Source organism: Sphaerodactylus townsendi, linkage group LG03 (genome assembly GCF_021028975.2).
Source record: "Sphaerodactylus townsendi isolate TG3544 linkage group LG03, MPM_Stown_v2.3, whole genome shotgun sequence".
NCBI classification, from domain to species: Eukaryota; Metazoa; Chordata; class Lepidosauria; order Squamata; family Sphaerodactylidae; genus Sphaerodactylus; species Sphaerodactylus townsendi.
The window spans coordinates 150,036,850-150,106,127 of NC_059427.1; the positions used below are offsets into that span (position 1 = coordinate 150,036,850).

The 69,278-nt window shown below is 58.6% G+C and overlaps 1 protein-coding gene across 1 annotated transcript; it reads left to right on the plus strand.

Moving 5' to 3' along the window:
- Positions 1-4,187: 4,187 nt before the first annotated feature.
- Positions 4,188-51,589, plus strand: POU6F1 (POU class 6 homeobox 1). The gene is made up of 5 exons (XM_048491856.1): positions 4,188-4,527; positions 40,634-40,766; positions 43,882-44,089; positions 47,838-47,959; positions 51,442-51,589. The coding sequence occupies exons 2-5, from the start codon at positions 40,713-40,715 to the stop codon at positions 51,580-51,582; spliced, it is 525 nt and encodes a 174-aa protein (XP_048347813.1). The 5' UTR covers positions 4,188-4,527; positions 40,634-40,712; the 3' UTR covers positions 51,583-51,589.
- The last annotated feature ends 17,689 nt before the right edge of the window (positions 51,590-69,278 follow it).

Consider the following 69,278-nt stretch of genomic DNA (forward strand, 5'->3'; position numbering starts at 1 on the left):
CTGAACACTTAATGATTGGAAGAACTGTATAATTCCCGAAGCCTAAATAAAGCCCAAAATATTCTGAGGGACCCGTCTCATCCAGCACACTCTCTCTTTGAACTGTTACCATCAGGCAGACGATACAGGGCCCTCAAAACTAGGACAAAGAGGCTTAGAGACAGCTTCTACTTCAGAGCTGTGGCTATGCTAAACTCTGCGGCTTCGTATTGATGTGTTTGGGGCTGTGTAGGGATGGGTGGAGGAAGGGAAAGTCAGGATGATGTGTGAGTCTGAAATTGTGTGCATCGAGGAATGCTGCTGTAAATTTCGTTGTGCGTGCACAATGACAATAAAAATGCTTATGCTTATGCTTATGCTTGGTTCCCCACCCTGGGACATGGACAATATACCGCTCTAAACTTTCCCTTCTCACTTAGACACAGTGTGAAACAGACTTTTCTCTGTGATACACCTCTGAAGATGCCAGCCACAGATGCAGGTGAAACGTTAGGAATGAAATCCACCAGACCACGGCCACACAGCCCGGAAAACCCACCAGAACCAGTTGAATCCGGCCGTGAAAGCCTTCGACAATACATGGATTTTTTAATGCCTCATCAAAAGGAGTTAATGTCTTCTTGGACTAAACAAGTGGGGAGGGGGGGACACGTTCAAGTATTTGCAGAAGTCCTGTCCCCCCAACTGTTTCCCTGAAAATCTCTATAGCCATTCCCTTTTCCCTGCTTCCTTCCTTCTTTCCTTCCCACCCAGCAACCAACATAACCTTTTTTTTGCCTTCCTTTTCATCTTCCCCTCTTCCCTGGCAACCTCACCCTGGGAAAACTATGGCCCAGTTGCACGGTGCCAGCCACCTTGTGGGTCCAGTTGTGCTGTGGGGAACCCAGAAGGACTTGCGGAGAGGGCTTCCTTTCCCCCTGTATCCCCTTCCTCACATTATTTTCTCTGTCCGTTCTCCTGGCAGCAGTGGTGTACCGCTAATGGGGACATGGGGTATCCCATGTCCTCATGCGCATGACATTTGATCGGGGGGGGGGAGGGGCTGGTCGAAGCCTCCACCGGCTGAAGAAGTCTGGTGGTGCTGCCGCCACACACCCCAGTCCATCTCCACCAGGCCTGGCCCTGCCAGGCTGCCTGGGAACACCACTGCTGGAGTAGCCACCGGCTAAGGTAAGTGGGATGGGGGGGCGCTGCAGGGGGCGCCCAGAGCAGGAGTTCCCCAGGCGCCATTTTCCCCTGGTACACCTCTGCCTGGCAGCCCCCACATCCTCACTTTGCTTCTTTCCTTCTGTCATGGAAGATGCTATCGCTACAGCAAAGGGAAGTCACATATGACTGTGAAAAGCATCTTTGCCTTTTGATCTCCTGGAGGGAGGACAGGGAGCCATACAAAGGTGCCAGGATGAAACTTCAAAGGCCTAAGTTACCTCGTGGCCTGAACAGAGTTTTCCTGAGAAGGGGAAAACAAAGGTTTTAGAATTCCATCTTGAGACGTGGTCAGGGAAGCATCTCTGGGCCATGGGTTCCCGGAATGGGGACAAGGAACCAAAAGGAAAATGACCAGTTGAGCAACCTCCGTGCATTTAAGTTTCCTTTTATTTCTGTTTTTCAATAAAAATCGTTGAGACCTCAGCTGGTTGGAGTTATTGGAGAAAAGAACCCAGGTTTTACTGAAACAAGCGTGGCTCTCCCAGGCTTGCTTTCATGATATGGTGGCAGCTTTTTGAGGGATCTTCAAAACTCCGGTGTGCAAGTGTAACCTCAGCTTGTGGGTTCTGTGGGGCAATACTTGGAAGGAGTTGCAAAGAACCAAATGTAAACAAAACAGTTTACTTCTCTTTACAAATAACATTAAACATCAACATTTAACATTTACAATTCAAGGTCCTGTTCAGGTTGCATTTCAAGTCCTTCTAGTTACAGTCTACTGATACTGCCAAGTCCAATTCTTCTTTGCAAGTGGGTTGGCTCCTGAAGACTCCAAGGGCTTGATGAACAGGATGCAACATGATGACGGTTTCCAGGAGAACTCTCACCCATTACAACCACAAAAAGAAACCCTTAACAAGGTGTCAAGGGCTTATACAACCAAGGTCCGAGTCTGGTAGCCTTGTCTTCTCCAAAGAGCTCTGCGGCCTTTCTGCTGCTCTGAGTCTCCACCCCCTTACTGGTTCAACCCATTCTGGGCATGGGGGTTACACAAGCTGGTAACCAGAGGCTCTGAGGGTCTTTCAGAGGCCAGGATGGATTACCAGGACAGTATTTCATGATACCTTCCTACCCGTTTTTTTATCTGCTCATTTTTGGCTATATTTGTTGTTTCCTTCATTTATACCCTGCCCTTCCACACAACTGAGAACCAAAGCAGTTTACATCTTTTCCATTTTATCCTCACAACAGTCCTGTGAGGTAGGGTTTCGCCAAGAATCCATAAGTAGCCCAAGGTCATCCAGAGAGCTTCTACAGCAGAGTAGGAATTTGAACCTTCTACTTTGTACATTTATTTCAGATTTTTCTTCAAACCTGAGAAGTTTTTCAGGTTTGTAGAAAGATGTCTTTTCTGCTCACGGCTTCATTCTTCAGACTGAAGTATCCCCAGATTTGGCCACCTTACTGATGGGGGGGCTGAATTTTTTTGTCAAGAGTGGTGAACTTTAGCCGATTTTTCTGGTAACCAGAACGATCCGTTTCTCTGCTACGCCAGCAGCAACACTGATTGCAGAACAAGCCCTTTGCTCCTTTGAGGATACAACCCAAACTTGTTTGCACCCTGCATTGGCATAAGCACAGGCAGGTACAAGCTTTTCCTAAGCCAAAAGAAAAAGGATCCATATTACAAATGGGCCAGCCCTACGTCTGGTCCCCTACCTATCTGGTCCCCTCTGTTTTCAGCCATCAAGAGTGAAAATCAAACTCATTTTTTCCCCACCCGTTCCTCCCAAAGAAATACTCGCAGCCTGAACCTGCACCATCATTGGCTTCGAAGTAAGTCCCACTATGGGGCTTACTCCAAATGAAGTGTGCTCAAGACTCCCGCCTCGACGCCTCCCGCAGCAATCTGGCCCCCGGCCCCTTGGGGCAGCCATATATAGCCCAACTGTTCAGTCAGTCAGTTTTATTACGGCCATTAGGCCAGCAAAAAAGAATAGAGAAGAACAAGAAAAAGGAAGAACAATAAACAAAAGAAAATCGAATTTGTACAGATATCCACGATACAGAATCCACACAAAGAATATCATCAGCTTGTAGCATTACCACGGTCACCCTCATGTGGTCCGGCTCTTGGTCCCAACATGACTCTTCTCTTACTATATGCCAGCATACAAAATTTAGCTACCTGCTGAGATAGAAGAGAAACTCGGTCTTCCAGCAGAATTCTCACCAGAACTGAATCGGAATTAACTCTAGTTCAATTTCTGTACTGGATAAACAATGGATGAATTAAAGCCTCCCTTTCCCCTTTATGGAGTTCACAATGCAATAGAATATGTAATACAGAGTCCACTTCCCCTGAGTTGCAAACACATAGTCTCCTATGTGGTGGGATTTTTTGAAATCTGCCCATTAGATTGGCTGATGGAAAAGCGTCAAAACGGGCCCTGGAAAAGGCCCAGCGGCATTTCGTAGATGTTATATTGGACAGGTAAGGGGCAGCCGAGATACCTGTCCAAGATTTTAATGGTTTATATAACACCGGTAACAAGGGGAAATCTGTTTGCATTTCAATGTCATAGCCAGTGGTGGCGAACCTTTGGCACTCCAGATGTTAAGGACTACAATTCCCATCAGCCCCTGCCAGCATGGCCATATTGGCTGGGGCTGGCAGGGGCTGATGGGAATTGTAGTCCTTAACATCTGGAGTGCCAAAGGTTTGCCACCATGGTCATAGCCCAACTGTTCGCTTTAATCCTAAACTGTCTTCATAGAGCCTTTTTGCAAGGCGACGAGAAATGCAATCGATTTGCAAATCCCTTTTTTTAACCCGTGTTTTCCCGCTTCGGCTCGGCTTGCAAGGGGCAAAGCGACGAAGGTCAAGCGGCCACCAGGGTTTTTTTTTTTTCTTGCATTTGGGACCCGGGAGGGGCAGGCAAACGGGCCGGGGGGTCCAGCAGCGGGGAAGGGGATGGTCTTTCGCTGCTCCCCCTAGCGGCCTCCCTCGGCGCTGCAGGATGCGGCAAAGGCCTTTTGCATAAATTATGTTCATGACGCAGTAGATAAAATATCCCCGGTCTGCAAATCTGCCCCCTCGTTCTGCCCCCCCCCAGGCGGGGCCGGGGCTCGGGCGGCTGCAACCGAGGGACCATGCCCGCTGCAAAAGGCCGGTTGCACCGGTTGCAGGAGGGGTAGAGGCCAGTTGGGCCCGGGGAGGGGGGGCGCTTCTCCCCACCCCCCTTTTTTGTGCTTGCAGCAACCTTCGCTCCTGCTGCTGCTGCTGCGAGTTGAATTTTTAATTATCCCGGGCGGGGGGGAGCAAAAAAGCAAAAGATCGGCTTGCAGGAGCCCCGGCCCGGGCAGAAGGCGAGCGCGGTGAGTTGGGGGGTACGGTGTGGGGCGGGGGGGACCCGGTGCGGTGAATATGCAATGGTCTTCATTAGCATAATTTATATATTTATGATAAAGAGAAGGGGGGAAACCGCGGGAGACGCGCTGGACGGTCCCAGCTAGGCGGAGGGTGCGGAAATCTGGGGGGGGGGGGAAGCATCTGATGGGGGGGGAGGCGGGTGCCCGTGGGGAGTTAGAGGGAATGGAGAGCCCAGAGCTCATGGATTCATAGTCTCATCACTTTCTGCCAGCATGGCCAATTGGCCATGCTGGCAGGGGCTGATGGGACTTGTAGTCCATGGACATCTGGAGAGCCGCAGGTTGCAGACCCCTGGTCTAGAGGCCCCCGCGCGTGGGGGCTGCAAAGATGGGGAGAAGCCGGGAGAGGGGCTGTTGGAGGGGAGATGGAGGGCGCCCCCCCAAATGAACGGGATTGTCTGGAATATAGAAGAGATCTGGTGGGTTGTTTGCAGGTGGTGGGTCAGAAGGGGCTGGGGGATTGTCCTAAGGAGGTTGTGGGTCAGAAGGGGCTGGGGGATTGTCCTAAGGAGGTTGTGGGTCAGAAGGGGCTGGGGGATTGTCCTAAGGAGGTGGTGGGTCAGAAGGGGCTGGGGGATTGTCCTAAGGAGGTTGTGGGTCAGAAGGGGCTGGGGGATTGTCCTAAGGAGGTGGTGGGTCAGAAGGGGCTGGGGGATTGTCCTAAGGAGGTGGTGGGTCAGAAGGGGCTGGGGGATCGTCCTAAGGAAAGCCAGGGTCAGAAGGGCTGGGGATTGTCCTAAGGAGGCTGTGGGTCAGAAGGGGCTGGGGATTGTCCTAAGCAAGGAGGCCGGGGTCAGAAGGGGCTGGGGATTGTCCCAAGGAGGTTGTGGGTCCAGAAGGGGCTGGGGATTGTCCTAAGGAGGTTGTGGGTCAGAAGGGGCTGGGATTGTCCCAAGGAGGTTGTGGGTCAGAAGGGGCTGGGGATTGTCCTAAGGAGGCTGTGGGTCGGAGGTTGTGGGTCAGAAGGGGCTGGGGGATTGTCCTAAGGAGGTTGTGGGTCAGAAGGGGCTGGGGGATTGTCCTAAGGAGGTGGTGGGTCAGAAGGGGCTGGGGGATTGTCCTAAGGAGGTGGTGGGTCAGAAGGGGCTGGGGGATTGTCCTAAGGACCAGGCTACATGGTCTGGGGAAGGAGCAAAGGGATTGGAGACGGCAGAGGGCGCCCTGGGGGACAGGGAGGGTCGATCCAGGAGCAGAGGGGTCAGAAGCGGGGTGGGAGATCCTATTTGGGAAAGCTTAGCTGGGTCCCCTGGCTGGTGGGAGGTGGCTGGACCAAGGAGACTTTTGTGCAGGAAAAAAAGCGTGGAGCAGATCTGAGTTGTGCAACCCAAGAACATGTGTGTTTATTTTTAATGCGCTGGAAGTGGGGTCTGGAGACCATCTTGGCAGAGGGGTGATGGGGGGGGGGGCATCTTTTGGGAATAGCTGGAGATGGAGCCTTGGGGGGTGGAAACCGTCCGGCATGAGGACGGGAGGAAGACGCAGCCCCAAGTTGGGAGAGAAAGTTGGGGTGTGTGCCCAGTGGGGAATTAGGTGACAACTTAGAGGAGCAACCCCGAGCCCTGGTGTGGAGAAGAAGAAGAAGAGTTTGGATTTCTATCCCCCCTTTCTCTCCTGCAGGAGACTCAAAGGGGCTGACAATCTCCTTGCCCTTCCCCCCTCACAACAAACACCCTGTGAGGTAGGTGGGGCTGAGAGAGCTCCGAGAAGCTGTGACTAGCCCAAGGTCACCCAGCTGGCATGTGTTTGAGTGCACAGGCTAATCTGAATTCCCCAGATAAGCCTCCACAGCTCAGGCGGCAGAGCTGGGAATCAAACCCGGTTCCTCCAGATTAGATACTACACGGAGCTCTTAATCTCATCCACTGGCTGAGATAACCTGTGGCAATGATGATTGATTTAACGGATCTGAACTATAATAAAATAGAGGAGCATTGACTAATAGAGATACACCTGTCTAATGAAGTGAGTTCAGAGTGGTTTGTTTATTTATTTATTTATTTATTTATTTATGGTTGTTTGATTAAGCCAGGGGTAAGGAACCTGCGGCTCGAGAGCCGCATGCGGCTCTTCTGCCCTTGCACTGCGGCTCCACGAGCCGAGCCGCTGGCCCCATCCTTGCCCGCCCTGCAGGCAGCAGGGCGGGCGCATTCAACTGCCCGCCGGGTCGCACTGTGGGCTTCCTCACCTGCCCCATTGGAGTGGGCTGGCGTTCTCGGGCGCCAGCGCAGGGCCGAGCCGCTATTCCTTATCCTTGCCCCTGCAGGCAGCAGGGCGGACGATCCATGCCGCCTCTGTGAATGAGCGGAGTAAAAGGTTAAAAACCCCAATATATACAGTGTTATCTTTATTTTAAATGTCAAAAATTATTTGCGGCTCCAAGTGTTTTCTTTTCCCATGGAAAATGGGTCCAAATGGCTCTTTGAGTGTTAAAGGTTCCCTACCCCTGGATTAAGCTTGTACTGCGCTCTATCTGCTATATTCATGTTGTACACCGCCCTGAGCCCTCCAGGGGAGGGCGGTATATAAGATTAATAATAATAATAATAATAAAGCTGACGCTGGCATCAATTTTATTTATTTATTTATTTTATTTAGATCCCCCACTCCCCTCAGGGCACTTGGGGAGGCTTACAACATTTAAAACACAATAAATACAAATGCAATGCAAAGAAATGCAATAAGCATTAAAACCAATTAAAACATCAACTAGACCAGAGGTCTGCAACCTGTGGCTCTCCATGTGTTCATGGACTATAAATCCCATCAGCCCCTGCCAATTGGCCATGCTGACAGGGGCTGATGGCAATTGTAGTCCATTAACATCTGGAGAGTCGCAGGTTGCAGGCCCCTAAACTAGACAAGCCAATATGAAGGATTAAAATAACCGGCCCGCTCCCTGGTTTATAATACTAGCTGGAGCCCCCCCTCCCCAAAACAAAGCACCCTTGTGTAGCCTATGGAATGTTGGAAGGTTCTTCTGGGCACTAATTTCCCAGGGGGGAGGGGGCTGGTTCCCAAGGGAGGGGGCAGCCACTGAAGAGTCCCTGGCCCTGGTGGTTGATTGGCAGGCAATTAGTGAGCCAGGCATATTTTGAAGGAAGTGAGGGTCAAACTGGGACTGACGGTCACACTGGTAAGATGGTCCCAGGGTCACACTGGTAAGATGGTCCCAGACTGTTTATTTATTTATTTATATTTATTTATTTATATTTCGAACTTATAGGCCGCCTCTTCCCCAAGGGGCTCGAGGCGGCTTCCAACATGGCTGTTCTCCGACAGCAAACTCAACAACACAATTTAACACTTAAAACCAGCAGCAATCACATAATTTAAAACAACTTAACAATATAGCTGTTCAAACAGTTCAATCAGCTCGAACAATTTAACGGTCTAAACAGTTTAAAACAGCTTAAAACAGTTTAAAACAGTTTAAAGCAGGCGCCCAATCCCAAGGCTAAAAGGGAGGAAAATACATAGTAGAGGAAAGAAAGGAGGGAGGGAAACGGCGGGCCCAGATGGAATCAACAGTGGCCCGACCGAGGTGACAAAGGATGGAAAAATGGCAACCTCGGCTTTAGTTCTGATATTTCAGTGGGGGGCAGTAAAACCGCCGCCAGCCTCCCCCCGGCTAGGCCGGTGGAATAGCTCTGTTTTGCAGCCCCATGGAACTCGCCAAGAACCCGTGAGGGCCCGAACTGATGGAAGTGCAGGGCATTCCACCAGGCAGGCCAGAGCCGTAAAGGCCCTGGGCCCGGTCGAGGCCAGCCGCATCGTCCATGAGGGCTAGGGGTCACCAGCAGTTCCGCCACCGCTGAGCGAGGTGGCCTATGTGGGACATAAGGGGTGATGCACGGTCCACGTAGATATGAGGGCCCCATGCCGTAAGGCCTTGAAGGTTATTACCAGCACCTTGAGAGACGATCCGAACTCCACTGGGAGCCAGTGCAGGCCGGCATAGCACAGGGTGATGTGGTCTGAATAATCACCACCTGTCAAAAGTCGTGCCGCTGCATTCTGGACCAGCTTCAACTTCGGATCAATCGCAAGGGTCTACAGAGCGAAGTTACAGTAATCCAACCTCAGGTGACTGGCCGTGATGGATCACAGTGGCCAGGTCGGGCTGGGAGAGATAGGGAGCCAACCGCTTCTGGCGAAGATGAAAGAACGCGAACCTGGGTTACATGGGCCACCTGGCTCTCCATTGACAAAGGCAGAGTCCAGAAGCGGACCCCAGGCTGCGGGTTGTGGGATGTCGGGCCAGAGCGACCCTTCCAGAATAGGCGCTGGAATTCCTCGGTCTCCCCCCCGCCCAGCCGCCAAAGGACCTCCGTCTTTGTTGGATTAAGTTTTAACCTACTCTGCCTCAACCAACCAGCAACCGACTCCAAACAATGCTAGAGCCACAGGGCAGAGGTCGCCCCTCTCCATCAACAGAATGAGCTGGGTGTCATCCGATATTGGTGACAAACCAGCCCAAAGCTCCGCACCAGCTGAGCAAGGCGGGGAGTGGCATGTAGATATTAAATAAGGCGGGGAAAGTAAGGCTCCTGGGGAACCCCACAACTAAGTGGAGCCTGGGAGACCTCATCCCCGCACCACACCTGCTGACCCCACCCTGGAGAAACGAGGCAATCCATTGAAGGACAGTGCCCGCCACTCCAGAGGCTGCCAGGCGGTGGATCAAAAGGTCGTGATCGACCACATCAAACGCTGTGAGATCAAGTAACACAAGCAGCGCCGATCCGCCTTTGGTCTAGCTGCATGAGCATATCTGTGATGGCGATGAGGACGGCTCCTCGGCCCCATGCCCAGCACGGAAACCGATTCTCAGGCGATCGAGCACCTACGCGCCCCTCCAGGAAACCCTGAAGCTGCTCCAACACCATTCTCTCAATTACCTTCCCCAGGAGCGACAAGTTCAAACGGACGGTAATTGGCCAGATCGCCAGGATCTAAAGATGGTCTTTTAAGAGTGGGCGGACCACTGCCTCCTTCAACCCACCCGAAACACTCCTTGCTCAAGGGAGCAGTTGACTATATTCAACAGGTCGCGTAACTCCTCCCGACAAGCTTTTATCATTGTGAGGCAACGGATCCAGAAGGACAGGTAGTAGGTCTAACAGCAGCTAAATTCCTGTCAACATCGGACTCACAGAGTATGGGAAAACCGGTCCAAGATTGGACCCAAAGACGGGCGAAGGAGCCTCGAAGTTCCTTTACTGTATCAATTGTGGTCGAAGGTCCCGCGGAGAGATCGCGACTTTATCTACAAAAAAAGCTCTGGAATGCCTCACAGCCAATAGCCAATTGAGAATTTGTAGACCCTCCACCAGAGAGGTGAGGGATCGGACAATCGAAATAATTGTGCCGGCGAGAGCTAGCAGATGCGAGGGAGGGCGAAATGGGCATTCTTAAGCCCTCCGTGTCGCCAACTCATAGGCTTTCATAAACGTCCTATAAGTTGTTCAGCGCCCACTGCCGCTGACTTCCTCCACACTCACGAAGCCGCCTGGAGTTCCCTCAGTTTTCATTTGGCGCAGCTCCTCCATTATACCAAGGAGCTCAGCTGCGGAACGGGGCTTAGAGGGCTTTGGGAGCAATTTCCTCGATGGCATCGGCAAGCCTGGTATTCCAGTCTGACACCTGCTCATCGAGGGTGCCAGGAGGCTCAGGATCCCGCGAGCATTCCAGGAACCTGTCCGGGTTCCATAAGTTCGCTGGCGATTACAGAAATAAGTCCGCCGCCTCAGACAGGGTTGGAGTAACGGCGCGGTCCATCCGAACCTTCAGGGCAAAATGGTCGGACCATGGCACTCTGCTCACAGAGGATACGACCATGTTCACTCCTGCCCCAAAACCAGATCCAAGTGTGACCAAGCTTCATGAGTGGCGCCGGTGTTTAAAAGGGAGAGTCCCAGCGTCGCCATGGATGACACCAGGTCCACTGCCGCCCGAACAAGAGGCGGTGTCCACATGGGCGGTTGAAGTCCCCCCAGAACAATAAGCCGGGGAATCGCAACGCCCACTGCCACCAGCCTCCAGCAGCAGCGGCAGGTATTGCCGCCTCGGGTGCGCCAGGGCTTAATCGGGTACACCAGGAGAACGGCCAACCTCTTCCCCAGACAGCCACCCAATCCAGCACTCAACTGGAATTTGAGGTGGATCAGTTCTGAAGGCTGATGGAGTCTCGATGAACATCACACCCTCCCCCCCCCTCGCCCTGTGTTCGAGGCTGGTGGACATGCGAAACCTGGGGCATGATGCATTCAAGGCGACTGTCTCACCTTTCCCAAGCACTCCAGGTCTCGGTGATGCAGGCCAGGTCCATCGGCTGCGCCTGAGAAAGTCTCAAGCTGCTATGCATCTTATTATTAATGGACCTGGCATTTATCAACACCAGGCTCGAAGCAGGGTATACCTGAGTCTCTCTGCCCAAGATCTTCTTCGATAGGTCGAGGAGGCCAGAAAGGGGCTTAAAAGCATAAGTGTATCTCCCTCCCCTTCTCTCATATGGCCCCCCCCTCCTAGCCGCATAACTACCCCGTCCCCACACTACTGGGATCTCCCTGCCCCCCTGCATTGCCCCCCCACTGCCGTCTCCTCCCATAAAGACCTAGTAGACTGACAATAACCTTCTAATAGTAGAACCTACTCTAATCTAACCCACACATACGCGTATATATAGATTAAAGATTAATCAGTTGTTTATTATTTATTTATTGGCTGCCTAGGATCAACCAGCACTTCTGCTATCTAGACCCGGCAGCCACCAATCACAGATAGAGTACAGCAATACTGATAAAATTCTAACAAAATACTATACTAAGCTGAACTAATAAAGTGCTAGTGCATCAGCTGACAGTAATAGCAATAGCAATGGTGACCAATGGTTTAGGGTTTTATCGGTCAAAACCAGCACTTTGAATAGGCAACTGGAACTGATCAGCAGCCGGATCGGGTGTTGAAGTATTGATGTTACTGGTGGTCCTCGGCTGAAGAAGTATCTATTTGTCTTCAATCAGCATCAGAGCCTTTTCGACTCTGGCCCCAGCCTTCTAGAACTCCCTATCAAGTGAGAAGACCCAGGCTCTACAGAATTTGATGCAGTCCCGCCTGTAAGACTGAGATGTCCTGGAAGGCTTATGGTTGAGGACAGTGGTGCCAATCTATCTGGCCTCCCTCTTCCTACCCTCGCCCCGGATCCCCAGTGTTTCTGGTGGTTTTTTTTCTCCTTTTCTTTTTCCTGTCTCTCTCTCCTCCTCCTTGACTGATTATCGTGTTATTGTTCTCAACATTTAAAAGCTCCATCCAATGTTTTAAAATCATGAGTGAAAGCATAATTTATATATGGTATTTATTAAGATTTCTCATGCTATTGGACTTGTTGCATTTTTGGTTGTGACTTTCCTTGACATGTACACGCTACAGGGGTCAGTGCTATCAGTCACAGACCAGGAAAGGGATTTAGGCGTCTTAGTTGATAGTTCCATGGGAATGTCAACTCAATGCAAGGCAGCTGTGAAAAAGGCAAACTCTATGCTGGGGATCATTAGAAAAGGAATTGATAATAAAACTGCAAAGATTGTCATGCCCTTATATATAACATCGCGGTGCTTAATCGCGCACTTGGAGTACTGTGTCCAGTTCTGGTCACGTGATCTAAAAAGGATATTGAGGAGATAGAAAAAAGTGCAGAGAAGGGCAACAAGGATGATTGAGGGACTGGAGCACCTTCCCTATGAGGAGAGGCTGCAGCGTTTGGGACTCTTTAGTTTGGAGAGGAGACTGAGGGGATATGATTGAAGTCTATAAAATTATGCATGGGGTAGAAATGTTGACAGAGAGACATTTTTCTTCACAATACTAGAACCAGGGGCATTCATTGAAAATGCTGGGGGGAAGAATTAGGACTAATAAAAGGAAACACTTCTTCACGCAACGTGTGATTGGGGTTTGGAATATGCTGCCACAGGAGGTGGTGATGGCCACTAACCTGGATGGCTTTAAAAAGGGCTTGGACAGATTTATGGAGGAGAAGTCGATTTATGGCTACCAATCTTGATCCTCCTTGATCTGAGATTGCAAATGCCTTAACAGACCAGGTGCCTGGCCACGCAGAAGGCCATTGCTTTCACATCCTGCAGGTGAGCTCCCAAAGGCACCTGGTGGGCCACTGCGAGTAGCGGAGAGCTGGACTAGATGGACTCTGGTCTGATCCAGCGGGCTTGTTCTTATGTTCTTAATAATCCGTGGCTGCAAAGCTTTGGCACCTTAAAGGCTACAAAATATATTGTCCCATAAGCTGGATGATCTAGATTCTTATTGGGGAGCTGTAATGGTATCACCTCATGCTTCCCACTGAGTAATAATGCCGGGGGGGAGGGGGGGGGTTGGTGGTGGTGGTTGTAAATATGCCATGAAATGGAAGAGGCATAGGCTGTAACATTTCATGCATGAATGTTCCCTGTTGGCAGGTGTTGGTACATGTACACGCAACGCAAAGAGTGGAAGCGCTAACTACATTACAAGCAAGAATCTGAAAGCATAACTCAACCCTGAGTAACTGTAGCTAAAACTCATATTAGGGAATGGGGATTCTGGCTCAGAGGACGTGAATTCCAGGACAGCGTGACCACAGGAGCATGCTTTTAAAAATAAATGTAAATAATCTATCTTGAGACTGGATGCTGTCAGGCTTAGTTCTCACTGAGGAATGTCCCTCTGTAAAAACAGCTCTCCACAAAGAAAACATGATGTGAGATAAAAGCTGCGTAATCTTCTACCTGGTATGCTAACTCCGAGTGAAAATGTCTTAACAGATACGTAAGTACTTGAGTTGGGCAACACCTGTATCGGGGCTTTTATGTCAGATTGGTTTGTATTTTTCACTTGGAAATAATTTCAGTTAAAAAAAATGTGTGAACGCTTGTGTGTGGGCTGACAAGCCCCCCCCCCCCCCGAGAGCAGGGAAGCACATATGTTTCACATATTTATATTATGATTTGTTTCTAGGAGAATTGTTTTAGTGATGATTGTCCCTCTTAATGTAAACGCGCTTGGAAGGTATTTTCTGAATTTATATCTTGAAGGGGATATAAATGTTCCAAGCAAAAATCAATGTGGTTTGGGTTCTTCCTTTGGCATTTAACCATGCTTTATATCAGTGGTGGCGAACCTTTGGCACTCCAGATGTTATGGACTACAATTCCCATCAGCCCCTGCCAGCATGGCCAATTGTAGGGGCTGATGGGGATTGTAGTCCATAACATCTGGAGTGCCAGAGGTTCGCCACCACGGCTTTATATGTTCATGGGGAAAGCTTTAGAAATGCCTAATACTTCTGGGAATGATAAATGGAGAGCCACTGTGATTGCAAATATTTATTTATTACAATTTTATTCAATAAGTTGAAGGCAGTGTTTGCCCTATCACAAAATAACGCTGTGAGGCAGGTTAGGCTGAGTAAATGACTGGCCAGGGTCCCCTAGTGAGGTTGGGTGGCAGAGGCCCCTTCCACACATGCAGAATAATGCACTTTCAATCCACTTTCACAATTGTTTGCAAGTGGATTTTGTTATTTCGCACACTAAAATCCAGCTGCAAAGTTCACTGAAAGTGGATTGAAAGTGCATTATTCTGCATGTGCGGAAGGGGCCAGAGTGTGGATTTGAACCCAGGCCTCCTGTACTTGTCTGACAGACTTTAGATATGAATGGCGAGATCAGTGGTGGCGAACCTTTGGCACTCCAGAAGTTATGGACTACAATTCCCATCAGCCCCTGCCAGTATGGCCAATTGGCAGGGGCTGATGGGAATTGTAGTCCATAACATCTGGAGTACCAAAGGTTCGCCACCACTGGGCTAGATGGACCAATACTATTTTGGTATAAGGCAGTTCCTCCATATTGTACATAGTTGAAATTGCTCTTTGATCCATTGGTCTTCCATACCTGCTGCTGCTTCCTTTGTGGTGGTGAAAGACACTGATTCTCTCTTGAGCTGGATGCCTAGGTTCCTATCCGCTATCTGCTGTGAAAAGAATGGTTGGACAGGATTGTATCAAGCCTAATACGGGCCATAAACAGTGCCCTGGGGACGGCAAAAAAGCCGTCCCCAGGGAGCTGTTCGCACGGGCCTCCCAAGCGACGTGAATCTGCTGTTTTCGCCCTTCCCGGCGAGGTTCACGGAGCAGCTGACTCCAGCGACCGGCGCCATCCCTCCCCTGTGACCCGATCGACCTACCGTCTCTGCGGCCGTCGGCGTAATGCCGAGCCTGGGGGCCAGCCCCTTCCCTCTTCCTGCAGCGGAGGCGGTTGCGCGGGAGCAGGGGCGTATCCCCTGGCATCCGACGTGTCGACGACATCGGACGTTGACTTCCGAACAACAGGGCGCTTCATAAGCTGTCTTCCCCACCGGCGGGACCGTTTGATGCGAGAGCGGTTCGAGAACGAACGGGTCGGCGTCATGTATGCCGACCCAACCCCCATCGTGGCCGTGCGGAAACGGCCCCAGTCTCCTTGGGATGGAATTGCCACTGAAACCATCTCCTATTTTTACTAGGGCTAACTTTTAACAGGTTTTTACTTAAAGAAAAAAGTTTGCAAGGCTTAATTTCAGCATGTTCATTTTTTGATCAGTTTTTTTTTGCAAATGGAAGAGGTTTTTTCAGCAATTTGTCTGTGGTTGCGAAAAATACTTATTCAGAAGACTATAAAATACCTCAGGGATTCATTTCAGTAATGTTTGAATCAGACTTCCTTATTTACAGGGCAGGAAATCCAAGATGGCTGACTATAATGTCATAGACCCCGGTATGGTGTATTGGTTAAGAGCAGATGGACTCTTATCTGGTGAACTGGATTTGTTTCCCTGCTCCCCCACATGAAACCTCCTAGATGACCTTGGTCTAGTAGTCACAGTCCTCTCTAAACTCTCTCAGCCCCACCGACCTCACAAGGTGTCTGTTGTGGAGAGAGGAAGGGAAGGAGTTTGTAAGTCACTTTGGCCCCTTCCGCACACGCAAAATAATGCTTTTTCAACCCACTTTCACAACTGTTTGCAAGTGGATTTTGCTATTCCGCACAGCTTTAAAGAGCACTGAAAGCAGTTTGAAAGTGCATTATTCTGCATGTGCGGAATGAGCCTTTGAGACTCTTTTTTGGTTGAGAAAAGAGGGCTATAAATCCAAATTCATCTCTTCCCTTCCCTTTTTTTGTTTTGTTATTTAATACATTAACTGCCTTACAGGACTTCAAGGCTGCTTACAATACAAACGATAACAATAAATACACAACAATTCACTCCTTTCATTTTGTATTGTGCTGAAAGCTTTTTCTTCCTTTGCTTGCCTTGTCTTCAGGGATCAAGAAACAGCTTTTATCTCCCCAATTTTAAAATAATTTTTCAGAAGAAGTGAAGAAAAGTGGTTGAGCCTAAAATAATCAGAACAAAAGAGATAACGTCTCTTCACATTACCATCACTTAATACTAACCAAATCCCCTGGTTTAGGTACTGAAGCCAGCTTTTACCCGTCTGGTGGGTGCAGAACTTGGGTCAAAGTAGTGCATCAAATCGCTAGCTTGCTGGGGACAAAAGGCAGTGAAGGGGAGATTAAAGGTGGTTGAATGGAGATTGAATGCACTTATTTCATTTACACTGTCTGGGAGTGTATTGGCAGTCTCATCATAGTGCCTGAAAGAAATTGAGAAAATGTCTTACCCCAAAAAACTGGCACTCAGAAGTGATCTGATTAGAGTTCAGAATTACATCAGTGCGCCTGTTGTTTTTCGTACCGAAGGTATCACCTGCTGCTACCGTGTTTCCCCAAAAATAAGACAGGGTCTTATATTAATTTTTTTCTCCAAAAGATGCATTAGGGCTTCTTTTCAGGGGATGTCTTATTTTTTCCCCCTTGATTTTGCGCCCCCCACATGACCAGATCAGCTGCACTGGGGAATCTATATGTAGGGCTTATTTTTGGAGTAGTGCTTATATTGTAAGCATCTCCAAAAATCCTGAAAAATCATGCTAGGGCAGTGATGGCGAACCTTTTCGAGACCGAGTGCCCAAACTGCAACCCAAAACCCACTTATGTATCGCAAAGTGCCAACACGGCAATTTAATCTGAATACTGAGGTTGTAGTTTAGAAAAACGGTTGGCTCCAAGGCGTGCGTTACTCAGGAGTAAGCTTGGTGGTAGTCGGTGGCTTTGCTCTGAAGCAGCCGTGCAACTCTTCCATCGGGTGAATCATGACCCTAGGAGGGTTTACTCAAAAGCAAACCCCATTGGCAACAACCGAGCATACTCCCAGGTAAAGGATCACGCTTTAGTTCTTCGCATGAAAATCAGTGGCGTTTAACAGCGCTTAACAGGGTTACCTACACTGCTTCCCCAAAACTAGGTCTTAGGCTTAATGCTAATAATCGAGCCCAGAGGCCCACGCCAGCCAATATGTGTGTGTGAGGGGCACTCTGTGCGTGCCCACAGAGAGGGCTCTGAGTGCCACCTCTGGCACCCGTGCCATAGGTTCGCCACCACTGTGCTAGGGCTTATTTTTGGGGTAGGTCTTATTTTCGGAGAAACAGGGTAAGTACCATCTTTGGTCAGTGAACCCACTCCTTTACAACCCCTGTGGAAGCTCAAATTGGTGCAATCTGGGTCAAATCTCCCCACCCCAATTTTGTTTCCAAGTCTGGAAAGAAAAGAATATTTTCTGTGCCTTATGAGAACAGAGTTTTTCCCTCAAAATATTTGTATTTGTGGTTGCCATTCTGGATGCTCTTATGTCTTGAAAGGTTCCCTCTTACCCTTGGATTTGTGAGCTGCCTGGGTTACCTCTACTGATAATTTTTCCCCGCTGGATCTCAGAATTGGAAGTTCTCTGTTCTACCTTTTCTTACTCTTTACCTCAAATGGGTGATCACATTCTTCATGCTTGGCATGACTGTATTGGGCCAAATCCATGCAGGCAACACGAGTTCATGGAACCCATGCAGGCAACACGTGTGATACTTTTTAAATACACAAGCACAGGGCTCAAAATACATCTGTCTTGTATTCTGGATTAACCAGAACGTGCAGCATGATCTTAAACCAGCTTTCTTGGATGTAAACTTCATTGATTCCAGTGGAACCTGCTTGCAAGAAGTGATCGTAGCTTGTTTCCTGCACAGCCTTATCTGGTCCGAGCATCTTGTCTGTTTACACATTGGCAATTGGCACATTTGTCCTGCTAAAGAATCATTAATTGGATGGAACTGGAAAACAAATGAGAAGTTGTCATAGTTTATTTGGACAGATGGAACAGAAGAATGTTGCATTGTGTACTGTATAGGAAGTAATTCTTCTGCCTTTCCATATCGACTTGATTTTTAATTGATTCTTCAGACTGCATAGGCCAGTGGTGGCGAACCTTTGGCACTCCAGATGTTATGGACTACAATTCCCATCAGCCTCTGCCAGCATGGCCAATTGGAGTTCAATTGGCCATGCTTGCAGAGGCTGATGGGAATTGTAGTCCATGACACCTGGAGTGCCAAAGGTTCACCACCACGGGCATAGGCTGATCTCACTTCTGTTTTCATATTTTATATCAGTACTAACGATAAAGCCCGTTGTGCAAAGAAATACAACAGACGCTAGAAAACTGTTGGAGAGGGTGCCCATGAGTTTCTTGCTGGCCTGACTGTGTTGGGCCACAGGCTGGGCAGTGAGACCCTTGCTGCTGGCAGCGTCCTTCCTTCTTTCCTTCATACTCTGTCCCTCCCTGGTGGTGGAGAGACCTGGTCTCATGCCCTGTCCTTCTCCCCTTGCTGTGTGTGGTGCCCAGCCCTCCTCAGGGCAATCCCACTCCCTTCCCCATTCGCGGAACTGGCATCATGCTGGGTGGCACAGGGCAAAGAAGCCTGACAGATTCCACTCCTAGTAGTTTCCTTTCAATCCCCAGGGCACTGGAGCAGCAGTTTTGAACTGCCACTGTGAGCAGGCCAGATCCCATGCGCTTTACCCAGCTGAGGAGACCATCTGGGGGCTTTTGGAAGGGCATGTGATTGGGGCTGAGGGTTCATGCGTGAGAGAGAGAGAGAGAGAGTTGCATTTTTCAGGGGCAAGGAAGGGAGAGGTATTAGTGATGACTGTGTTAAAGCAAGGGATTGTGGGAGGTGTAATCCACTCAGCCCCTCTTTACTCAGGAAATGGCACCCTTTGGACTACATCTCCCAGAACCCTTTGTTTTAAGGAGCAAGTTGTTGGGAACGCAGCTTGCCTTTTATATAGTAGGATGTTAAAAATGGGAATCCCAAATTGGAACCCCAGTTTGAAATTAAGATTATCCAATTTGACACATTGTGAGTTTTGAGTTCTCAAACTGTGCTGGCAGTATGGTGACCACTTTATCACGTGGTCCTGTTCTGACAAGCTTAAAGAATGAGAATCATTGATATTATGAGAAAGTGTTAACATTTGTTTATTTCCTGCTTCTCCATATAAGTAAGCCCACAAGGTGGATCACGGCAGTAAACACTTGTGAAAACAGTAAAACAAGCAGAATGTGGAGTTGTAGAATTACACGTTTCCAGTCCTTATGTCTACTGGAAGGAAAACTTGAACGGTTGCAGGCTGCTGCTGCGAAAATGTTTGAAACCCAGAGAGAGTCACAAACAATCTGTGAGAGCAGAGATCAGATGTAGTCTTGTAGCTTGCTGGTTCAACTAGTAGACAATAGTAGTTTCCGTTTCAACTAATTCCTGCACGCACACCCCTCAGACTAAAAGTCTAAACATTCCCAAAATAAAGCATTGTATTAACAGTGGAGATGTGCTTTTTTTAAAGTTCCAGAAGTAGAATTTTTCTATCCTGGTTGCAGAGTTTGGGATCTTCAGCAATACATTTTAGACTGTGAAGTATAGATGTAGGGATGAGCCCGCGACCCAGCAGAACCGTAGATAGCGCGCTTGGAATGCCGGTGCCGGCTACGACCTTCTGGGCGCACACGCTCCCCCCAACCCCCGTTCCCCGGTGAGTCACAGGTCATGAACTACCTGGCTCACGGTCCCCAGGTGTCCCCAGACAAAGGGACAAAAGGGCCCCTGCCCTCAGGTGAGGATTAGACCCAGACGCGGATGCTTCCTCCTGCACGTAGCAGCCCGATGAGATCATGCATCACATGATGGTCTCCCGTTCTCCCGCTCTCCCGACCCTCCCGCTCTCCTACCTGCCCGACCCCTTTACACGCCCCCAGTGAAACCCTAATAAAAGGTGCCAGAGGCTAGCACACGGCAGAGTTGCCAGGATCACGGGATCCCGCGCTTCCTGCTACTGGCTCTCTCCACCAGATGATATCTCCGCGTCTCGTCTCTTCCTTGGGGGCAACGCGGGCATGACTTCATATAGATTTCTCTGAATCCTTCATTCCATGAAGGGTTGTTAGCTGGCAAGGAGAAAACTGTCCTGCTCCTTTAATACAGGTTTAGTGAATGAAAAATGAGCAGTTGGAGTTTTTCATTGCCTGGGAGTAAATAATTTTGACTGGGTTCTGGGGGCAGATCAAACTTATCATAAAGGAAAACCTAGAAGGACCAGTTTACGTATTAATATCCGTCGTCCTAAGCATTGCTCTGTGGACTACTTTATTTCTGTGAAAACTTGCTCATTTTGTTCAAACTTCATCTCAAACTGGGTGTGCATACCACTTGAACTCTTTCTAGGAAGCATACATAAGGGTGTTACCTTAATATTGCTGATACTGAGGGTAAAACACAAATAGGATGGTAAACAGTGGTTTTGAAAACGTTTCCGTTTAAAATAACTTAGGCTCATTCCGCACATGCAGAATAATGCACTTTCAAACTGCTTTCAGTGCTCTTTAAAGCTGTGCGGAAGAGCAAAATCCACTTGAAAACAGTTATGAAAGTGGTTTGAAAACGCATTATTTTGCGTGTGTGGAAGGGGCCATAGATTTTGACTTCAGGAATGAATGGGGGTCGGTGAGTTTTCATCATAGGCCCGTCACACTGCTGCACAATGGAATATCTTCATTAATTTGGTTTTGGGGGAACGGAGGTGAGAGACTTATGTTTAGATGAGCTTCCTCGTGTGCCGTATACATTTCCCAAGATCCTCTGGAAGCTAAATGAAGCTCTCCGATTTCTTTGCATGAAAAACTGTCTACCTAAATGTAGATTCTGTTAAGTGAGTTTTGTTTATTTTAGAAACAGATTAATAGTCCAGCTGAAGCTTTTAGGTCTGATGGCGGCTTCTTCTAGGCCAGGGGTAGGGAACCTTTAACACTCAAAGAGCCATTTGGACCCGTTTTCCACAGGAAAAGAAAACACTTGGAGCCGCAAATTATTTTTGACGTTTAAAACAAAGATAACACTGTGTATATTGGGGTTTTTTACCTTTTACTCCGCTTATTCTGAGAAGCACATGGATGCGTCCGCCCTGCTGCCTGCAGGGCGGGCAAGGATGGGGCCAGCGGCTCGGCCTCGCCGGCCGCCGGGAAAGCGTCCGCCCCACTCCCAACGGGGCAGGCAAGAGGGGAAGCCCACGGCGCGGTCCAGCCGGGCGCGGGCAGTTAGTGCGCCCACCCTGCTGCCTGCAGGGCGGGCAAGGATGGGGCCGGCGGCTCGGCCTCGCCGGCTGCCAGGAAAGCGTCCGCCCTGCTCTCAACAGGGCAGGCGAGAGGGGAAGCCCACGGCGCGGCCCAGCCGGCCGCGGGCAGTTAGTGCACCCACCCTGCTGCCTGCAGGGTGGGCAAGGATGGGGCCAGCGGCTCGGCTCGTGGAGCCGCAGTGCAAGGGCAGAAGAGCCGCAGGTTCCCTACCCCTGTTCTAGGCTGTAGCGCCCCCTCCCTCCATACACAGCAACAAGCTTTAAACAGATGCCTTGGGTGTCTGCCTTATGTTTGTAAATGTGTTCCCAGCGAATCAGCCAACAAAGACCATTGTGAGCTGGCCTGTCCCAGCAGAAACTTTCCAGGAATGGGGATGAATCATTCTGAATAAGATTAGAAACTGAGCATTTTGGGGGGTAGCCAGAATGTGCTGGAAAGACCTTGCAATCGGAGAACGTACCACGCTTCCCATCTGTCTAAGAGTATCTTCGCAGCCAGCCACAACATTTACACATGGTTCTACCCTGGAGTTTTACATAAAATCCAGCCATAATTCTCTCAGTCGTTGCAGAGCGTATGTGTGGTAAATGCAATTTTAGAATAATGCCCTCTCCAAATCGAATGTCGTCTGGTCCGTGTCTGCCGCCATATCACAGCCGAAGGGAGAGAGATTTGGCCTGCTTGCAGTTGGTAAGTCTTAAAAATGAATGGGTATGCTCTATTTCCCCTGATTAAATGTTAAAACCCCACTAATTAATCAAGTGATTAACATTGATTAATTTGCCAATCCAACTGATTAAAGGTTACTACCATGGCTTTGTTGGAAGCATTTAGTGCGGCTTCGCTTTTCATCCAGGAACGGATAAGGCAACGAAGAACAAAATAGGTGCATTGTTTTGGGGGGTTTCTTGGTATCTTATTCCTCTGTTGCTATAAGGCAATATGTGAATTAAGTAAAGGAAATAAAAACAGGAGACCCAAATTATAGTCAGGATTACATTTTTGGCGTTTTTACCAAACCCAAGTTTGATTTTAAGGGCACTTTTTATAATAAAAGTCTACATAAGTCTGGTGGTTGAATTAGTAGGCAATAAGCATACAAATCTGCCAGGTTCAATACTTATAATACATTTATTTTCCTAAATTCAACAACGTCTGCTATTAGAAATGCTTGATAAAATTCAAATTCAGAATATAAATTTGATTCTTTCGTGAATGGCTTGAAAGAAATTGCTGGAGACTTTCCTCTCAGATTTGTCTCAGTCAGTCTATACTGCTGTCCATTTTCACTGTTTTGTGAAACACTCTGTTTCTTGCTCACCTTGTAATGTGGTATAGGATAATAGCCAGTGGTGGGATCCAAAAATTTTAGTAACAGGTTCCCATGGTGGTGGGATTCAAACAGTGGCATAGCACCAATGGGGCTGGGCGGGGCATGACGGAGGCGTGGCCGGGCATTCTGGGGGCGGGCATTAATAATTTCTCTGTTACTGTAAAAAACTCTTACTGTAAAAAAAAAGTTCCTAATTTCCAGCTGGTATCTTTCTGTCCATAATTTAAACTCATTACAGCAAGTCCTATTGTCTACTGCCAACAGAAACAACTACTTCTTCTCTAATTGACTGCCTGTCAAATACGTAATACTTTCAAATACTTAATTTTGTTTCTAGAAATCAAAAGAAGGATACTTTCCTTAAACAAGGAACTTTACCATATTTCTAAAACATGTTTTTAAAACAGCCCAACAGGGAGAATTATCCTGTTTTCTACCTTCGCTAACCAGCCACATAGGAAACAACATGACTTTATGATTTGTGGACCTAATGGGATTTCTAACGGAAAAGCAGACCCGATTAGTAACCCCCTCTCGGCACACACAGATAATTAGTAACCCACTCTTGGGAACTGGTGAGAACCTGCTGGATCCCACCTCTGATAATAGCACTATGAGGATGGTGTGGAATCAAGAATATGTTACAGTTGTAGGTGACTCTACTGTTGTATATTCAGTGCACCTTTTGTAGCCTCTGGATGCCTTTGGAATTCTGACATAGGATGATGGGTACAGGTGCAATATGGTTGCTGTAGGAGGCACAGTCACACACACAGGAAGCCCAAGTGTAGAGGAGAAGAGGAGTAATTTTTTTTAAATACTCTGGGAAAGGGAAGCGAGAAAGAATAAAACTGACACGATGGTGGCTGTTGCAGCTGAGAAAATGTTGTTTTTAATCTGCCCAGCCAATCAGAAGCCCTGCTGGGCAAGAATGGCTCCTCCCACTTTCCAAAAACATTTGGGAAGCACCAGGAGAGGTGTTGGCAGACGTCATGGCATCCATGGGCACCATGTTGGGGAACGTCTGCTACAGATCTAGAGGTGACATCTTGTCTTTTTAAGAGCTTCAGAAGTTTTGTTGTCATGGCAGTTGGATCTGCCACAGCTGGCATTGGGGTAGGTTTAAGGCAGTGGTGGCGAACCTATGGCACGGGTGCCAGAGGTGACACTCAGAGCCCTCTCTGGGCACGCACAGAGTGCCCCCCCCCCCTCCGTCTAGGCTGGCCTGGGCCACTTGGCTCGATTATTAGCATTAAACCTAAGACTAAGTTTTGGGGAAGCAGTATAGGTAACCCTGTTAAGCCCTGTTAAACCCCACTGATTTTCATGCGAAGAACTAAAGCGCGATCCTTTACCTGGGAGTAAGCTCGGTTGCTGGCAATGGGGCTTGCTTCTGATTAAACCCTCCTAGGGTCATGATTCACCAGTTGGAAGAGTTGCATGGTTGCTCCAAAGCAAAGCCACCGACTACCACCAAGCTTACTCCTGAGTAACGCATGCCTTGGAGCCAACCGTTTTTTTCTAAACTAAAACCTCAGTATTCAGGTTAAATTGCTGTGTTGGCACTTTGCGATAAATAAGTGGGTTTTGGGTTGCAGTTTGGGCACTCGGTCTCGAAAAGGTTCGCCATCACTGGTTTAAGGGGTCATGTGCTGACCAACAGGAACTGCACAATGTCTTGCAAGTGAAGGAGGAAGTGTGGAAGAGTCAACTGAATGCAGGGGATGGATCCCCTCTTTCCCAATACCCCTCCCTCCCTGTCCCCTTTCACCAGCTTTCCCCTCACAATCTGTTGTTTGCACACAGCATGTGCTCCCGCACAATTGGAAGGATGTGGTACATTCATCGTGGGATGTACCGAAACAGACAGGATTGCCCATTGGAGACAAAGAGAGAAGGCCCGTTGGATATAACAGGAGCCAGGGTAGCCAATTGACTTGCAGGGGCTCCATTGAAGTACATGTAATCACCAAAAAAAGTTGCGAAGAACATGCAGAATGGATTTTGGGTGATGGTCACGAGGCCCTGAGAGGTGGCTCCAGGATTGGAATTATGACCCCCTGGGAGTTGCGTAAATGTTCTGGTACTGGAATGAGAAGCCAGAGTAGAAGGACAGTCTCTGGAATTAGCATGAGTGTTCTTTGACTGGAAAGATAGGACCCAGACTGGAATGGCAGTCCCTGGCAGTAGCAGAAATGTTCTGAGACTGACATTATGCCCCCCCCCCTGCAATGGAATGAGGGGCCCCCAGAAGTAGCTGATACGTTCTGCTCCTGCAGTGTTAGCACCCAGAGTGGAATGAAGATCCCTGGGAGTAGCAGAAGTGTTCTCAGTCTGGAATGACATGTACCCAGAGTGAAATTGTAGCCCCTGTGACTGAAGGCAGTGTTAAGGTTTTCCACTGTAAGGTACATGACTATAGGTGCAGAGCATTGATTTCAATCGCAGTGGGTGTTGTTCCTTAGACCAGTCATTCCAATCCCAGAACAGTTCAGCTACTCCCAGTGTTACCCTAAGTAGCTGGGCTTTACTTTAATTGGGGGGCACTAGTGGGAGCCAGCTAGTGAGAGAGGGAACTGAGATCTATAGCCTATGCATACGGGAATTGTCCCGGGGAAAACTCAAAATATTCAAGCTGTTGTAAAATAAACAAGTTTTTTTATTAATAATAAAATAATGAAGAAACAAGGAACGTATTCTTAAATGTGTGCACACACACATACACAACGTACAAGAACTAGCAGAGAGGAGAAGGGTGCAAGTTGGGTTTTAGGGACAGCAGTCTTTACTAGTCTTGAAGAGGGGGACATCCAATGAAAGGAACGCTGAGAAGGGAAACAGTCAGCATTTCCCAGAGCACAAGAAGAAGAACCCACACACAAGTGGGGAGCGGGGGTATGCACACGAATCCAGAATACACACACAATGAATGGCCAAAGGACCAATATTTGAGGATTCTGAGGCAGTATCAGATAAGCTGGCAGGAAAGACAGATCAAAGAATTTATAGAATTTCTGGGATTAAGACCATAAGATAGTAGAGGCTTTGATATGCATCAGGATGCAAGAGAATGCTTTGAACTATTTTTCTTGGCTATGGATCACTGGCTGTGATGGATACGAATGAATGCTGAGATGGGGAATAAATCAGAATAGGAAAGGCTGACTAGGAGTGCCAGTTCATTCACTTTAGGTGAGAAAATAGAGATTTAGTTACCGTTTGTTCAGCCAGGCACTCATTGAGCCGTTGGAAAAGGACAACTGTCAACCACCTTCCTATCCAGGCTTGACATACAAAATGAAGCCCAAAAATCCTTGAGAGGCATCCATTTTGTATCCAATATTTTCTAGCTCTTATGATAATTCTTGTTCTCTATGCCATTTTTGGCACTTCTAATGGGGGAGGTGTCCAGCCACTTATACCAAGGGCTGTCATTCCAATCCCAGAACATTAGTCAGGATGTGGTGAGTGTGTGATCTGTCCTTGGGAGGTGGCCGCCGGATGCTTCTGGCTTTCTGCCTAGGATGGGGATTTTTGCTTGTAGGCTATCTCTACTTGCCTGTGTGAAACTATGCTTTGTTTATTCTGTATTGGGGGGAGCGTGAAATGCCACTGTGTAAAATCTACTATCAGATCTACTACAGGCATTGCCTGTATCTGACTATGACTGCCAGCACAATAAAGAACTGAGAACGGTTACTTGGGCCTGGGCTTTGCTAGTTCGTTGCAACATTTCTGCTGCTCCCAGGAACCATCATTCCACTCTGTGATTAGTCATTGCAAGCCAAATACTTCTTCTACTCCCAAGGACTTTCATTGCAGACTCAGAACTTTTCTGCTGCTCCCAAAGGCCATCGTTCCATGCTGGGACTTGGCATGTTCAGTCTATGCTGGTAAGGACCAAGAATTCAAGTACCTCTGCCTATACACCTGTGAGGTGCTCTCTTGGGCTGCCCAAACCCTTGCCTTCCTCTATGGTCCTGGCTCCTACCCGGTTCTTTCCCTGCTCACCATCTTGCCATCCATTGGGCGTCCATCCATCTGAGTGAATCGGATGGGTCGCCTTCCACCACACTCGGGAGCATGAGACAGTTCGAGCACCCTGAGTCAGCAAAGGCCTGGACCATCATCCGGGTCCCCACCGCAGAGTTAGTTATTACCATGGGAAGCACTATGGGCCCCAGATCCGCACTCACCCTTTCTGGTGTGCCCTGCAGCTGGACCTGGCGATGGGCGTCATCTACACCAGGTCTCGCTCATTTCCTGCCAGCAGTCCCCTCCCGCCATTCTAGCCTGCCTGCTGCTTCCTGCCAGCTCCCAGCGCCTCTTCTCTGTTGATTGGAAAGGGAGAGATGCAAACCCAGGCCTTCCTTTGAGCCGCGTGCAAGCCGCTGGTGGGCCGGGCAGCCACAGTTGTGTGCCTCCCCTGCTCAAACTCTGGAGTCTTCCCTACAAGTGCCAGGTGAGTGTGAGGCTGGTGTGCCAAGGAAGTCCAGAGTGGAGGGTCCAAGACAACATTTGTTAGAGAGCAGTTGACACTGAAATGAAATTCTCTTACACAGTTGTACTCTAAGGCCTTACGCGGCTTGGGACCCACGTACCTGCGGGACCGTCTTACCCCATATGTCCCGAATCGGTCTCTGCGTTCGGCAGAGGCCAACCTACTGGTGATTCCTGGCCCCTCAATGATACGGCTGGCTTCCACTCGGGCCAGAGCCTTTGCAGCTCTGGCCCCCGCCTGGTGGAACGCTCTCCCACCAGCTGTTCGGGCTCTGCGGGATCTGGTTGAGTTCCGCAGGGCCTGTAAGACAGAGCTGTTCCACCGGGCCTTTGGGGAGCCTAGCCGTTGATAGGGGCCCCCTCCCTCCCTCTCCTCCTCTCCTCCCTCTCCTTTATTATAACATCAAGTGGATCCACCGCCTCATCCCCCCTCTGGGGCTCTGGGTGAACTGAAGCTGGCGCCATCTTGTTTTAATGTTAATTTAATGCTAAGTTTAATAATGTTGTATTTTTAATAAGATAGGGTTTATTACTAGAGCCATATTAACTTATATTTATTGGATTTTAATTTATTATTGTGCTCTGTTATATGTTGTTCACCGCCCTGAGCCCTTCGGGGGAGGGCGGTCTATAAACCCAATAAATAATAATAATAATAATACTTCTCAGAATTATCAAAACCGTTGATTACATTCTGGGGTGATTTTAAATTGCAGATCAAATCCCGAGGAAATTAATTTAAAAGATAAAATTCAAAATCTAGCCGTGACTTTCAGCCCTAATAAATTGGGCATCTTTCTGTTGCTTCTGTTTAATTATTTTTAACAAGCTAGCATGGCCTAGGTCTAGGAGAACCATGTTTTACATTTGATATATGATGAAGACACCATGCAACTGCGTTCTTTTCCATGCCAAAACAAAACACTGTCCAGTAATTATCAACCTTTGTACTGGTTTACCTATAAAGTGAAAAGTAATTAGTGAGAATTGCTTAATGGCAGCACTAGACATAGACCTTTGATGCTAAGTTTGAACAATTTCTCACTCATCCTTAATTTAGGCCAGGGGTCTGCAACCTGCGGCTCTCCAGATGTTCACAGATTCCCATCAGTTGGCCATGGTGGCAGGGGCTGATGGGAATTGTAGTCTGTGAACATCTGGAGAGCTGCAGGTTGCAGACCCCTGACTTAGGCTTACTGTATAATTTTGACCAGTCACCTTTTTTTTCTAAACTACCACCAAGGGGTCTTTTGAAATATTTGTTTATTTTCTTTTTTGTACCCTGTCTTTCTTTGCAGCAGTGGGAAAGGAGGCCTGGTGATACTCTCTTGCCCAGGACCTACAAAAACCTGGAACCAACCCGATCTGCTACCCCCCCCCCCCCTCACAACACTGATGCTCTGTAGGAAAGGACGGTGGGTGACTTCCACTGCAAATCTGCTGGTGGGAATAAAGCTTTGCCACACAGCTGTAAAAGAAACAGGGATTGCATGGAAAAAATGAACATAAGAACATAAGAACTAGCCTGCTGGATCAGACCAGAGTCCATCTAGTCCAGCACTCTGCTACTCGCAGTAGCCCACCAGGTGCCTTTGGGAGCTCATGTGCAGGATGTGAAAGCAATGGCCTGCTGCTGCTGCTGCTGCTCCCGAGCACCTGGTCTGTGAAGGCATTTGCAACCTCAGATCAAGGAGGATCAAGATTGGTAGCCGTAGATTGACTTCTCCTCCATAAATCTGTCCAAGCCCTTTTTAAAGCTATCCAGGTTAGTGGCCATCTCCACCTCCTGTGGCAGCATATTCCAAACACCAATCACACATTGTGTGAAGAAGTGTTTCCTTTTATTAGTCCTAATTCTTCCCCCCAGCATTTTCAACGAATGCCCCTGGTTCTAGTATTGTGAGAAAGAGAGAAAAAATTCTCTCTGTCAACATTTTCTACCCCATGTTCACAATGCAGGTGCTGTTAAACTTGCCCCTGGATCAACACTGTGAATTTATACCATACTCCTGCAAATAATTGTTGTATTTAATTCTAGCTGATCGTAATTAAGTGTAGTCATTATAATTAAATTATAAGGCATTCCATTTATTATTGTGGGAAGCTTTTTCACTGAATTTATTTAGTGGCGTCCGTCCTGCAATTTCAGGAGATTCTCCCAATGCTTTATTCACTGGCAAAAGCTGAAGATGAGTTTCACAGCAGTTGAGGTTCAGAGCTTTCCCTGGCATTTGTGTTTGACTAAAGTCTTGGAAATCATTGTCAAAAAGACCCCTAAGAACCCTTCCCTGAAAATAAACTTCACTGAATAAAAAGGGGTTTCTCCGTTAGACCTGCTTAGGATTGGTCCCATGAAAGAAACCTGAAGATAGGTTTTGTACATGTTCTGTTGGACGCCCACTGTATTCATTCCTGTAAGAGTGCTTAGGAGAAACAACTGAAATCAAAAGGGGTCCTCCATGAATGACCAAGAGAAGTCCAGTAGAGTTGAGTTCCATCTCTTTTATGCAGGCATTTGAAACAGTCCATTATCAAGTCTGGGACTGGAGCAGGTTCCCAGTGTGAGCCAGACATGCGGAGAACGTTTGGAGAACCCAGGAAGCACTGAGACTCGCCCCTTTCGGATCACAGATCCGTTGTATACTTTGAGATTCGCAGCAGTTGTCATTCACGTAGAGCACTCATTTTAAGTAGCTGGCTCGCTTCACAAAACATGTTTGGGATTCTGAGTTGTGTCCCAGACACTTGCAGTGGAATTTAAGCAGAGTTAAGACAATTGACGTCAATAATTTTATTTTGCCCTGGCACCCACAGATACTGATGAGAAATGGATCGTTTCCCTCTCCGCTCCTCGGCTTCTGTTCTGTTCAAGTGGCTGAGCCTCATGGGAAGACCTTGAGACTGAACTGAGGCTTAAATGAATTCACTCCAACATAGGCTAAGTCCCCACACTGCCACCAAAAGGGCTCGCTTCCCAGACAGGAAAGAAAGACACAACACAAATATGTATAGATAATCAACTTTATAGGCTTCCATAGAGGCAGCCCTAAAACACCCACCTGATCTCATGGGGGTCTATCGACACATGACGCTGTTTCAGGGTCTGCTCTGGGGCCTGCCCTAGAGCTAACCCGGAGACAGGCTAATGTGTAGGGAAGTCCTGTGTTGAAAAGGAAGGCAGTGCAGAGAAGGCAAAAAACCTGTGTCCACCAGGGCCAATTTTGGGCCACAGGGAAAAATTCCTTCTCGGCTCCAATTCAGGCAGCCAGCTCTAAGCCTGCACTGTCCAGCTAACATGGTGGGTGGGGCGCTTTGGCCTTCTAAAGCTGGGCCTGACCTTACCTTGTCAGGCCTCTCTAAGTCCCAGTTTTCCATGAGGTGTTTCACACCTGTTTGAGTGTCACCACGGGGAGAACAATGGACCTGCTTGTGAGGTAGGGGCGGCTGCGGTGGTTGCCTTGGTTACTGTGCGTCCCTTCCCCATGATGCTCTTCCAATTGAACCTGCAAACAATGAGAGGGACTTACATGAGAACCGGAAAAGAAGAGATCTGTGTTCATCCAATCAGCAAGAGGGGATGGAAACCTCTCCTCAAGGGGGCTTTGTCTTTGGCAGTGGTCATTGGGAACAAGGAAAAATAATACCTCCAACACTCTTCAAAGGCCCTGCCTCCCTGCTGTCTCTGCCTCTTGGAGCTGGAAAGAGAAAGGTCTTCTGGGGAATGACTGCAAAAGTGAAGGGGGTCTGGGGAAGGTGGCCAGCATCCCCTTCAAAATCCACTCACCGAGCGGTTTCTGTATTCCGGCCATTGTTACCTGGCCTGGATAGATGATACTGACCATGGGGGTTTGGGTCTAGAAGGGTCAAGGGAGAGAGACAGAAGGAGGGTCCAGACAGAGGGAGACAGAGAAAATGGGAGGGGCTCGCTTGGAGAGCGAATGCCAGTGCTGGCAGAACTGGCTTTGCTCTTCCGGTACTTCAGTGCCTGCTCAATAAACGCTACTGATCAATACTTCAGAGTCCGTTTGTTGACTTAAGGGTCAGAGACCTAACAATTATATGTTCTCAGCAGTTTCCCCTCCTCCCCTCTCAAGTGAAATAGCTCCCAGGGAAGGAAAAGGCCAGGGAAAAGGGACGGAGGGAGAGTGGTTTCACTCTGACACATTCAAAAAGGCAGATAACATTCATTACTTGATAACTTTCTCAGGCCGAAAGCATGAGAATAAATTCCTACAAAGAACGTGGTGGGACTCGAGTTAACTTTGGCAAGGGTCATGACATTTCTGCCTGTAACAAACCAGTAAAGTCCAGTCAAAAGCAACCGTGTTAAGTTCTTTATTGAGCTGGCATTCTTAGTCGGAAACAGGCAATGTGAGAACTGAAACCCAGATCTCACCCAAAGATCCTCTTTAAGGAGATCTTTGGCACTGTTGGAGGCGGTGGTTGCAGACATTGTAAAAGAGCAAAGGTTTTTGTTGCAAATAACTTTTTCTTCCTTACACAAACTGTGATATTATACCTGCCACAAGGGAGGACAAGCTCCTTATTTTAAGAGGGTCCTTTATCAGATGGTGCTAGCACCCAGGTATTATACAGACAAACAAAAGGGAGGACTTGCTCCTTATTTTAAGAGGGTCCTTTATCAGATGGTGCTAGCACCCAGATATTGCACAGAAAAAGGGAGGACTGACTAGGCAGGCAAATACACAGGTGGCTGTAGGTCACGCACCTTATTTTAGGAGGGTGTACCGTTCTAGATGGACTCACACAGATAGGAAGTGAAAAACTGCCTCTTCAGGTGAGAGGGGTTCACTACCACAATGTTCTGTTGGTTGAGTTACTGCCAACAGCAACACCCCTTGATGCTAGCCACACAATCAAGGATCTGTGCGCTAAAATGTGGATGCTTGTGCAAAACACTTGAAAGTAAACTTTCTGACAGGAAGGATCCTTTCCTATCGTGGGTCTCTTTCAAGAGGCAGGCCTCTTTACTGCGGGCTTTTAAGTTGCAGGAAACGTTTTAAAATATCCTAAAAGTAGTCTCCAAGCTTCCCTTGGGCTGGATAGAAATTGCTGATGTCGCTTTAGTGCAGACAGCAGCGAATGAGCAAAGCAGGCTGGATGTCTTTTACGGACAGACAGCTATTAAACACAGAGATGAGTGAGGATGCCCCTTCCTGGAGGGACAGACTCATGAAACAAGGGCTGCCTGTATGTCTCTTATGGACAGACAGCTCAGAGAACACTTATAAGCAAATGGCTGGGGTCTTAGTTAAAGACAACAGCGAGAGAGCAGGAGCACAGAGGCAAATGTCCTGACTTGAGCTAATCAAAAGCTCATCTATTGTTCTAAGTACCTGGGACAATGGAGTCAATTGCTCTTAGATTAAATCAGGAAGCACAGAATGGCTTTATGCAGAGTAACTCTTTGGAGCCTCCACTTAAGTTATTCAAATTTGGCCGAGGCATCAGATTAGGAAGGGATTGATTGGTTTTAGGAAAAGTGTATCAATAGGTTGAGGAAATGCAAGAAAATGACCATTTGTTGCAAAGCCATTTTCTGAAAAGGTGTAGTGAAATGTAGCATCAGATACAAAGGAGGTTTTCAGCGTCTATTGTGTCAAAGTAGTTCAGTGAGGTGTGGTAATCAAGATCATGTCCATAGTTAATGAGGCTTCCAGATTCACTGGAGTAACTCATTCATTGATTTAATCTTGCTAAACAGACCTTTTGCCTGTGGCCTGCTTCTAAGTGGACACACTGCTACATACAAAAATATGAGAGGTGGCTTCTGCAAATGTAGTTTAACAGGAAAATATTCTGAAATAATATATATTGGGGTGTCAAGGGCAAGGCTAACACATTCTTAGTCAGAAACAGGCAATGCGAGAACTGAAACCCAGATCTCACCCAAACGCTTATACAGGGCAACAGACAGGCTCCTGCCAAAAGAGTATAAACAAGGCAGGATTTCACACAGAGTTTCACATCAGGCAAGCAAGCAAGTGAAAGATAACCAAAACAGTAAAATTCCCCTTCCCGGGCGTTAAGCCAAAAACCTCCGGCGAGAACTTATCCAAGGTCGGACTACACACACACATCCCAACCTTACACTGCCCTCCAAAAGGTACTTTACCTTGGATCAGGATAGAGTGGATAGGATTTATGAAAAGCCTGGGTTAATCGCGAGGCACGCACATGGGAAGAATTGACCTGTTCTTGTTGTCCTGCAACAAAATGCTTCCAAGACACCAGATATTATTGGAGGAGGAGGAGGAGGAGGAGGAGGGAGCTTGTAAGCCACCTTGAGTCTTGTTACAGGACAGAAAGGTGGGGTGTAAATCACAACAACAATAACAACCATAACAACTCCTCTTCCTCTGTCTTCTTCTTCTCTTCCATCTTCTTCTTCTGGAAAGAGAGAGGTCTTCTGGAGAATTACTGGGAAAGTGAAGGGGGTCTGGGAAAGGTGGCCAGCATCCCCTTCAAGATCTACTCACCGAGTGGTTTATGTATTCCGGTCATTGTACCTGGCCTGGATGGATGATACTTACCATGGTGGTTTGGATATGGGGGATTGGATCTAGAAGGGTCAAGAGAGAAAGAGGGTCAAGAGAGAGGGAGGGGCTGCAGAAGGAAGGAAGAAGGTAGGGGGGAAGTGGGGGAGGAAGGTCAGAAAGGACACTAAGGACGTCGCCTCTCCTAGAAGAGGTGTTGCCCCTCCTCGTGAGAGGTTGCTGCCTTTCTACGGGAAGCTTGATGAAGACTTGAGGAGTCTGAGCTGGGGCCAGAAGTGTTGGCATTTTTACAGCAGTCATATGATGACCTAGGAGGACATGGGGCATTGTGAGGTCAGCTTGCCTCCATTGTGACTGGAGGAAGAGGCTGGGCAGCCCTCTGGCCTCACCAGTGTTGAAGCAGTTTAATGGTTGAAAACCAGTGGATTCCAGGAAGGCTGGGAAATACCTCTATTCACTCACCCTCCCAGCTTCTCCTGCACAAAGCTCAATGTCCTCCCAGAACTGTTATCAGCTTTAGAACATAAGAACAAGAACCCATTCTTTCCCAAATAACATAGTAATGCCCAGTACAGCTATAATGACTTTTGGTCTTGAAGAAGCCTCAGGTGGCTTCTTTTAGCAGGTTGTCTTTTAGCAATATCAGAACTGTCTCCTTCCAAAACAGGGAGGGATAAAATCCTTGGATCATGGCAAAAGCAAAGTCTCTGTGGATTCCCATGGTTTCTACCTACAGACCATGACTGTCTTGCCTCCCCCCGCCCCCGATCCCACTAGAGGTAAAATCCCTTCCGAGGGATTTCGGTTGGATCCGAAACAATGTTTTTGTGAATTGTCGAAGGCTTTCACGGCTGGAATCACTGGGGTGCTGTGTGGTTTCCGGGCTGTATGGCCGTGTTCTAGCAGCATTCTCTCCTGGCGTTTTGCCTGCATCTGTGGCTGGCATCTTCAGAGGATCCTCAGGACGTCAGGAGAGAATGCTGCTAGAACACGGTCATATAGCCCGGAAACCACACAGCACCCAAATGTTTTTGTGATTTTCGCTTAGTCATCACAACCACCCTTTGAGGCAAGTTAGGCTACGTGGTGAGCAGGGATTTGAATCCAGGTTTTCCTGGTCTTAGCCTGACAATATAATCCCTGTATCTCACTGTCTCACGTAGAAACGACAAGCCGGGCAGGCCATGTGATAGGGATTTTCCTTTGGTACATGAATGAATAAGCAGTGGTATATTTATATTCCCCCCTTCTGCAAAAGTACTCAGGGCAGAGAGCTTCTAGAACTGGCTTTGTTCCGGTCTCAGTCACATGCACACTATCTTGAGCTCCTTTGAGGGTAAAAACAGTATCATGGAAATGTGACATTTGCTCACCTGCAGATTCCTCCTTTGCTAAGGTGACCAGCCGTCCCGCTTTTGGCGGGACACTCACGCTTTTCCGCAATGTGTCCCGCGTCCCGCGGGGTTTTAAAATTGTCCCGATTAGGCAATGCGCTCCTGCGGCCGCGTGCGCCTCCTGTGCTGCTGCACTGCCTTCTGGGGCGCTTCCCTGTTTCCGGCGGGAAACAGGGAAGCGCCCCAGAAGGCAGTGCGGCCGCGCAGGAGGCGCACGCGGCCGCAGGAGCGCACTACCTTCTGGGGCGCTTCCCTGTTTCCTGACCGGGGAGCGTTGCAAAAGGCAGTGTGCTCCTGCGGCTGTGCGCGTGCGCCCCCCGCGTTACAGTTGTAAAAACCTGGTCACCTTATCCTTTGCCCAGATTTTTGTAGTCGATCATAAACTGAATCCATACATGGTACCTCTGAGGTTGGTGGGTTCTGAGCTTATAGGCTTCCGTTTTGGGATGTGCTTATAAACGGAGCTGCCAGCTAAAAGTGGATGCTTATTACACAGCAGTGGCAGAAAAGTGAATGACTCACACATTATTTCATGCTTTGTTGTGACGTTCAGAGGGAGCACTTGTGCGCCTCCATTGCCTCAAGGAGGAGGGGTTCTTCTCATGTGCGGAACTATTTTTTCCACACTGTTTTATTTATTTAGGAAATGTAAACGCTGCCTTTCCAGAGACTTGCTAAAGTCTCCTCGCAGACTAAATACGCAAAAGCAAGAGTATAAAAACAAGCTACCAGGCGACATGAAGCTGCCTTTTAAGGTCAATATTGTCTACTCTGATGGGCAGCATCTCTCCAGGGTGACAGAGAGGTCTTCCATATCAGGTACTATATAATCTTTCGAACTGGAGATGCTGGGGGTTAGACTGTAGGCCTTCTTCAGGTCTAAGGCCCCTTCTGCCCATGCAGAATAATGCACGTTCAGTCTACTTTCACAATTATTTGCAAGTGGATTTGGCTGTTCCGCACAGTAAAATCCAGCTTCAAAATGCATTGAAAGTGGATTGAAAGTGCATTATTCTGCATGTGCAGAAGGGACCTGGCAGATTATTTAGTACTGAGTCACAGCCCCTCCCCAAGTAAGGGGCATAGAAAAAATAAATAAATCAAATTTGAGCAGCTAAAAATGATTTCAGTAAAACAGTCTCTAGGCTAGGAACAGGCCATTAAAAACAACTGAACAATTCAGCCCCTCAGTGAAATGTCTATGTGAAAAGAAACATTCTGGACCAGCACCTGAAGGACAATAAGATAGGTACCAGATGAGCTGCAAGGCAGAAGGCACCCCAAGGGTGTGGTACCACCAGTGAGAAAGCTCTGACTATGGCCACAGCCCACTTCACCTTTAGGAGGACTTCCCCTCTTATTCCTTCATTGCTGAGTTTTCTCAACAGTCTCTGGGGGCATTCATTGAAAATGCTGGGGGGAAGAATTAGGACTAATAAAAGGAAACACTTCTTCACGCAACGTGTGATTGGTGTTTGGAATATGCTGCCACAGGAGGTGGTGATGGCCACTCACCTGGATAGCTTTAAAAAGGGCTTGGACAGATTTATGGAGGAGAAGTCAATCTATGGCTACCAATCTTGATCCTCCTTGATCTCAGATTGCAGATGCCTTAGCAGACCAGGTGCTCAGGAGCAGCAGCAGCAGAAGGCCCTTGCTTTCACCTCCTGCATGTGAGCTCCCAAAGGCACCTGGTGGGCCACTGCGAGTAGCAGAATGCTGGACTAGATAGACTCTGGTCTGATCCAGCAGGCTTGTTCTTATGTTCTTATGTTCTTAGGTAGGGAACGCAGTCTGCAAGTCCTAGGTCAAGTATCTTAATTTGGAGTGGGGCTGGAAAGTACAGGAGGAGGTGCTCTTCAGGAAATGACTCAGTTGTGAGTCATTTCCACTTTCTTTCTGTGCCACTCTTTCCCCTCCTTACTTTAAAGGAGAAAAATGTGCTACCAAGTGACAAAGCAGGGGACAAGCGATGCTTCTTTTTCCAAGAGAGTCTCTTTGCTTGGAAGAGAGATGGTTGCTCACGTTGTACGTTCATCCCCATTTTTGCTTTCGGTTAAATATATTTTGCAGGCTTCTGTTTTGATTTGAAAGCCTGCTTGTCGGCAGGGGACAGTAAGACACACAAAAAAAAGAAAATGTGTGTGTACATTACAGGAAGCTTTTCCTCCCGCTCTCAAATAATTTTCTTCAAAACGAATGCCCGTCTCCAGCTGTAAGAATCATGTCTGCATTTGTACGGGCTCTGGCCTACAGTCTTCTTACAGAAGTTGGTCAGGTCACTTGGGATTTAAAGCAGAGATCTGGGACACTGGTTCCATTTCAACAGTTCGCTCAAGACAGCTTCTCTGCCGGTGCTGAGTTGCTTTTTACCTTGTGCCACGTTCAAGGTAAGATTCCCACTGGAATGTTATCTGGGACGGTTATATTTCTGACTCATTGGCACTTGTAATTAAACTTGGTAATTATATTCATAGCGAGGCATGGAGTGTTGTAAATCATTCCTCTCCTGTTTCCCCCCCTTCCTTCTCTTATTTTGCACATTTCATTATTTTTTTTGTCGCCATCTGGTGCGAAATGGCTGTTTTTCTTGCAATGCACACTGAACATTGCCATCTGGGCAAAATTATTTGCCCCATTAATTGCAGAAATGTGTGAAGGAGCAAAAAAAACACACCCCAAACTCACTCGACTACAAACTGGCGGGATGTCTGGCTAAATGAGATCCAGCCCACTCCCGAGCGTCAGAACTTGCACAGGGCTTTGACGTTAGGGGATATCTATTTTAATAGTCTCTCTTCTCATTGGCCTTTGCGCAGGGTTGAAAAATAGCTCTCTGCTTGACTCTGTCCCAAAAGGAAGGCCTGAAAAGATCTGAGTACCTTTTTGCAAATGAGAAATACGTTTGTGTGAACATTGTGATGCTGGGTCTTTAGGCAATTGCTTTTATGCCTAGGAATCTACTTGAGGTCTAAAAGAGGCTCCCGGCTTTGCGGCACAGGCTTCTGAGGGCCAACAACCAGTGTTGTTCCACCGGGCCTTTGGAGTGTCCAGCCGCTGATACGGTGCCCCCTCACTGCTCTGTGCCTTGGTGCGGCCGTCCCCCCTTCTGGGGGTAGGTTTTAAATTGGGGTTGGACGCCTCTTGTTTATTTATGTATTACTGTTATTCGCTGTTTTATGAGTTTTAAGTTATTTTATGGGATGGAGCCTATATATTTGTATTTTGTATGACCGCTCCTGTCTGATGTTTAGATAGTGTTGTTCACCGCCCGGAGCCCTTCGGGGATCGGGCGGTATATAAATTGAAGAAATAAACAAACAAACAAACATGGTGTAATGATTAAGAGTGGTAGACTCTAATTGGGAGAACCGGATTTATTTCCCACTCCTCCACATGAGCAGCACCCTCTAATCTAGTGAACTGGATTTGGTTCCCCACTCCTGCACATAAAGCCTGCTGGGTGACCTTGGCCTAGTCACAGTTCTCTCAGAATTCTCTCAGCCCCACCTCCCTCACAAAGTGTCTGTTGTTGGGAGAGGAAGGGAAAGAATTTGTAAGCCACTTTGAGACTCCTTATAGTTGGGAAAAATGGGGCATAAATCCAAACTCCCCTTCTCTTTACTTGTCAGTGAAAATCTTTTCTAAAAGAGGCATTTGCAATGTAATTTCAGTTATCTGGAGGTCAGAGGAAACTCAGCCCATGTGACCCTGACGATAGCAAGATCTGTCCAAAGTAATGTTGCCCAACTTCTGACTTTTCTCACAGCTTATGATGCTTTCAGTGGTTGGGAAATGTAGTCCCCTGTTCATAAACAAGAGTATTTCCGCAGGCATCTAGTAGATTTGAATGTCATTCAGGCAAACTGGCTAAGTGTGTCACAGAGATACCTCATTAAAACACCTTACAGAGAGTTACTCTAGACTAAGTGTATTGAAATGAATAGGCTTAGACTGGAGTAACTCTCCTTACAGTGGCGTAGGAGGTTAAGAGCTCGTGTGTCTAATCTGGAGGAACCGGGTTTGATTCCCAGCTCTGCCGCCTGAGCTGTGGAGGCTTATCTGGGGAATTCAGATTAGCCTGTGCACTCCCACACACGCCAGCTGGGTGACCTTGGGCTAGTCACAGCTTCTCAGAGCTCTCTCAGCCCCATCTACCTCACAGGGTGTTTGTTGTGAGGGGGGAAGGGCAAGGAGATTGTCAGTCCCTTTGAGTCTCCTGCAGGAGAGAAAGGGGGGATATAAATCCAAACTACTACTACTACTACTCTTCTTCTTCTTCTTTCTTCTTCTTCTTCTTCTTCTGATCGCTCTCTTAGGTTCCTTCTTCTTCTTCTTCTTCTTCTTCTTCTTCTTCTTCTTCTTCTTCTTCTTCTTCTTCTTCTGATCGCTCTCTTAGGTTCCTCCTCCTCCTCCTCCTCCTCCTCCTCCTCCTTCTTCTTCTTCTGATCGCACTCTTAGGTTCCTTCTTCTTCTTCTTCTGATCGCTCTCTTAGGTTCCTCCTCCTCCTCCTTCTCCTCCTTCTCCTCCTTCTCCTTCTTCTCCTTCTTCTTCTTCTTCTTCTTCTTCTTCTTCTTCTTCTTCTTCTTCTCGCTCTCTTAGGTTCCTATAATGGCAGTCACCTTTCTGTGAGACTGTCAGGGGCAGTACATGAACCAAGGAAGCTAATGAAGAGCTTCTGGTAGAAGAAGCCCTGTTCACTTCTCTTGGCAAGTTGGCCCGGTTTTGTTTTGTTTTTGTTTTCAATGGCAAGGAAAAGCAAGGCAGAGTAGAGAGCTTGGTGATGAAACTCAGGTGACAGAAAAAGAACTTTTTCTGGAGGATGGCAGTCCCCAAGTGGTAAACCACTGAGGGCAGATCTATTTTTGTCTGCTCTGACTGTGAGTACAGGCAACAAAGTTTTTTTGGGAATCCCAAATTCTTTACTGCAAGATATTGCTCTGATGGCAAAGGGGGTTCTTGGCTATACCCTCAGTTCTTGGAGGATTCCCCCCCCCCCCACATACACAGTGGTAGAGGAACAAAAAAGAGATGTCCTTCAGTTTATTTATTTAGCATTATAATTCAAGTGAATTGGGGTCAAGGACAGACAGTAATGGAACAGTGGGGTAAAGTGACGGTCGTAAGGGGTTCAAGGAAGGCTTCGTTAAAGAAGCGGTGTTGAGAAACCGTTAAAGAAGCGGTGTGGAGAAACATATGAAAGAAGAAACACTAGAACAGGGGTAGGGAACCTTTAACACTCAAAGAGCCACTTGGACCCGTTTTCCATGGGAAAAGAAAACACTTGGAGCCGCAAATAATTTTTGACATTTAAAATAAAGATAACACTATATATATTGGGTTTGTTTTACCTTTTACTCTGCTCATTCTGAGAAGCGCATGGATGCGCCTGCCCTGCTCCCTGCAGGGCGGGCAAGGATGAAGCCGGCGGCTCGGCCTTGCCTGCCGCTGGGAAAGCACCCACCCTGCTCCAACGGGGCGGGCGAGAGGGGAAGCCCACGGTGCGACCCAGCCGACTGCGGGCAGTTGGTGCACCCGCAAGGATGGGGCCAGCGGCTCGGCTCGTGGAGCCACAGTGCAAGGGCAGAAGAGCCGCATGCAGCTCTCGAGCCGCAGGTTCCCTACCCCTGCACTAGAAGTATCCAGTATGTATTGTCTCTTATGACTGAGTGGATTTGTATTTTCCTAATAGGTGCCTCTGCAGCCTTAGCATCCCTTGTCTCTGCAGTATGTGACCCATCATACATTGCCATTTGCACCAGCAACCAATCATGGACACTGAAACTGTTACCCCACAAGAAGCACCCTTGACGGTTAATGAGCAGGTATGTGTCTGAACCTGTGTCCCAGAGGTGGGGGTGGTGGTGGAGGTGCTGGTTGAAATATTGATTAAAAGAGTTATACTCTGCCTTGTGACTTGAAGTTCAACATTAAAAAAGTAAAATCCCATCTGCTCGCTTCCTGCAGAAAATACCTGCAGTTGAAAGGCCACGTGGCTAGATTGGAGGGGCTTGATTCTTGAATGCCGGTTGCCGACCCTGTGCAACGTGCAGCTAGCTCAGGGATCTGCAACCTGTGCCTCTCCAGATGTTCATGGACTACAATTCCCATCAGCCCCTGCCAGCATGGCCATTTGGGATTTGATGGGATTTGTAGTCCATGAACATCTGGAGAGCCTCAGGTTGCAAACCCCTGACTAGCTGCGGCATTGAACATTAAAAGGCACTGGGTGCCCTGAATGTCTCCTTACTGATGGTGGGACAGAGAGCCCACACTGCTTGAGTGGCATTTTGTCATCTAGACCAGGCGAAGTGATTGGCATCTATCTTTCCCAGACCAATCTAGCCACTGTGATCTACACGATGATCACCTCTAGGCTGGACTGTTGCAATTCACTCTACGCAGGGCTACCCTTGAGTCTACTCCAGAAGCTCCAACTCAACCAGAATGCAACGGCGAAGGTCCTGACGAGTTTCTCGTGGCAGACACACATGCAATCTGTGCTCCATCAGCTGCACTGGCTTTGGATGGAGCACTGAATTAGATTCACGGTACTTGTACTAATGTACAAAACTCTGAATGATCTAGGACCAGCGTACCTGCAGGTGTGCCTTTCCTGGTACGTCGCACAAAGACCACTCTGATCAGCGAATCCCAATCGTCTGTTGAACATCAGCCCCAAGGAAATCTGGCTTGCCTCAACCAGGGCCAGGGCCTTATTAGCCCTGGTCCCAGTCTGGTGGAATGCTCTGGCTTGCCTCAACCAGGGCCAGGGCCATATTAGCCCTGGCCCCAGTCTAGTGGAATGCTCTGGCTTGCCTCAACCAGGGCCTTATTAGCCCTGGTCCCAGTCTGGTGGAATGCTCTGGCTTGCCTCAACCAGGGCCAGGGCCATATTTGCCCTTCCCCCATTCTGGTGGAATGCTCTGGCTTGCCTCAACCAGGGCCAGGGCCTTATTAGCCCTGGCCCCAGTCTGGTGGAATGCTCTGGCTTGCCTCAACCAGGGCCAGTGTCATATTAGCCCTGGCCCCAGTCTGGTGGAATGCTCTGGCTTGCCTCAACCAGAGCCAGGGCCTTATTAACCCTGGTCCCAGTCTGGTGGAATGCTCTGGCTTGCCTCAACCAGGGCCAGGGCCATATTATCCCTGGCCCCAGTCTAGTGGAATGCTCTGGCTTGCCTCAACCAGGGCCAGGGCTAATATGGCCCTGGCCCCAGTCTGGTGGAATGCTCTGGCTTGCCTCAACCAGGGCCAGGGCCTTATTAGCCCTGGCCCCAGTCTAGTGGAATGCTCTGGCTTGCCTCAACCAGGGCCAGGGCCTTATTAGCCCTGGCCCCAGTCTGGTGGAATGCTCTGGCTTGCCTCAACCAGGGCCAGGGTCTTATTAGCCCTGGCCCCAGTCTGGTGGAATGCTCTATTGTGGAGACCAGGCTCCTGCAAGACCTAATTCAATTCTGTGGGGCCTGTAAAACAGAGCTGTTTCACCAGGCATATATATGGTTGAGGCAGCTACGGTTAACATCTCCCTGACAAACGCACCGTCAGCTTTTTATTGTGAGCTGCCCTGAGTCTGCGGGAGATTGGTGAGATATAAGTGCAATAAATAAATAACTCCACCGACATATGGTGGTTACTATGCTGAAAGGTTGGAATTCAAACGCCATCTTGGTAGTTCATGTTGTTATTGGATGTTTATTATTGTTTTGTTTTATATGTGTGTTTTATGGATGTTGTGAGCCGCCCCGAGCCCAAAAGGGGAAGGGAGGCAGGTTAAATGTAATGCACAAAACATTAATTAATGAGAAAAGTAAAAGTGCTGGCAAAAAGAGTGGGTTTTCAGCTCCTGAGAACAGGAATAGGCTCTGATAGATGCCAGATGAGCCACCGTAGTGGTCTGGATGGTCCTGTGGAATCTTGGGCAGGATTTCTCAAAAGCTGCCACCACCAGGTACTTTCGTAGCAGCCGCCGAGGTATCAGTTTGTTCTGCTGGTGACCAATGTACATGCTGCAGGGGAGATCTCTGACTGTTCTGCCAACTTCTTTATTATAAATTCCGGTTTGCTGAAATGTGGCGGGGGCTGCAACATGTCCAGAGCGTCAATGGCAATGAGTTGCATCTGTGTGTTCAACCCTTCCCTTCCGACTGTTGTCTCTTTTCAAAATGAATGTCATGACTTGAACCTGCTGTTTTGTTCAACATTCCTTGAGTCTGGAGATCTCAACTGAAATGTGGGATGGTGGGATGTGAGATGAGTGCCGGGGGAGGTGGGTTTGGACCCAAAAAACATAATCAAAGATTATATACCCCCTCCTCCTCCTTATTACTTTGACAGCCCCTTTTGCCTGTATTTCAGGGTGTTTTTTTTAAAGTTGGGAGTTCAGTCATTTATAATTAGGCCCCAGATTGCATAGTGGCTACACTGTGGCCATGATCCTTTTTCTGTGATTTCAGCTAACGACCTGATTAATTTTGTTTTTATTTTAAGTACTTCATTAATGCCCTACATTTGTTCCCTTTGGGGACCCAAAGTGGCTTCCATATTCTCTCCTCCATTTTATCCTCATTACAACCTTTCAAGGTAGGTGTGGTGGAGAGAAAGTTGTCTGGCTGAAGATGACTCAGCAAGCTTCCGTGGCAGCGTACGGATTCAAACTTGGGTCTCCCAGATCCTTGGCTGACTTTCCATTCGCTATATCACGTGGGCGGGGCCAAGAGAGGCCCAAGTCAGACAAGGGGAAGGCATCTGGTCATGTGGGGGGGGGCTGATTTTGCACACGCCCCCCACGTGACCAGATTAGTTGCGCCCTGGGACATGGGGTTACCCCATGTCCCCAGGTAGATACGCCCCTGATTGATGGTCCAAATCACCATTGTGATTCTTTGGTTAGGGGATTTGATCCGACTTCTGTCTCTCTCCTTCTTCATTTTCTCTTTTCAGGTGATTGTGATGTCAGGTCATGAGACAATCAGGGTGCTGGAGGTAGGGGTGGACGCTCCACTCCCCGTGGACAATACAGGGAAAACTGTGGAAACAGCAACACCATCAGCAGGAGGAGAAGCTCCCATGAGCTGCCCTCCAGAGCCCAGTGAAACAGGGAAGGAAGGAGGAGAACAAAACGTGGAAAAGGCACATGGCAATTCAGGTGGTAAGGGGCACTTTCTTTACTTTCCTCTCCCTTTCTTTGGACTACCGTATATACTCGCATATAAGTCGAATTTTTCAGCACATTTTTTGTGCTGAAAAAAAACCCCTTGACTCATACGCGAGTGAGATGTATTTAAAAAAATATTTTAGGGTTTTTACTTCCCCCCCTTTTGAGTGGATTTAAAGGGAGAATCAGGGCTTACAGTTTACAATAAAACAGTTTACTGTTTTTCTTTGAAATAAATATTCAAAAACATTTAACCTACTGATGCTTCAATTAATGTAATTTTATTGGTACCTATTTTTATTTTTGAAATTTATCAGTAGCTGCTGCATTTCCCACCCTCGACTTATACACGCGTCAATAAGTTTTCCCAGTTTTTTGTGGTAAATTCCCCCCCCCCTCGACTTATATGCGTGTCGACTTATACACGAGTATATATGGGTATCTTTGTTTTTCAGAAGAAATATACAGTAGGTCAACTTTGGCCTGAGCTGTAGTGTCCATTTTCAGGGAGGTAATATTCCAGCTAACTTTTGTCAGGACTGATTCAGAAACAGGCATCCTTCTAATAAACCTTGGACCTTAGCTTTCCTAAGTTAGATCATTCATTTCGTACTGTTTATACCTGCTTTCTCCACTGTAGCTTCCACCTTATGGAATGGTCTGCCTGTTGAAGTTAGGAAGGTTCCCCCTTTCCTGACTCTCCACAAACTACGCAAAACTGTGTTATTGAAGGGGGATTTTAGCACAGTCAATTTTTAACAAACTGATTGCTGATATATCCTCGGATTTGTACAGATAGGCAATCATAAACGTTTTAATGGGGTAAAGTAAATACACTCAAATTTGAACATTTCGCTTTGGCTTATGTATGTTTTATGTGCAGTCCATGTCTGTATATCTTGTAGATGCGTTATAAAATTGGTACATTATTTAAGAAATGTATGTGGGGTTCCTTGTCTCCCAGATTTTTATTTATTTATTTATTTATTGGATTTCTAAACCGCCCTTCCCCTAGGGCAGTGATGGTGAACCTTTTCGAGACGGAGTGCCCAAATTGCAACCCCAAACCCACTTATTTATCGCAAAGTGCCAACCCAGCAATTTAACCTGAATGCTGAGGTTTCAGTTTAGAAAAAACGGTTGGCTCCGAGGCGTGCGGGAGTAAACTTGGTGGTAGTCGGTGGCTTTGCTTCGAAGCAACCGTGCAACTCTTCCAACGGGTGAATCAGGACCCTAGGAGGGTTTACTCAGAAGCAAGCCCCATTGCCAGCAACCGAGCTTACTCCCAGGTAAAGAATCACGCTTAAGTTCTTCGCATGAAAATCAATGGGGTTTAACAGCGCTTAACAGGGTTACCGACACTGCTTCCCCAAAACTGGGTCTTAGGTTTAATGCTAATAATCGAGCCCAGCAGCCCAGGCTAGCCTAGATGTGTGGGGGTGGGGGTGGGGGAGACTCTGCGCGTGCCCACAGAGAGGGCTCTGAGTGCCACCTCCGGCACCCGTGCCATAGGTTCGCCACCACTGCCCTAGGGGCTCAGTAATAAACAATAACAACAGTATAAAAACAGCTTAAAACATAACATAAAACAACTACCGGTAATTAGCCATAATAAAAACAGGAACCATATATCGTCAGATGGCGTTTCATCCCTCCCTCCTCCCCCACCTTTATGCCCACGGGAGGCCAGATGAAATGGCAGCGATGTTTTTAACCAGGCTGGCCAAATGCCTGGCGGAACAGGTTCATCTTAAGGACGACACAACTCCCAGTTTAATGAAGGAAGATTTGGTATTCAGTCTTTTTGAGAGGAAGTGTACTACTCATATCAGTTTCATATCAGAATCTTCATTCATTTTTGAGGATGCTTATATATACCTTTAAACTATTTGTATGTCTCCTGATAGTCAGTAAAAAGGGATCCTCCATGGCCATCTATAGCTAAAAGATATTAACACATTGGAAAGATACATACCCACCTCCAGTCATTTAGTGGATTGCGGCTTTATCAACATTCGAACATTTGGCATATAGATAACAATTGCTTGGACATATTTTTAGATATTTGGATACTTTTTATAGATTCTTACTCATAGACCTGCCGTCATTGTTGTTATATTTTGTTATTTTTTAATTTCTGTTTGGGGTTCTTAATTTTTTTTAAAAAAAATTAAAAACACATCAAGTATTTCTTGATAGTGATTAAGCCCCCCCTCTAAATATCAGTTATTTATTGAGAAACAAACTAGAACTTTACAGTCACTAAATCATCTTCTTTTTGAATTGTTTAGACACCGTCTCCTTTGGTAATTTGTAATCTCTGGTTTATTTCATCCATTAAGGGTGTAGTGAATGTGAGGATTCTGTTCTTCCTCATTTTCTTTCACGTGGCACATTTTTTTTATTGAATAAAGATTCTTCATGTAAAAAAAGCATTATTTCTTTAATAAAACAGTAATCCAGAGGTGTCCAACTCTGGTACTTCAGATGTTCATGGACTACAATTCCCATCAGCCCCTGTTGGCATGGCCAATTGGGGCTGATGGGAATTGTAGTCCATGAACATCTGAAGCACCAGAGTTGGACACCCCTGCAGTAATCTAATGGGCAGCTGACCCAAGCTTTATAATGAGGGCCTGAAATGCTTCTCAAAGTGCTTTTCTTGGAGGATAGGGGCCCTAGTGAACAGAAGGGGGGGCGGAAACTAGAGGTCTGAAATGTGTGGGGGAATGGATGAAATCTCTCCTCCCCGTCTATCAGCAGAAACTACCACTGGTTTGGGCCTAGACTAAATTTTCCATCTGCAGAATTTTCCTGCCTCTCCCTGCAGACCAAGGGTGAAATCCTGCCCATGGATCATAGGAAGTCTTGAGGAATAACATGAGGTGGGGTCTGCAGCAGGAACGCAGAATTGGTAGAAACTGCCACATTTGGACTGGATCCAACCCTGTGAATTTCAGGATGTAAAGTATTTTTCAGCAGAAATGCATGACTTGAGGCCAAATTAGACCCTGCTTATATACCCTCATGGCCCCTTTTAAACAGAGGTATGAGGAGAAGAAGAAGAGTTTGGATTTATACTCTGCCTTTCGCTCCTGTCAGGAGTCTCAAGGCTGTTTACAAACTCCTTTTTCCTGCCTCTCCCCACAGAAGGAACCTGTGAGGTAGGTGGGGCTGAGAGAGTTCTAAAGGACTAAACCAGTGGTTCTCAGCCTTCCTAATGCGGCAACCCTTTAATACAGTTCCTCATGTTGTGGTGACCCCCAACCCTAACGTTTATCCATTTTACAGATGGAGAACACTGATGCAGAGAGTCGTAGACGACCCCTGTGAAAGGGTCATTCGACCCCCAAAGGGGTCCTGACCCATAGGTTGAGAACCACTAACCCAAGGTCACCCAGAAGACTTCGTGTGTAGGAGCAGGGAAACAAATCCAGTTCACCAGACAAGAGTGAAGGAGTGTGAAGGAGTGTGGAATCAAACCTGGTTCTTTGGATTAGAGTCCACTGCTCTACTCCACTCCACCACACTGAGCATGATCAGTGAGCTGGTAGTGGTTGGCTGGAGGTACAGCCTTTTCTTGCCCTTTGTTTCCCTACTCCAAACTGCCCCTCGGTAGCCTTTTGTCGCTGGGAGTGCTTTCAAGCCCTGCTTGCTCATTCCACCTGTCTTCACGCAATGATATAAACTTGATTCAGCATTCTGTGGCTCATAGATGAACCCTTGCTTCATTCTTCTCAAGGTGAAGTAAAGATGATACCGGAAGTAATTCCTGCACCCGTCCCAGGAGTCATCCCTTTCAGCCAAATGACAAGCCAGCAAACACAAACTCTAACTCCTGTCACAGTACAAGCTGCACCACAGGTAACTACCCTACAGTTCTGTGTCGGGTATGTGGGAGGTATCACATAGGGCAGTGAACGTAGGAAACAGTGCATTCAATTTCTGCATCTGGTGGGTAGGTAAGAATTTAGGACCAAAGTTTGGAGGAAGCAGAGGCGAGCCTGAAATCTGCCCAGAAGCAGACCTGCCAAAAATCCCTTATCTCTCAGCCCCACCTAACTCACAAGATGTCTGTTGTGGGGAGAGGAAGGGAAAGGAGTTTGTCAGCCACCTTGAGTCGCCTTACAGGAGAGAAAGGTGGGGTATAAATCCAAACTGTTCTTGAAATTTCAAAACATTGTGGTACTCTTTCTCCGCAGAATGCTGCGGCCTTTGAATAGTCTAGTCCTGGGAATACCCACATGGGGCTTTAGTGTTCTGGAATGAGTTCACATTTTTAAGTTGGTTGACATGTAGAAATCAAATGCACTCTTCCGTTATCGTTGATGAGGGGGTGTTTGTTATCACGGGGATACAGCTCTGGTCGTATGCAATAAAGCCGTGCCAACCCTCACTAGAGTATAAAACCAAAAGGGAATGTTTCCGTGCCCTGCCCTGTTCAGAGCCATGTGCATCAAAGCTCACTGTGAAATAGCTGCGATGGAGAAACTTCCCTTAGCCCCCTAAATAGCTGGGATCCAAAGCAGAAATCCAGCTCTGTTCACTTCAAACTGCTGTGAACAGCCTCTATCATGGCAAAACATACTCAAAGAACAGTAGAATTCCTTTCATCCTCAAACAAGAGGCTGCCCATCTGCAAACTGTGGAGGAAATTAAAGGAGATTTTTTTGGGGAAAGCAAGAGTTAACCTTACCTCCCCAGACCCATGAACCTGGTCTAGTTCAACCAGAGGCGTAGCTACAAGGGGGCCAAGGGGTGCGTGTCACATCGGGCTTTTGCCTGAGAGGGGCAGCAAAAATTTCAGGTTTGTTTTTTGTATTTTTTTAGTGTATTTCAGTTTGTGACCTGCAGGGGGTGCAGTTTTTAGGCTAGCAGCACCAAAATCTCAGGGAGTTTTTGAGGGACTCTCCTGATGATACCACCCAAGTTAGGTGAAGTTTGGTTCGGGGGTCCAAAGTTATGGACTCCCACAGGGGGTTTCCAATGAGAGCTAATAGGAGATGTGGGCTACATGTTTGAGAGTCCATAACTTTGGACCCCCTGAACCAAACTTCACCAAAACCTGGCTGGTATCATCAGGATAGTCTCCTAAAGATACCCTGAAATTATTATGCTGCTAGCCTAAACACTGCGCCCCCTGCAGGTCAAAAACTGAAAAACACTAAAAAATACAAAACAAACATGGGGGGGGGGGTCAGCAAAACTCAGATTTTGCAATGGGCTCCATTTTCCCTAGCTACGCCTTCTGAGTTCAGCCTTTCCCCAATGGCTGATGGAAAATCTGAGGTCAGGAGACCTGCTTAGTTGCCAGCTTGGTCCTTACTGCTCCCAGCAGGCCCAGTCATGGTATGTGGCCAGTGGACAGGCTAGTAGTCTTACAAATACACATGTAAAGGAGGATGGGTCATTTTGTAACAAGGAGAAACAGGCACAGAGAACAAAGCACTGTTTTCTGTTGCTCTAACCGACCACACTCCAGGACTTTGGCAGAGAACTTTGGGCTGCATCTCCATGGGTATTTTCAACCACATGGTTTTCAACCACATTGGGAGTATCCACATGACCTCACACCCCATCCACACGGGACGTATCCGACAGTTGCTTCCCTCCATTTTGAGTCAGAGAAAATTGAAATCCTCATTTTTCCCTGGCTCAAAATTGTGGCTGTGGGTGGAACGTTGATGTGGATGTTCCACCCATGGTCATAACCAGTGGGGAGGGGAGCTAATATTTTATTCAAACTGTTCTTCTTCAGATCCTCTCCCCACTCTTACATCTATTTTGCAGTTTGCACCTCCTGAGAGAACCAGAATAGCTTTTCTTATTAATAAGCTGCCTGAAGCAGCAGGCTTAGGTTCTTTCTGGTGAATAGATCTCCTGTCAGTGAGGTCTCTATCCTTCTGCTTAGAATGTAGTTCTTCCTAGCGAATATATTAGCTGCATCCCTACACAGACAGCAAGTCCAGTGTTTCTTGCACCGCCTTATCAAACACTGAAGAGAACATTCCAGGAAAACAAGAACAGTCGTTCTTGCAGTCACATCGCCAGGCAGGGCACTAATTGGTGACATTATCTGAAATATGGTGCAAAATTGTACTTCCCCAATGCCAGTGCTGACATAAAACCCATAGACCAGGTGTCCTCAACCTTGTTCAGCCTGTGTGTGCCTTTAGAATTCCGACACAGCATGGTGGGAGCTGCCACAAAATGGCTGCCGCAAGTGGAAAAGCCAGCTACAAAATGGCTACCGAAGCATACCTTCAGTCACACAGTGAAAATATACGTCCTAAGGTGGTGGCAGCTGCCAAAGCAATGGGTTTTTTTTTTAAAAAACAACTGTACTGCTAATCAAATATCTGTGACAAATCAGAAGCTTTGCTGTGCAAAACCCCACTGTTGCAAAAACACTTAGTGGGTGCCAGGGACGATGTGGGCGAGTGCTGTGGTGCCAGTGGACACCACGATGGGGGGACCCTGCCATAGAAAATGGTGCTTTGAAACAAAGACTTTGGGGGTCAAGTCAGCCTAGCACAGTGATGGCGAACCTATGGCACGGGTGCCAGAGGTGGCACTTGGAGCCCTCTCTGTGGGCACGCACACACAGATTTCATCATGTGGGGAGGCGGAAAATCCCCCCCCCCCACACACACACACATCTAGGCTGGCCATGGCCACTGAGCATGACATGCGCACACCGCGGTGAGCAGGGAGGACTTGGCTGGCGGGCCTGGTGCCTGCGCTCCAGGTGGCTGCTGCCCGAGGAGGGGTGCAGAGGAGGCGAAGATGCTAGAGAGGCACAGAGTGGTGTGCACGGGACTTGCTGGAGGCTAAGCGGGTGGGGCGGAGGAAGAGGGAGCCAACCAATTTTTTCTAAACTAAAACCTCAGCATTCAGGTTAAATTGCCGGGTTGGCACTTTGCAATAAATAAGTGGGTTTTGGGTTGCAATTTGGGCACTCGGTCTAAAAAAGGTTCGCCATCACTGGCCTAGCATGATCCTTCACTGTGTAGAATGCCCTTATCTGCTCCCTAATGTTGATTTTGCAAATGGCCCCCTTTAGGGTTTTACAGAGCTGTGTCCGTCCAGCTGCTGGCCCGGGGTGCTAAGCCCCAGACGGCCCATCTCAGGCAGGGATCACCTGGCTGGGCTGGGCCTCCCGAGGGCTCGCTGACGCGGCTGCTGCGCCGATGCTGTCTGCGGTGGCGTTGATCGTTTTTTTCCCTTTTCTTTTTTAAATCTCGTTTACTTTTGCAGGTCTTGACTCAGGAAAACTTAGCAACAGTTGTGACAGGCGTAATGGTTCCAGCAGGGGCAGTTACTCAACCTCTTCTTATCCCCATCAGTATTGCAGGTCAAGTGGCAGGTCAGCAGGGGCTGGCTGTGTGGACATTTCCTGCAGCAACAGTCGCTGCCCTTCCGGGACTGACGGCCGCCTCTACTACTGGGGGAATTTTCAAATCGCCTATAGCCAATCTGCAAGGTAACTGCATTCTTCTGCAGGGTGGCCTTCTTGCGTGACGGCATCCCAATTGCTTGGGCCAAAGCCAGGCACCCTGGGAAGAGGGAGGGAGGAGCAGTGGCTCGGAGGGAGGGCATCTGCCTGGCATGCAGAAGACCTGGGATTCAACCCTAACATCTTCAGTCAGGATACTCTTGTTTTGCATAAAGATGATAGTCAGTGGAGGGGCAAACGGTTGAGAAAGTTATATGCTTCCGCATTAGAATATAGTCCCAAACGAATATGAGAATCACCGTTGTATTGTCGAAGGCTTTCACGGCCGGATTCAACTGGTTCTGGTGGGTTTTCCGGGCTGTGTGGCCAGCCCGGAAAACCCACCAGAACCACATGAGAATTATCATTCATTTTTATGTACTTCCTTTGTCAAAACCATTACTTTGTGCATTATTGAACATGGGATTTTGATACAAGAGCACTTATAGTTCATTGAATGACTGTCAACAGACTTTCAAACAGATGGGAGGAGCAGGTCTAGGTAGGCACTAGGAACTAGGTGGAGCATTCTACAATAAAGGAGATCTGGCATGTTGAGTTCCGTGGCAGAGGAATATACAACATATTTTTTTTCTGAAACTGACTATAGCTGAAATGGGACGGAGCAGGTTTTACTATGTATATTAGGGGCTGTGGATTCCGAAACCACATCATCAGCCGGCGAGCACATGGCTGGCACAAAGGAGGGCGCGCCCCTTTTAAGTCTCGGTTCACCTCTCCTTTCTTCCGGTGACGTTAGCCCTTTCCTAGCGTGGCTCCCCTTCCGCCCTTACTGGGGCGGCATCGGCTGGTTTCGCTCCTCCCCACCCCGAGCAGCAACCGCGTCTCGTGGTAATTCACAGACGTCTTTAGGGGCTGTTGACTCCGAACCAGAGCCTAGTGCAGTGGTAGCAAACCTTTGGCACTCCAGATGTTGTGGACTACAATTCCCATCAGCCCCTGCCAGGTAGGGGCTGATGGGAATTGTAGTCCATAACATCTGGAGTGCCAAAGGTTCGCCACCACGGGCCTAGTTCATGCTGGAAATGGAGTTCCAACGTTCAGTTCAGTAGAATGAACAGATCTTCAGGAACAGAGGAATGCAGTTGTTTATTGGCTCTTTCTCCTGGAATGAATTATTAAGACTTTGCATGCTGGGTGGAGCTTTAGGCAGGTGTCAGATCCCCTGTTACCATAGCATTTATTTGTGGCTATCTGTATCAGTTGCAGCTCATTAATATCTTGCAGTGCAGTTCCATGCGTACAATATATTCCTAAGCAAAGTTCTCCTCTTCTGAACCATTGACTTTTGCGGGATGTAACTCTGTTTAGGATTGCACTGGGAGTTAATTTTATTTGTTTGTTTGTTTGTTTGTTTGTTTGTTATCTATCTATCTATCTATCTATCTATCTATCTATCTATCTATCTATTGGTGGGGGGGGGGGGGGGTGGGGGGGGGGGGGGGTGGGGGGGGGGGGGGGTGGGGGGGGGGGGGGGTGGGGGGGGGGGGGGGTGGGGGGGGGGGGGGGTGGGGGGGGGGGGGGGTGGGGGGGGGGGGGGGTGGGGGGGGGGGGGGGTGGGGGGGGGGGGGGGTGGGGGGGGGGGGGGGTGGGGGGGGGGGGGGGTGGGGGGGGGGGGGGGTGGGGGGGGGGGGGGGTGGGGGGGGGGGGGGGTGGGGGGGGGGGGGGGTGGGGGGGGGGGGGGGTGGGGGGGGGGGGGGGTGGGGGGGGGGGGGGGTGGGGGGGGGGGGGGGTGGGGGGGGGGGGGGGTGGGGGGGGGGGGGGGTGGGGGGGGGGGGGGGTGGGGGGGGGGGGGGGTGGGGGGGGGGGGGGGTGGGGGGGGGGGGGGGTGGGGGGGGGGGGGGGTGGGGGGGGGGGGGGGTGGGGGGGGGGGGGGGTGGGGGGGGGGGGGGGTGGGGGGGGGGGGGGGTGGGGGGGGGGGGGGGTGGGGGGGGGGGGGGGTGGGGGGGGGGGGGGGTGGGGGGGGGGGGGGGTGGGGGGGGGGGGGGGTGGGGGGGGGGGGGGGTGGGGGGGGGGGGGGGTGGGGGGGGGGGGGGGTGGGGGGGGGGGGGGGTGGGGGGGGGGGGGGGTGGGGGGGGGGGGGGGTGGGGGGGGGGGGGGGTGGGGGGGGGGGGGGGTGGGGGGGGGGGGGGGTGGGGGGGGGGGGGGGTGGGGGGGGGGGGGGGTGGGGGGGGGGGGGGGTGGGGGGGGGGGGGGGTGGGGGGGGGGGGGGGTGGGGGGGGGGGGGGGTGGGGGGGGGGGGGGGTGGGGGGGGGGGGGGGTGGGGGGGGGGGGGGGTGGGGGGGGGGGGGGGTGGGGGGGGGGGGGGGTGGGGGGGGGGGGGGGTGGGGGGGGGGGGGGGTGGGGGGGGGGGGGGGTGGGGGGGGGGGGGGGTGGGGGGGGGGGGGGGTGGGGGGGGGGGGGGGTGGGGGGGGGGGGGGGTGGGGGGGGGGGGGGGTGGGGGGGGGGGGGGGTGGGGGGGGGGGGGGGTGGGGGGGGGGGGGGGTGGGGGGGGGGGGGGGTGGGGGGGGGGGGGGGTGGGGGGGGGGGGGGGTGGGGGGGGGGGGGGGTGGGGGGGGGGGGGGGTGGGGGGGGGGGGGGGTGGGGGGGGGGGGGGGTGGGGGGGGGGGGGGGTGGGGGGGGGGGGGGGTGGGGGGGGGGGGGGGTGGGGGGGGGGGGGGGTGGGGGGGGGGGGGGGTGGGGGGGGGGGGGGGTGGGGGGGGGGGGGGGTGGGGGGGGGGGGGGGTGGGGGGGGGGGGGGGTGGGGGGGGGGGGGGGTGGGGGGGGGGGGGGGTGGGGGGGGGGGGGGGTGGGGGGGGGGGGGGGTGGGGGGGGGGGGGGGTGGGGGGGGGGGGGGGTGGGGGGGGGGGGGGGTGGGGGGGGGGGGGGGTGGGGGGGGGGGGGGGTGGGGGGGGGGGGGGGTGGGGGGGGGGGGGGGTGGGGGGGGGGGGGGGTGGGGGGGGGGGGGGGTGGGGGGGGGGGGGGGTGGGGGGGGGGGGGGGTGGGGGGGGGGGGGGGTGGGGGGGGGGGGGGGTGGGGGGGGGGGGGGGTGGGGGGGGGGGGGGGTGGGGGGGGGGGGGGGTGGGGGGGGGGGGGGGTGGGGGGGGGGGGGGGTGGGGGGGGGGGGGGGTGGGGGGGGGGGGGGGTGGGGGGGGGGGGGGGTGGGGGGGGGGGGGGGTGGGGGGGGGGGGGGGTGGGGGGGGGGGGGGGTGGGGGGGGGGGGGGGTGGGGGGGGGGGGGGGTGGGGGGGGGGGGGGGTGGGGGGGGGGGGGGGTGGGGGGGGGGGGGGGTGGGGGGGGGGGGGGGTGGGGGGGGGGGGGGGTGGGGGGGGGGGGGGGTGGGGGGGGGGGGGGGTGGGGGGGGGGGGGGGTGGGGGGGGGGGGGGGTGGGGGGGGGGGGGGGTGGGGGGGGGGGGGGGTGGGGGGGGGGGGGGGTGGGGGGGGGGGGGGGTGGGGGGGGGGGGGGGTGGGGGGGGGGGGGGGTGGGGGGGGGGGGGGGTGGGGGGGGGGGGGGGTGGGGGGGGGGGGGGGTGGGGGGGGGGGGGGGTGGGGGGGGGGGGGGGTGGGGGGGGGGGGGGGTGGGGGGGGGGGGGGGTGGGGGGGGGGGGGGGTGGGGGGGGGGGGGGGTGGGGGGGGGGGGGGGTGGGGGGGGGGGGGGGTGGGGGGGGGGGGGGGTGGGGGGGGGGGGGGGTGGGGGGGGGGGGGGGTGGGGGGGGGGGGGGGTGGGGGGGGGGGGGGGTGGGGGGGGGGGGGGGTGGGGGGGGGGGGGGGTGGGGGGGGGGGGGGGTGGGGGGGGGGGGGGGTGGGGGGGGGGGGGGGTGGGGGGGGGGGGGGGTGGGGGGGGGGGGGGGTGGGGGGGGGGGGGGGTGGGGGGGGGGGGGGGTGGGGGGGGGGGGGGGTGGGGGGGGGGGGGGGTGGGGGGGGGGGGGGGTGGGGGGGGGGGGGGGTGGGGGGGGGGGGGGGTGGGGGGGGGGGGGGGTGGGGGGGGGGGGGGGTGGGGGGGGGGGGGGGTGGGGGGGGGGGGGGGTGGGGGGGGGGGGGGGTGGGGGGGGGGGGGGGTGGGGGGGGGGGGGGGTGGGGGGGGGGGGGGGTGGGGGGGGGGGGGGGTGGGGGGGGGGGGGGGTGGGGGGGGGGGGGGGTGGGGGGGGGGGGGGGTGGGGGGGGGGGGGGGTGGGGGGGGGGGGGGGTGGGGGGGGGGGGGGGTGGGGGGGGGGGGGGGTGGGGGGGGGGGGGGGTGGGGGGGGGGGGGGGTGGGGGGGGGGGGGGGTGGGGGGGGGGGGGGGTGGGGGGGGGGGGGGGTGGGGGGGGGGGGGGGTGGGGGGGGGGGGGGGTGGGGGGGGGGGGGGGTGGGGGGGGGGGGGGGTGGGGGGGGGGGGGGGTGGGGGGGGGGGGGGGTGGGGGGGGGGGGGGGTGGGGGGGGGGGGGGGTGGGGGGGGGGGGGGGTGGGGGGGGGGGGGGGTGGGGGGGGGGGGGGGTGGGGGGGGGGGGGGGTGGGGGGGGGGGGGGGTGGGGGGGGGGGGGGGTGGGGGGGGGGGGGGGTGGGGGGGGGGGGGGGTGGGGGGGGGGGGGGGTGGGGGGGGGGGGGGGTGGGGGGGGGGGGGGGTGGGGGGGGGGGGGGGTGGGGGGGGGGGGGGGTGGGGGGGGGGGGGGGTGGGGGGGGGGGGGGGTGGGGGGGGGGGGGGGTGGGGGGGGGGGGGGGTGGGGGGGGGGGGGGGTGGGGGGGGGGGGGGGTGGGGGGGGGGGGGGGTGGGGGGGGGGGGGGGTGGGGGGGGGGGGGGGTGGGGGGGGGGGGGGGTGGGGGGGGGGGGGGGTGGGGGGGGGGGGGGGTGGGGGGGGGGGGGGGTGGGGGGGGGGGGGGGTGGGGGGGGGGGGGGGTGGGGGGGGGGGGGGGTGGGGGGGGGGGGGGGTGGGGGGGGGGGGGGGTGGGGGGGGGGGGGGGTGGGGGGGGGGGGGGGTGGGGGGGGGGGGGGGTGGGGGGGGGGGGGGGTGGGGGGGGGGGGGGGTGGGGGGGGGGGGGGGTGGGGGGGGGGGGGGGTGGGGGGGGGGGGGGGTGGGGGGGGGGGGGGGTGGGGGGGGGGGGGGGTGGGGGGGGGGGGGGGTGGGGGGGGGGGGGGGTGGGGGGGGGGGGGGGTGGGGGGGGGGGGGGGTGGGGGGGGGGGGGGGTGGGGGGGGGGGGGGGTGGGGGGGGGGGGGGGTGGGGGGGGGGGGGGGTGGGGGGGGGGGGGGGTGGGGGGGGGGGGGGGTGGGGGGGGGGGGGGGTGGGGGGGGGGGGGGGTGGGGGGGGGGGGGGGTGGGGGGGGGGGGGGGTGGGGGGGGGGGGGGGTGGGGGGGGGGGGGGGTGGGGGGGGGGGGGGGTGGGGGGGGGGGGGGGTGGGGGGGGGGGGGGGTGGGGGGGGGGGGGGGTGGGGGGGGGGGGGGGTGGGGGGGGGGGGGGGTGGGGGGGGGGGGGGGTGGGGGGGGGGGGGGGTGGGGGGGGGGGGGGGTGGGGGGGGGGGGGGGTGGGGGGGGGGGGGGGTGGGGGGGGGGGGGGGTGGGGGGGGGGGGGGGTGGGGGGGGGGGGGGGTGGGGGGGGGGGGGGGTGGGGGGGGGGGGGGGTGGGGGGGGGGGGGGGTGGGGGGGGGGGGGGGTGGGGGGGGGGGGGGGTGGGGGGGGGGGGGGGTGGGGGGGGGGGGGGGTGGGGGGGGGGGGGGGTGGGGGGGGGGGGGGGTGGGGGGGGGGGGGGGTGGGGGGGGGGGGGGGTGGGGGGGGGGGGGGGTGGGGGGGGGGGGGGGTGGGGGGGGGGGGGGGTGGGGGGGGGGGGGGGTGGGGGGGGGGGGGGGTGGGGGGGGGGGGGGGTGGGGGGGGGGGGGGGTGGGGGGGGGGGGGGGTGGGGGGGGGGGGGGGTGGGGGGGGGGGGGGGTGGGGGGGGGGGGGGGTGGGGGGGGGGGGGGGTGGGGGGGGGGGGGGGTGGGGGGGGGGGGGGGTGGGGGGGGGGGGGGGTGGGGGGGGGGGGGGGTGGGGGGGGGGGGGGGTGGGGGGGGGGGGGGGTGGGGGGGGGGGGGGGTGGGGGGGGGGGGGGGTGGGGGGGGGGGGGGGTGGGGGGGGGGGGGGGTGGGGGGGGGGGGGGGTGGGGGGGGGGGGGGGTGGGGGGGGGGGGGGGTGGGGGGGGGGGGGGGTGGGGGGGGGGGGGGGTGGGGGGGGGGGGGGGTGGGGGGGGGGGGGGGTGGGGGGGGGGGGGGGTGGGGGGGGGGGGGGGTGGGGGGGGGGGGGGGTGGGGGGGGGGGGGGGTGGGGGGGGGGGGGGGTGGGGGGGGGGGGGGGTGGGGGGGGGGGGGGGTGGGGGGGGGGGGGGGTGGGGGGGGGGGGGGGTGGGGGGGGGGGGGGGTGGGGGGGGGGGGGGGTGGGGGGGGGGGGGGGTGGGGGGGGGGGGGGGTGGGGGGGGGGGGGGGTGGGGGGGGGGGGGGGTGGGGGGGGGGGGGGGTGGGGGGGGGGGGGGGTGGGGGGGGGGGGGGGTGGGGGGGGGGGGGGGTGGGGGGGGGGGGGGGTGGGGGGGGGGGGGGGTGGGGGGGGGGGGGGGTGGGGGGGGGGGGGGGTGGGGGGGGGGGGGGGTGGGGGGGGGGGGGGGTGGGGGGGGGGGGGGGTGGGGGGGGGGGGGGGTGGGGGGGGGGGGGGGTGGGGGGGGGGGGGGGTGGGGGGGGGGGGGGGTGGGGGGGGGGGGGGGTGGGGGGGGGGGGGGGTGGGGGGGGGGGGGGGTGGGGGGGGGGGGGGGTGGGGGGGGGGGGGGGTGGGGGGGGGGGGGGGTGGGGGGGGGGGGGGGTGGGGGGGGGGGGGGGTGGGGGGGGGGGGGGGTGGGGGGGGGGGGGGGTGGGGGGGGGGGGGGGTGGGGGGGGGGGGGGGTGGGGGGGGGGGGGGGTGGGGGGGGGGGGGGGTGGGGGGGGGGGGGGGTGGGGGGGGGGGGGGGTGGGGGGGGGGGGGGGTGGGGGGGGGGGGGGGTGGGGGGGGGGGGGGGTGGGGGGGGGGGGGGGTGGGGGGGGGGGGGGGTGGGGGGGGGGGGGGGTGGGGGGGGGGGGGGGTGGGGGGGGGGGGGGGTGGGGGGGGGGGGGGGTGGGGGGGGGGGGGGGTGGGGGGGGGGGGGGGTGGGGGGGGGGGGGGGTGGGGGGGGGGGGGGGTGGGGGGGGGGGGGGGTGGGGGGGGGGGGGGGTGGGGGGGGGGGGGGGTGGGGGGGGGGGGGGGTGGGGGGGGGGGGGGGTGGGGGGGGGGGGGGGTGGGGGGGGGGGGGGGTGGGGGGGGGGGGGGGTGGGGGGGGGGGGGGGTGGGGGGGGGGGGGGGTGGGGGGGGGGGGGGGTGGGGGGGGGGGGGGGTGGGGGGGGGGGGGGGTGGGGGGGGGGGGGGGTGGGGGGGGGGGGGGGTGGGGGGGGGGGGGGGTGGGGGGGGGGGGGGGTGGGGGGGGGGGGGGGTGGGGGGGGGGGGGGGTGGGGGGGGGGGGGGGTGGGGGGGGGGGGGGGTGGGGGGGGGGGGGGGTGGGGGGGGGGGGGGGTGGGGGGGGGGGGGGGTGGGGGGGGGGGGGGGTGGGGGGGGGGGGGGGTGGGGGGGGGGGGGGGTGGGGGGGGGGGGGGGTGGGGGGGGGGGGGGGTGGGGGGGGGGGGGGGTGGGGGGGGGGGGGGGTGGGGGGGGGGGGGGGTGGGGGGGGGGGGGGGTGGGGGGGGGGGGGGGTGGGGGGGGGGGGGGGTGGGGGGGGGGGGGGGTGGGGGGGGGGGGGGGTGGGGGGGGGGGGGGGTGGGGGGGGGGGGGGGTGGGGGGGGGGGGGGGTGGGGGGGGGGGGGGGTGGGGGGGGGGGGGGGTGGGGGGGGGGGGGGGTGGGGGGGGGGGGGGGTGGGGGGGGGGGGGGGTGGGGGGGGGGGGGGGTGGGGGGGGGGGGGGGTGGGGGGGGGGGGGGGTGGGGGGGGGGGGGGGTGGGGGGGGGGGGGGGTGGGGGGGGGGGGGGGTGGGGGGGGGGGGGGGTGGGGGGGGGGGGGGGTGGGGGGGGGGGGGGGTGGGGGGGGGGGGGGGTGGGGGGGGGGGGGGGTGGGGGGGGGGGGGGGTGGGGGGGGGGGGGGGTGGGGGGGGGGGGGGGTGGGGGGGGGGGGGGGTGGGGGGGGGGGGGGGTGGGGGGGGGGGGGGGTGGGGGGGGGGGGGGGTGGGGGGGGGGGGGGGTGGGGGGGGGGGGGGGTGGGGGGGGGGGGGGGTGGGGGGGGGGGGGGGTGGGGGGGGGGGGGGGTGGGGGGGGGGGGGGGTGGGGGGGGGGGGGGGTGGGGGGGGGGGGGGGTGGGGGGGGGGGGGGGTGGGGGGGGGGGGGGGTGGGGGGGGGGGGGGGTGGGGGGGGGGGGGGGTGGGGGGGGGGGGGGGTGGGGGGGGGGGGGGGTGGGGGGGGGGGGGGGTGGGGGGGGGGGGGGGTGGGGGGGGGGGGGGGTGGGGGGGGGGGGGGGTGGGGGGGGGGGGGGGTGGGGGGGGGGGGGGGTGGGGGGGGGGGGGGGTGGGGGGGGGGGGGGGTGGGGGGGGGGGGGGGTGGGGGGGGGGGGGGGTGGGGGGGGGGGGGGGTGGGGGGGGGGGGGGGTGGGGGGGGGGGGGGGTGGGGGGGGGGGGGGGTGGGGGGGGGGGGGGGTGGGGGGGGGGGGGGGTGGGGGGGGGGGGGGGTGGGGGGGGGGGGGGGTGGGGGGGGGGGGGGGTGGGGGGGGGGGGGGGTGGGGGGGGGGGGGGGTGGGGGGGGGGGGGGGTGGGGGGGGGGGGGGGTGGGGGGGGGGGGGGGTGGGGGGGGGGGGGGGTGGGGGGGGGGGGGGGTGGGGGGGGGGGGGGGTGGGGGGGGGGGGGGGTGGGGGGGGGGGGGGGTGGGGGGGGGGGGGGGTGGGGGGGGGGGGGGGTGGGGGGGGGGGGGGGTGGGGGGGGGGGGGGGTGGGGGGGGGGGGGGGTGGGGGGGGGGGGGGGTGGGGGGGGGGGGGGGTGGGGGGGGGGGGGGGTGGGGGGGGGGGGGGGTGGGGGGGGGGGGGGGTGGGGGGGGGGGGGGGTGGGGGGGGGGGGGGGTGGGGGGGGGGGGGGGTGGGGGGGGGGGGGGGTGGGGGGGGGGGGGGGTGGGGGGGGGGGGGGGTGGGGGGGGGGGGGGGTGGGGGGGGGGGGGGGTGGGGGGGGGGGGGGGTGGGGGGGGGGGGGGGTGGGGGGGGGGGGGGGTGGGGGGGGGGGGGGGTGGGGGGGGGGGGGGGTGGGGGGGGGGGGGGGTGGGGGGGGGGGGGGGTGGGGGGGGGGGGGGGTGGGGGGGGGGGGGGGTGGGGGGGGGGGGGGGTGGGGGGGGGGGGGGGTGGGGGGGGGGGGGGGTGGGGGGGGGGGGGGGTGGGGGGGGGGGGGGGTGGGGGGGGGGGGGGGTGGGGGGGGGGGGGGGTGGGGGGGGGGGGGGGTGGGGGGGGGGGGGGGTGGGGGGGGGGGGGGGTGGGGGGGGGGGGGGGTGGGGGGGGGGGGGGGTGGGGGGGGGGGGGGGTGGGGGGGGGGGGGGGTGGGGGGGGGGGGGGGTGGGGGGGGGGGGGGGTGGGGGGGGGGGGGGGTGGGGGGGGGGGGGGGTGGGGGGGGGGGGGGGTGGGGGGGGGGGGGGGTGGGGGGGGGGGGGGGTGGGGGGGGGGGGGGGTGGGGGGGGGGGGGGGTGGGGGGGGGGGGGGGTGGGGGGGGGGGGGGGTGGGGGGGGGGGGGGGTGGGGGGGGGGGGGGGTGGGGGGGGGGGGGGGTGGGGGGGGGGGGGGGTGGGGGGGGGGGGGGGTGGGGGGGGGGGGGGGTGGGGGGGGGGGGGGGTGGGGGGGGGGGGGGGTGGGGGGGGGGGGGGGTGGGGGGGGGGGGGGGTGGGGGGGGGGGGGGGTGGGGGGGGGGGGGGGTGGGGGGGGGGGGGGGTGGGGGGGGGGGGGGGTGGGGGGGGGGGGGGGTGGGGGGGGGGGGGGGTGGGGGGGGGGGGGGGTGGGGGGGGGGGGGGGTGGGGGGGGGGGGGGGTGGGGGGGGGGGGGGGTGGGGGGGGGGGGGGGTGGGGGGGGGGGGGGGTGGGGGGGGGGGGGGGTGGGGGGGGGGGGGGGTGGGGGGGGGGGGGGGTGGGGGGGGGGGGGGGTGGGGGGGGGGGGGGGTGGGGGGGGGGGGGGGTGGGGGGGGGGGGGGGTGGGGGGGGGGGGGGGTGGGGGGGGGGGGGGGTGGGGGGGGGGGGGGGTGGGGGGGGGGGGGGGTGGGGGGGGGGGGGGGTGGGGGGGGGGGGGGGTGGGGGGGGGGGGGGGTGGGGGGGGGGGGGGGTGGGGGGGGGGGGGGGTGGGGGGGGGGGGGGGTGGGGGGGGGGGGGGGTGGGGGGGGGGGGGGGTGGGGGGGGGGGGGGGTGGGGGGGGGGGGGGGTGGGGGGGGGGGGGGGTGGGGGGGGGGGGGGGTGGGGGGGGGGGGGGGTGGGGGGGGGGGGGGGTGGGGGGGGGGGGGGGTGGGGGGGGGGGGGGGTGGGGGGGGGGGGGGGTGGGGGGGGGGGGGGGTGGGGGGGGGGGGGGGTGGGGGGGGGGGGGGGTGGGGGGGGGGGGGGGTGGGGGGGGGGGGGGGTGGGGGGGGGGGGGGGTGGGGGGGGGGGGGGGTGGGGGGGGGGGGGGGTGGGGGGGGGGGGGGGTGGGGGGGGGGGGGGGTGGGGGGGGGGGGGGGTGGGGGGGGGGGGGGGTGGGGGGGGGGGGGGGTGGGGGGGGGGGGGGGTGGGGGGGGGGGGGGGTGGGGGGGGGGGGGGGTGGGGGGGGGGGGGGGTGGGGGGGGGGGGGGGTGGGGGGGGGGGGGGGTGGGGGGGGGGGGGGGTGGGGGGGGGGGGGGGTGGGGGGGGGGGGGGGTGGGGGGGGGGGGGGGTGGGGGGGGGGGGGGGTGGGGGGGGGGGGGGGTGGGGGGGGGGGGGGGTGGGGGGGGGGGGGGGTGGGGGGGGGGGGGGGTGGGGGGGGGGGGGGGTGGGGGGGGGGGGGGGTGGGGGGGGGGGGGGGTGGGGGGGGGGGGGGGTGGGGGGGGGGGGGGGTGGGGGGGGGGGGGGGTGGGGGGGGGGGGGGGTGGGGGGGGGGGGGGGTGGGGGGGGGGGGGGGTGGGGGGGGGGGGGGGTGGGGGGGGGGGGGGGTGGGGGGGGGGGGGGGTGGGGGGGGGGGGGGGTGGGGGGGGGGGGGGGTGGGGGGGGGGGGGGGTGGGGGGGGGGGGGGGTGGGGGGGGGGGGGGGTGGGGGGGGGGGGGGGTGGGGGGGGGGGGGGGTGGGGGGGGGGGGGGGTGGGGGGGGGGGGGGGTGGGGGGGGGGGGGGGTGGGGGGGGGGGGGGGTGGGGGGGGGGGGGGGTGGGGGGGGGGGGGGGTGGGGGGGGGGGGGGGTGGGGGGGGGGGGGGGTGGGGGGGGGGGGGGGTGGGGGGGGGGGGGGGTGGGGGGGGGGGGGGGTGGGGGGGGGGGGGGGTGGGGGGGGGGGGGGGTGGGGGGGGGGGGGGGTGGGGGGGGGGGGGGGTGGGGGGGGGGGGGGGTGGGGGGGGGGGGGGGTGGGGGGGGGGGGGGGTGGGGGGGGGGGGGGGTGGGGGGGGGGGGGGGTGGGGGGGGGGGGGGGTGGGGGGGGGGGGGGGTGGGGGGGGGGGGGGGTGGGGGGGGGGGGGGGTGGGGGGGGGGGGGGGTGGGGGGGGGGGGGGGTGGGGGGGGGGGGGGGTGGGGGGGGGGGGGGGTGGGGGGGGGGGGGGGTGGGGGGGGGGGGGGGTGGGGGGGGGGGGGGGTGGGGGGGGGGGGGGGTGGGGGGGGGGGGGGGTGGGGGGGGGGGGGGGTGGGGGGGGGGGGGGGTGGGGGGGGGGGGGGGTGGGGGGGGGGGGGGGTGGGGGGGGGGGGGGGTGGGGGGGGGGGGGGGTGGGGGGGGGGGGGGGTGGGGGGGGGGGGGGGTGGGGGGGGGGGGGGGTGGGGGGGGGGGGGGGTGGGGGGGGGGGGGGGTGGGGGGGGGGGGGGGTGGGGGGGGGGGGGGGTGGGGGGGGGGGGGGGTGGGGGGGGGGGGGGGTGGGGGGGGGGGGGGGTGGGGGGGGGGGGGGGTGGGGGGGGGGGGGGGTGGGGGGGGGGGGGGGTGGGGGGGGGGGGGGGTGGGGGGGGGGGGGGGTGGGGGGGGGGGGGGGTGGGGGGGGGGGGGGGTGGGGGGGGGGGGGGGTGGGGGGGGGGGGGGGTGGGGGGGGGGGGGGGTGGGGGGGGGGGGGGGTGGGGGGGGGGGGGGGTGGGGGGGGGGGGGGGTGGGGGGGGGGGGGGGTGGGGGGGGGGGGGGGTGGGGGGGGGGGGGGGTGGGGGGGGGGGGGGGTGGGGGGGGGGGGGGGTGGGGGGGGGGGGGGGTGGGGGGGGGGGGGGGTGGGGGGGGGGGGGGGTGGGGGGGGGGGGGGGTGGGGGGGGGGGGGGGTGGGGGGGGGGGGGGGTGGGGGGGGGGGGGGGTGGGGGGGGGGGGGGGTGGGGGGGGGGGGGGGTGGGGGGGGGGGGGGGTGGGGGGGGGGGGGGGTGGGGGGGGGGGGGGGTGGGGGGGGGGGGGGGTGGGGGGGGGGGGGGGTGGGGGGGGGGGGGGGTGGGGGGGGGGGGGGGTGGGGGGGGGGGGGGGTGGGGGGGGGGGGGGGTGGGGGGGGGGGGGGGTGGGGGGGGGGGGGGGTGGGGGGGGGGGGGGGTGGGGGGGGGGGGGGGTGGGGGGGGGGGGGGGTGGGGGGGGGGGGGGGTGGGGGGGGGGGGGGGTGGGGGGGGGGGGGGGTGGGGGGGGGGGGGGGTGGGGGGGGGGGGGGGTGGGGGGGGGGGGGGGTGGGGGGGGGGGGGGGTGGGGGGGGGGGGGGGTGGGGGGGGGGGGGGGTGGGGGGGGGGGGGGGTGGGGGGGGGGGGGGGTGGGGGGGGGGGGGGGTGGGGGGGGGGGGGGGTGGGGGGGGGGGGGGGTGGGGGGGGGGGGGGGTGGGGGGGGGGGGGGGTGGGGGGGGGGGGGGGTGGGGGGGGGGGGGGGTGGGGGGGGGGGGGGGTGGGGGGGGGGGGGGGTGGGGGGGGGGGGGGGTGGGGGGGGGGGGGGGTGGGGGGGGGGGGGGGTGGGGGGGGGGGGGGGTGGGGGGGGGGGGGGGTGGGGGGGGGGGGGGGTGGGGGGGGGGGGGGGTGGGGGGGGGGGGGGGTGGGGGGGGGGGGGGGTGGGGGGGGGGGGGGGTGGGGGGGGGGGGGGGTGGGGGGGGGGGGGGGTGGGGGGGGGGGGGGGTGGGGGGGGGGGGGGGTGGGGGGGGGGGGGGGTGGGGGGGGGGGGGGGTGGGGGGGGGGGGGGGTGGGGGGGGGGGGGGGTGGGGGGGGGGGGGGGTGGGGGGGGGGGGGGGTGGGGGGGGGGGGGGGTGGGGGGGGGGGGGGGTGGGGGGGGGGGGGGGTGGGGGGGGGGGGGGGTGGGGGGGGGGGGGGGTGGGGGGGGGGGGGGGTGGGGGGGGGGGGGGGTGGGGGGGGGGGGGGGTGGGGGGGGGGGGGGGTGGGGGGGGGGGGGGGTGGGGGGGGGGGGGGGTGGGGGGGGGGGGGGGTGGGGGGGGGGGGGGGTGGGGGGGGGGGGGGGTGGGGGGGGGGGGGGGTGGGGGGGGGGGGGGGTGGGGGGGGGGGGGGGTGGGGGGGGGGGGGGGTGGGGGGGGGGGGGGGTGGGGGGGGGGGGGGGTGGGGGGGGGGGGGGGTGGGGGGGGGGGGGGGTGGGGGGGGGGGGGGGTGGGGGGGGGGGGGGGTGGGGGGGGGGGGGGGTGGGGGGGGGGGGGGGTGGGGGGGGGGGGGGGTGGGGGGGGGGGGGGGTGGGGGGGGGGGGGGGTGGGGGGGGGGGGGGGTGGGGGGGGGGGGGGGTGGGGGGGGGGGGGGGTGGGGGGGGGGGGGGGTGGGGGGGGGGGGGGGTGGGGGGGGGGGGGGGTGGGGGGGGGGGGGGGTGGGGGGGGGGGGGGGTGGGGGGGGGGGGGGGTGGGGGGGGGGGGGGGTGGGGGGGGGGGGGGGTGGGGGGGGGGGGGGGTGGGGGGGGGGGGGGGTGGGGGGGGGGGGGGGTGGGGGGGGGGGGGGGTGGGGGGGGGGGGGGGTGGGGGGGGGGGGGGGTGGGGGGGGGGGGGGGTGGGGGGGGGGGGGGGTGGGGGGGGGGGGGGGTGGGGGGGGGGGGGGGTGGGGGGGGGGGGGGGTGGGGGGGGGGGGGGGTGGGGGGGGGGGGGGGTGGGGGGGGGGGGGGGTGGGGGGGGGGGGGGGTGGGGGGGGGGGGGGGTGGGGGGGGGGGGGGGTGGGGGGGGGGGGGGGTGGGGGGGGGGGGGGGTGGGGGGGGGGGGGGGTGGGGGGGGGGGGGGGTGGGGGGGGGGGGGGGTGGGGGGGGGGGGGGGTGGGGGGGGGGGGGGGTGGGGGGGGGGGGGGGTGGGGGGGGGGGGGGGTGGGGGGGGGGGGGGGTGGGGGGGGGGGGGGGTGGGGGGGGGGGGGGGTGGGGGGGGGGGGGGGTGGGGGGGGGGGGGGGTGGGGGGGGGGGGGGGTGGGGGGGGGGGGGGGTGGGGGGGGGGGGGGGTGGGGGGGGGGGGGGGTGGGGGGGGGGGGGGGTGGGGGGGGGGGGGGGTGGGGGGGGGGGGGGGTGGGGGGGGGGGGGGGTGGGGGGGGGGGGGGGTGGGGGGGGGGGGGGGTGGGGGGGGGGGGGGGTGGGGGGGGGGGGGGGTGGGGGGGGGGGGGGGTGGGGGGGGGGGGGGGTGGGGGGGGGGGGGGGTGGGGGGGGGGGGGGGTGGGGGGGGGGGGGGGTGGGGGGGGGGGGGGGTGGGGGGGGGGGGGGGTGGGGGGGGGGGGGGGTGGGGGGGGGGGGGGGTGGGGGGGGGGGGGGGTGGGGGGGGGGGGGGGTGGGGGGGGGGGGGGGTGGGGGGGGGGGGGGGTGGGGGGGGGGGGGGGTGGGGGGGGGGGGGGGTGGGGGGGGGGGGGGGTGGGGGGGGGGGGGGGTGGGGGGGGGGGGGGGTGGGGGGGGGGGGGGGTGGGGGGGGGGGGGGGTGGGGGGGGGGGGGGGTGGGGGGGGGGGGGGGTGGGGGGGGGGGGGGGTGGGGGGGGGGGGGGGTGGGGGGGGGGGGGGGTGGGGGGGGGGGGGGGTGGGGGGGGGGGGGGGTGGGGGGGGGGGGGGGTGGGGGGGGGGGGGGGTGGGGGGGGGGGGGGGTGGGGGGGGGGGGGGGTGGGGGGGGGGGGGGGTGGGGGGGGGGGGGGGTGGGGGGGGGGGGGGGTGGGGGGGGGGGGGGGTGGGGGGGGGGGGGGGTGGGGGGGGGGGGGGGTGGGGGGGGGGGGGGGTGGGGGGGGGGGGGGGTGGGGGGGGGGGGGGGTGGGGGGGGGGGGGGGTGGGGGGGGGGGGGGGTGGGGGGGGGGGGGGGTGGGGGGGGGGGGGGGTGGGGGGGGGGGGGGGTGGGGGGGGGGGGGGGTGGGGGGGGGGGGGGGTGGGGGGGGGGGGGGGTGGGGGGGGGGGGGGGTGGGGGGGGGGGGGGGTGGGGGGGGGGGGGGGTGGGGGGGGGGGGGGGTGGGGGGGGGGGGGGGTGGGGGGGGGGGGGGGTGGGGGGGGGGGGGGGTGGGGGGGGGGGGGGGTGGGGGGGGGGGGGGGTGGGGGGGGGGGGGGGTGGGGGGGGGGGGGGGTGGGGGGGGGGGGGGGTGGGGGGGGGGGGGGGTGGGGGGGGGGGGGGGTGGGGGGGGGGGGGGGTGGGGGGGGGGGGGGGTGGGGGGGGGGGGGGGTGGGGGGGGGGGGGGGTGGGGGGGGGGGGGGGTGGGGGGGGGGGGGGGTGGGGGGGGGGGGGGGTGGGGGGGGGGGGGGGTGGGGGGGGGGGGGGGTGGGGGGGGGGGGGGGTGGGGGGGGGGGGGGGTGGGGGGGGGGGGGGGTGGGGGGGGGGGGGGGTGGGGGGGGGGGGGGGTGGGGGGGGGGGGGGGTGGGGGGGGGGGGGGGTGGGGGGGGGGGGGGGTGGGGGGGGGGGGGGGTGGGGGGGGGGGGGGGTGGGGGGGGGGGGGGGTGGGGGGGGGGGGGGGTGGGGGGGGGGGGGGGTGGGGGGGGGGGGGGGTGGGGGGGGGGGGGGGTGGGGGGGGGGGGGGGTGGGGGGGGGGGGGGGTGGGGGGGGGGGGGGGTGGGGGGGGGGGGGGGTGGGGGGGGGGGGGGGTGGGGGGGGGGGGGGGTGGGGGGGGGGGGGGGTGGGGGGGGGGGGGGGTGGGGGGGGGGGGGGGTGGGGGGGGGGGGGGGTGGGGGGGGGGGGGGGTGGGGGGGGGGGGGGGTGGGGGGGGGGGGGGGTGGGGGGGGGGGGGGGTGGGGGGGGGGGGGGGTGGGGGGGGGGGGGGGTGGGGGGGGGGGGGGGTGGGGGGGGGGGGGGGTGGGGGGGGGGGGGGGTGGGGGGGGGGGGGGGTGGGGGGGGGGGGGGGTGGGGGGGGGGGGGGGTGGGGGGGGGGGGGGGTGGGGGGGGGGGGGGGTGGGGGGGGGGGGGGGTGGGGGGGGGGGGGGGTGGGGGGGGGGGGGGGTGGGGGGGGGGGGGGGTGGGGGGGGGGGGGGGTGGGGGGGGGGGGGGGTGGGGGGGGGGGGGGGTGGGGGGGGGGGGGGGTGGGGGGGGGGGGGGGTGGGGGGGGGGGGGGGTGGGGGGGGGGGGGGGTGGGGGGGGGGGGGGGTGGGGGGGGGGGGGGGTGGGGGGGGGGGGGGGTGGGGGGGGGGGGGGGTGGGGGGGGGGGGGGGTGGGGGGGGGGGGGGGTGGGGGGGGGGGGGGGTGGGGGGGGGGGGGGGTGGGGGGGGGGGGGGGTGGGGGGGGGGGGGGGTGGGGGGGGGGGGGGGTGGGGGGGGGGGGGGGTGGGGGGGGGGGGGGGTGGGGGGGGGGGGGGGTGGGGGGGGGGGGGGGTGGGGGGGGGGGGGGGTGGGGGGGGGGGGGGGTGGGGGGGGGGGGGGGTGGGGGGGGGGGGGGGTGGGGGGGGGGGGGGGTGGGGGGGGGGGGGGGTGGGGGGGGGGGGGGGTGGGGGGGGGGGGGGGTGGGGGGGGGGGGGGGTGGGGGGGGGGGGGGGTGGGGGGGGGGGGGGGTGGGGGGGGGGGGGGGTGGGGGGGGGGGGGGGTGGGGGGGGGGGGGGGTGGGGGGGGGGGGGGGTGGGGGGGGGGGGGGGTGGGGGGGGGGGGGGGTGGGGGGGGGGGGGGGTGGGGGGGGGGGGGGGTGGGGGGGGGGGGGGGTGGGGGGGGGGGGGGGTGGGGGGGGGGGGGGGTGGGGGGGGGGGGGGGTGGGGGGGGGGGGGGGTGGGGGGGGGGGGGGGTGGGGGGGGGGGGGGGTGGGGGGGGGGGGGGGTGGGGGGGGGGGGGGGTGGGGGGGGGGGGGGGTGGGGGGGGGGGGGGGTGGGGGGGGGGGGGGGTGGGGGGGGGGGGGGGTGGGGGGGGGGGGGGGTGGGGGGGGGGGGGGGTGGGGGGGGGGGGGGGTGGGGGGGGGGGGGGGTGGGGGGGGGGGGGGGTGGGGGGGGGGGGGGGTGGGGGGGGGGGGGGGTGGGGGGGGGGGGGGGTGGGGGGGGGGGGGGGTGGGGGGGGGGGGGGGTGGGGGGGGGGGGGGGTGGGGGGGGGGGGGGGTGGGGGGGGGGGGGGGTGGGGGGGGGGGGGGGTGGGGGGGGGGGGGGGTGGGGGGGGGGGGGGGTGGGGGGGGGGGGGGGTGGGGGGGGGGGGGGGTGGGGGGGGGGGGGGGTGGGGGGGGGGGGGGGTGGGGGGGGGGGGGGGTGGGGGGGGGGGGGGGTGGGGGGGGGGGGG

Excerpts from the sequence above, each read along its gene's own strand:
- POU6F1 (XM_048491856.1), top strand. The coding sequence starts at position 40,713 with ATGGACACTGAAACTGTTACCCCACAAGAAGCACCCTTGACGGTTAAT. Across the intron at positions 40,767-43,881 it reads CCTTGACGGTTAATGAGCAG|GTGATTGTGATGTCAGGTCA; the intron begins GTATGTGTCTGA and ends TTCTCTTTTCAG. Across the intron at positions 44,090-47,837 it reads GGCACATGGCAATTCAGGTG|GTGAAGTAAAGATGATACCG; the intron begins GTAAGGGGCACT and ends ATTCTTCTCAAG.